At 45.5% G+C, this 71,047-nt stretch overlaps 2 protein-coding genes across 2 annotated transcripts; both read left to right on the forward strand.

The window, feature by feature from the left end:
• Positions 1-11,646: 11,646 nt before the first annotated feature.
• On the forward strand, positions 11,647-36,140 carry RRP12 (ribosomal RNA processing 12 homolog). Its single transcript, XM_027859591.1, has 34 exons — positions 11,647-11,868; positions 14,559-14,788; positions 16,359-16,442; positions 16,833-16,909; positions 18,459-18,564; positions 18,829-18,945; positions 19,621-19,759; positions 19,925-20,052; positions 21,085-21,183; positions 22,273-22,364; positions 22,947-23,058; positions 23,371-23,468; positions 24,247-24,361; positions 25,190-25,332; positions 25,589-25,710; positions 25,802-25,866; positions 25,966-26,128; positions 26,559-26,713; positions 27,054-27,121; positions 27,544-27,637; positions 28,363-28,521; positions 28,700-28,780; positions 28,949-29,054; positions 29,396-29,503; positions 29,774-29,931; positions 30,836-30,927; positions 31,113-31,262; positions 31,358-31,527; positions 31,772-31,885; positions 32,046-32,095; positions 32,994-33,066; positions 34,723-34,784; positions 35,234-35,316; positions 35,493-36,140. Exons 1-34 carry the CDS (start codon positions 11,730-11,732, stop codon positions 35,593-35,595), a joined length of 3,855 nt encoding a protein of 1,284 aa, XP_027715392.1. The 5' UTR covers positions 11,647-11,729; the 3' UTR covers positions 35,596-36,140.
• A 29,399-nt stretch (positions 36,141-65,539) lies between these two features.
• On the forward strand, positions 65,540-68,139 carry FRAT2 (FRAT2, WNT signaling pathway regulator). Its single transcript, XM_027859890.1, has one exon. The coding sequence runs from the start codon at positions 65,540-65,542 to the stop codon at positions 66,389-66,391; it is 852 nt and encodes a 283-aa protein (XP_027715691.1). The 3' UTR covers positions 66,392-68,139.
• The last annotated feature ends 2,908 nt before the right edge of the window (positions 68,140-71,047 follow it).

The following is a 71,047-nucleotide window of genomic DNA, read 5'->3' on the forward strand; positions in this document are numbered from 1 at the left end:
CCAAAGCTCTACACTACAGGAGATATCTACTCTTCATCTACACCAGGAGTTCTTCACCTTTTTTTGTGTCCTGGACCCCTTTGGCAGTGTGTTGAAGCCTATGGACCCCTTCGACAAAGAAAGCTTTTAAGTGTATAAAATAAAATACAAGACTGCTAAATTTCCATTAGAGTTTAGTGAAAATAAAGCTATGTATATGTATGTGTCTGTGTCTCTCCTTAAATGTATGTATACATGTATATGTGTGTATGTATATATGTCTATCTCTCTATGTGTGTATGTGTATATATATGCGTGAGGAAATTATTTTTCGATCCTGTATTTTATATTTGATTTTATACTATAACAATTCTATTAAATCTGAAGCCCCTTCTCTGAGGTTTGGGTAGAGAAGCTTAGGTGTGCTAAAGTCCAAACCTCCCCCTCTCTGATATTAAGATAACAAGGATATAATGCTGCTGGTTAAAGAAAAAAACTATTCTCAGTACTCCCATAAAACATTGTCTCAGCATCTCCTGCAAGGTTTGTGGGGTATTCCTGAGAAGCTAGGACAACCAGGCTAGGACACCCCGACCTTGTCCAATCTTTAAGAATTAAGGTGGTCTTATTGAATTCTCCAGGACAGTTATCCCTTCCACATTGCGACTTTCCCCATCATGGTTTTGATATATCACAAATATATCTAAATCTCTCTCTCTCTCTCTCTCTCTCTCTCTCTCTCTCTCTATATATATATATATATATACATATATACATATATATGTATGTATGTATTTGGCATTAGAAATTAAATGAGAATTTTTTGGGAGTTTTGCAGAAACTATAAACAACACAAGAAGGCCAACAGATGACACAGAAAAGGTTTCAGAAATGCATAAAATTTATATATAGTATTACATAATATCAACATATTTTATCTTTTAATACTGGAAACACCCCATAAAAGGAAAAGAAAAAATTCAGACTTCTTCTCTGGTATGAAAGGGGAGCTGAAAAACCTTTATAAGGATTTTCCAGATCTCCACATGCTCCTTAACCTCCTCGATGTGGAAGGGAGAACTGTATGAGGGACCTCAGGGAGTAGCTAGGACCTGTATAGGACATGTACATTTACAAAAGCATTTGGCACAGTGGATAGAGTACCTACCTTGGAGTCAGGAGGACCTGAGTTCAAATTCAGCCTCAGACACTTAATAGTTGTATGACCCTAGGCAAGTCACTTCACCCTGTTTGCGTCAGTTTCCTCATCTGTCAAATGAGCTGGAGAAGAAAATGGCAAACCACTCCAGAATCTTTGCCAAGAAAATCCCAAATGGGGTCACGAAGAGTCAAACACAACCGAACAGCAACAACATTCCTCTAGAGATAGTGAGAAGTGACCCTCATGGCATGTGGGGGCTAGGCCCACTTTCCTAGATGCAGCCAATAATGATCTTTCACCTTTGTGATGATGGCTAATAATAATTCAATGACTTCTGTTCTGTTCTTTGCTCTACGCTTATAAAAATGTATTGCACTCTCAATTTGAGGTCTGCTGGCCAGAGTCAGACCTATCCTTTATTATCACATACATAACAAATGCTATCTATAATGATAATAAATAATAGCTAGCACAGAGATTTGCTCAGTTTACCTCTTTGTTAAATTTCAGATGAAACAATGTGTCTCTATATGTATATATGCATATATGTGTATATATGTCTGTGCATGTACATGTAGGTATGTGTGTGACTATATGTTTGTATGTATATGCGTGTGTGTGTGTTTCCAGGAGTGGGGAACCTGCAGCCTCGAGGCCACATTTGTTCTGTGAAGTTTGGATTCGTCAAAGGGCAGCACTTGAGGACCTAGAGGGCCACAGGTGGCCTCCAGGCTGCAGGTTCCCCACTGGACTTTAAACCATCCAAGTTAATGGACCTTCCTGGTCCATGGACCCCAGGTTAGGAGCCTAGACACAGACTTTATTTTGAGAGCAGCCAATTCCTGGGGCCAAGTAAAAGGACTGAAAGGTTGATAGTGTTCTCGAGCCACCTGGTAACTCCTCTGGCCACAAAAAAAAAATCACCATCCACAATTCTGATCCTTTTGTGTATTTATGACCTCTTGAACACTCATAATGCAGAAAGATTGCCCTCTGGTGGCCAGAAAGCATCATTGCAACTTTTAGAATTGCCAAGGGAATTTTCCTGCCCTAACAGGTTCATGGAAGGCCCTCAGAAGCCAGCTAGTCCAACCTTCCCATTTTACAGATGAGGAAACTGAGGCCCAGAGAGGTTAAATGACTTATCCAAGGTCAAATGGCTAATAAGTATTGGTAAATGGGGGTGGATTTGAACTCAGGACTTATTGCCCTAAGAATGAAACAGCTGAGCTATAAGGATACCTCTAGAAGTGGGAGGTTACTAGGGCACAGGGAGTGTGCCACTGGTGATGGCTTTGTTTTTCCCTCAGAATGATGCTACAGCACATACCTACTTCAGTGGATTCATAATCACCTTCAGTACAGGTTGCAACCACTCCACACCATCTCATTCATTGGGATGACATGTGTCTTTACATGGACGCTCCAAAGAAAAGGAATCTACCCGAAATGGAGAGGCGGTGCCGTATTTGGCCTCTCTTGCCCCAGGGCTTCCAGCATAGCAGACATGAAGGTGGCTACCGTCAGGCCTAGTCTCTCTCCTGTCAAAGAATTTGTTTTCTACAGGTCAATGGAACTTTGGTGGCATTTCACATTCTCTTGTGCTATACCTAGGTTTTCTATCTTATCTTCATCAGAATCTCCATATTGGATCCTCTCCAAAGTAGGTATCTGTCTGTAATCAGATGATGAGACCTTTGCTGGGTCCAAATCCTTTGTTCTTCTGTATTCTTGCGAGCCTATCCGCTTGGTGTTTCAACCATTTCTCCAGGGGGCAGCCAGTGATGACAATGCCACTTTCTGGTGTTACTTATTAGACTAGGAGACTTTCAAGCCTTTTAATTATCTGATGGCATCTGGTTTTCCATCAATCAGCTATCTGCCCTCTTTCAGGCACCTGGAGATTGTGTAGCAGGACTCTATCTCACAGCTAGAGTTCATTATTTCAACTCAACACATGACATTTAGGGCCTACTATTATATGCTAGGAGACTTTTAGCCTTGGAGAAAACAGCTTCAGGAAAGTCATGAGATCAAAAATCAAACTGCAAGGAGTGGAGAATTGAGGAATTGGAGGCAGTAAGTATGCATTCCACTTTAGTAGAGTTTAGCTGTACCATTCAGAAGAGTTATAGGATGATAGCTTGAGAGACTGGTTGGGCCAAGTGAGAGATCCTTAAGGATGGGGGAGATCAGGGACTGTTTTTAGGCAGCAGGGAAAGAGCCAAGGCATAAAAAGAAACAGAAGATTAGAAAGGGAGACAGAATAAGAAGGGACAAGCTTCTGGAGGAAACAGGAAGGAGTAAGATCAAGAGTACAAGTACAGGGTTTGACCTTGGCAAAGAGAAGAGTTGGACTGAATGATTTCAAAGTTATCTATTTATCTACAGTCCCAAATGCTCAGAGAAATGATGCACTGTTATTATAGGAACTAAAGCTGCCTGAAAAGAAGAACAATTATTTACAATTAATACAATTATTTATAATTTATAATTATTTATAATTATTTGATTATTTACAATTAATAAAATTTATCCAAGAAGAAAACTATACACAAACCAGTAAGGAGAATTGTTAGAAGATATCAAAGTTAGCTTTAGCAAAGGCATATTATATCCATGAGTGAATAAACAGTCTTTTGGGGTCATGTAGAACTAGGAAGGAGATTAGGATATAATGGGAAACCAAGCAAATCATGATGTGAATTATTGTCAGAAATTTTCATATGTCATACCCTATACTAGATGAGAACTTGGGCTTTGGGTTCTCATTGAAAAGGAGGTTGGACACATGCCTTGGTGAGCAAGCTGGAACAGCTGCTTTCTAGAGTACCGCTTAGTGTTCTTTCCCTCGGGCCCCTCATGGCAATTGGGTTTAAGTTACTTGCCCGTGGTCATACAACTAGTAAGTGCCAAGTGTCTGAGGCCAGATTTGAACTCAGGTCCACCTGACTCCAGGGCCAGTGCTCTATTCACTGCACCACTTAGCTGCCCCAACCACTTGGTGGTCTAAGCAGTATAGCACCTGGGCCAGTGCTATTAATTAATGAAACACTAGTCTTACCTTTATCATGAGCACAGGGTATATTTATTAGTGTTATGCAATTCTTGAATGATTCTAAGGTCACCATGCCATTTATCATCACTAGAAACAGTTCTACCTTCCTATTGGGTTGTGGTTCATGATAGCAAGCCCTACTGAGCTTCCTTCTCAACTTGGCACTCACAATTTTGCAGGTTCAGTGCCTACTCTCACAGGTTCTAGGGTGCCCTGTGGTTCAGCACTCCTAAAACTGTGGTAAAGATTCACCAGAGAGTTTTCCTTCAACAGTCAGACAGTAGACAACACTTAGCTCAAAGCGATGGCATTTAATAAGATGGTGTAATAAGAACAGTTATCATATAGCATCCCCTCCCCTCATAAACCTGTTTCAAACTCTCTCACAAACACACTCAGTGTATCTTCTCCCCTCAGGTGCCTAACACCCTGAGAGGACTCTACCCTGAGGCTGAACCCCTAGTAATGTTAATATCCTGCCTGAACCCACTAATGATTAACAACCTCCCACCCTATCATAGCCTCCCCATCTCAGTGATTCTGAATCTCCGGCGTCATTATTCGTCTCTCTCACTAACCTCTCCCATATTCCCATCCTCCTCAATCCAAACCCTACCAAGGTCCCACTCTAAAGCTACCCACCCTTTCTACTATACTCTCTAGAATGCTTGCTCCATAAATAATAAATTTAATTTCATCATAAATCTTTTTATTTACCACTCCTCGTATCTTTGGGTTCTCACTGAGACCTGGTTTCCTCCTGATGACACAATCTCCCTGGCCACCTTTTCTAGTACTATTTGCGCTTTCACTGATTGCCCCAAAGTGAGAAAGTTGGCATTTTCCTTGTTTCTCATCACTCATTCCAAGTTCACCCTCTACCACCAACACTGAATTGGCTATATTCTTATCCCTTCCCCATTTTGACCACTTGATGAGCCACTTCAACTCAACACTGCCCTCTTCTCTTGAGTTCCTTGCCCCCTTGTCCTATCACTGACCTCACCCTGCCATCAATTCTATCGATTACTCTGACCTTTCAGTGCTTTTGCTGCCACTCATTAGCTGCCAAATGAAGAAGGAAAAAATCACAAAACCTTGCTGACTGGATCCACTTCAAAATTAGGTGCATAATCTCAAGTGAGTCCTCACTGCAGCAGGGCAATTTTTTTTACACCTCCCTAATTAACCCACTATCTCACTCACCACAGTGGCTTTTACAAGACTTTTCATCTCTCCTTGAATCCCTAATATCTCCCTCTGCCCCCACCCTTTCAGCTGAGAATGTTGCCTTCTATTTCATTGAAAAAATTGAGGCCATTCACCAAGAGGCCTCTCTTCTCCTTGCTTCTTCATCTCACATCACCCAGAGGCCTTTTGCTACTATCTCCTCCTTTACTCCTGTATGACATAATGAGGTAGCCCTTTTCCTACCCCAGGCAAACTCTTCTACACGCACAAGTGATCTGATTCCATCCCATCTTCTCAAGCAGATTGTCCCCTTTATCATTTCTTCACCTACTAATCTTCAATATCTTCCCGTTGCCGTCTGCTTCCCTACTGCCTGCCCCCATCCCCCCCCATCTCGAAAAACCTTCACTTGATCCATCCATCACCCGATTATCCCATTGCTTTCCTCCCTTTTGTGGCTAAGCTCCTTGGAAAGGTCATCTACAATTGATTCCTCCACTTCCTTTCCTCTCATCTATAGTCTGGCTTCTGACCTCATCATTCAACTGCAAGTGCTTTCTCCAAAGTTAACAATGATCTCTAAATAATCAAGTCCAATGGCCTTTTTTCAGCCCTCATTCTTCTTCACCTCTCTGCAGCCTTTGACACTGTTAATCACTACCTTCTCTTCCATACTCTCTTTTCTCTAGGTTTTCATGACACTACTCCTCCATCTCTGGCCTCGTCAGTCTCCTTTGCTGATCTTTATCCATGTCATGCCTACTATCCATGGCTGTCCCCCAGGGCTCTGTCCTGGGTCCTTTTCTCTTCTCCCTCTAGACTACTTCACTTCAGAAGAGATCCCATCGCTCCCACTGGGTTTGCTCTCCACTACTTTTCCCTGATAAGAGCCAGGCTGACAGTTCTTCAGACATATCAGAGGTTATAAACCTGAATTCCTAGCAAAGGGAAATAAAAACCCAGTGAGTCTCTGATTTAAAGTTACAAAGTCCTTATAACTCCTGTTTAACTCCCTTGTGGGGCACTGCTCTATGAAACCAATTCTAGGAGGCTGAACCAAAGAAACCTCACAGAGCTGTGTTTCTGAGCCACCCTGGGTTTTGGTTGTGATTGTTGTTGTTGTTGTGGTGGTGGTGGTGGTGGGTGTTTGTGTGTGTGTGTTTTGAGGGGGAGCCCCAAATCCTTTGGGTCTTGCCACATGAGTGCTTCTTAGCAAGCTAAGCTATGAGGCAAAAGCATGGTCTTCTTCCTGACCTATGGATCACATATATGGCTGTCCATGAATCTTCCTACCTTTATGAACAAAGAAGAGTTTTCCTGATGTCTCAGATTGAATAGGTTGGCCAAACTTACTATAGAAACCGTATACAGGGTCATAAGATCATAAGTTATAATTAGAAATACCTTGGAGACCATCTCGTCCAATCAGACGAGAGAGTTGAAGTGACTTGCTCATGGTCATGCAGGTACCACCTGTGTGGGTGGGTTCCATTTCCTGAAATTTGTCCTTTGCCCATTTGGGGTGCCTATTTATATAGATCCACTGAAAACAGAAGTTTTGTATCCCAGTCCAGGGAAAGTAAAAACAGTAAACTCTGGGATTATACTACTACTGAAGGGTAAAAATCCTAAAATTCCTTATGCTCAACAGAGATTATTGGGTTCCTGTCACCAGGGCCCTGGATGCAGTAGGAGACCTTGACCTTTTAAAGTTAAGGTCTTTCCCAGGTCTCAGTTTGACCGAGTCAATGCCCACTCTGCAATTAAGGCTAGGTAAGAAATTTATAGGGGCAGCTAGGTGGCATAGTCGATAGAGCTCTGGCCTTTTAGGAGGACCTGAGTTCAAATCCAACCTCAGACACTTAACACTCACTAGCTGTGTGACCCTGGGCAAGTCACTTAACCCGATCGCCTCACCAAAAAGCAACAACAACAAAAAAGGGGCTGCTAGGTGGCATAGGCGATAGAGCTCTGGCCCTGAAGTCAGGAGGACCTGAGTTCAAATCCGACCTCAGACCAAACACTTGACACTTACTAGCTGTGTGACCCTGGGCAAGTCACTTAACCCCAATTGCCTAAAGAAAAAAAAAGAAAAAGAAATTTATTAAGCATCTACTATGTGCTCTGTGCTTTAAAATGTTATCTCATTTGATCCTCACAACATCTCTGCCAGGTTGCTATTGTTCAGTCATTGTCATCCCTATTTTATAGTTGAGTAAACTAAGGCAGACAGTGGTTAAGCGACTTGCCCAGGGTCATTCAGATAACTAGTCTCTGAAGGCTGGTTTTGAACTCGGGTTTTCTTGACTCCTGGTCCAGCACTTTATTGAATTCACCATCTCCTACCTCAAGGGAAAGGTACTAGGAGCTTCGAAAAAAGGAGCAAGGTGCAGGAAAAGCACGATGCAGAGGGAAGGAGGATAAGCAGAAGTCACGTTAAAAATGTGTAAGTTTTAAGAAATTTCAAAAAAATGGAAGGATTTTTGGTAGTAAAAGTTTTGTGGACTGCTACTGTTGGTCCATGGAATGACAGGGTTCTTCAGGTATTTCAAAGGGCATTGTGCCAGGCTGCCTCACAGCAAAGGAGGTCCTGATGGGTAGACCTGCAGGGGGTTGTCCAACCCTCCATAAGGGCTTGGGAAATGGGGAAACTACAGTGAAATGAGTCATTCAAAGAACCCTGAGCACCATATTATCATCGAGGCCGTAGTTGTCAAACCTACCATTATACTGTGAGCAAAATGTAATGAGATTCATGAGTTTTTCTTCAATTTCTACTTTCCCATTCCTTTGTAAGCTCTCCGAAGATCAGAGATCTTAGGACCAAATGGTCACCTGGGGAAGGCAACCATTAAGTAAGCATCCGTGTTAAATCTTAGAATAATCATTGAAATTCCCCCTTTTCTGCTTTGTAGCCTCCCAATCTCCTTCCCTTTATTGGTTTTAGTCCAGGTTATAAATACTTCATTGTTTCTTAGGTGCAGGGAGACCAACAGATAACCAGATTTAAAGAAATTGAGCCACACAGAGGTTAAGTGACTTGCCCAAGTTCACACGATCAGTAAGTGTCTGAGGCGACATTTGAACTCAGATCTTCCTTATTCCAGGTCCAGCCACTAGGCACTTCCATGTAAATTAAGTTATCCTAAGGGTTCACAACATATTTTTGTTGTGGTTGAAAGAAGTTCAAGAAACGAAAAAAGTGGGAAACCATCACTATAGGAGAGGTTCTATAGATTCCAAGACCAGGGATAACTGGCAGGACAAAATTCCACCCCCTTCTCTCCTTCTGTGCCCTTTGGGGCTTCAAGGTCTCCTGGGTTCTGCTACCACACAAAGCTTGTAGGTATACCTTAATCCTGTTGGATGAATGGCCTAATGTGTTAATTGTTGTATCATTGTGCAAGCAATAAACCATTCAGTAAACACATTTAGCAGGGCCATTAAGCACCTGGGGCTAACGATAGAAACAATTTCTTGTTTTATTTCCCAGATGTCCAATAAAGCTACAGTATGGTTTAAGGAAACAGGCTTTTAATATCTTCAACTACTCTCTCTCTCTCTCTCTCTCCTCCTGAACCTGTTTCCCCATCTGTAATGTAGGAATAAATGCTTGCATTCCACACCTGGCATTTTGGCCCAAAGAAAGCAATTTGTAAACTGCAGGATTACAGCCTAACAAGTTGTATGTCAGTTATAAAACTGGCAGACTGCTGATTTCTTCATTCAACTAGACCAGTTATTCATCTATGCTCTGTTATCCTCATAACAAACCTTCCCGATTGTTGCCCAGAGTGCTAAAATGAAAGACATCATTCTGAACAATCCTGATACTCTATATAAAAACATAGAGGTAAATTCAACTGTATTCACTTTACAAAAAGATTCACCTAAAATGCCTATAAATAAGGAACCACACTGGTACATTTTAAATAATTCAATTTACAAAAGAAAAAATTTAAAGGAATGTATATCCATCTGTTACATAAAGCCAGGTACTCCTTTATTGTATCTCTACCAAAAACTATATCATACTATCTCACAATTTGTTTGATACATAATAAAAAGGTAGCACCAAGTATGTTTTAACCAAATTTATCCAAGCTATCATAATTTTGCGCTGAATATATTATAAATTAAAAATTGGGCTCCCCTACCTTTTCAAAAGGTTGCCTTTAAAAGATGAATGACTATGATTAAAAGACTGAGATAAGTTTCATTCCTTTCACATTCAGGTGAAACTGACTCTAAAGTTCTGTGACTATTAAAAAAAAAGTATTTTGAAACAGGAGATGTTTAAAATAGTTTTACAGATGAAGTAACCAAAATGTACAACTAAGTGACTCGCCCAAGGTTCCAAAGCTAACATTTAATGACAGACAAAATAAGAACCCAGGCTCCTGGTTACTAGCTCTGGGCTCTTTAGGTTATAGCATAGCACCTACTCATCTGTTGCTTTGCTCTGAGATTACAACATCTCACTCCACCAACAAATAATCCCCTCAATCAGGGATTCTCCCAGGGTGTGGGATCTAAATGAGGTGAAAATAATAGCTCACATTTATTTAGTGCTTTAAAGGTTGCAAAGCAAACATTATCACATTTCTTCCTTAAAACAACCCTGTGAGGTAGGTGATCCCCTACCACTCAGGTAAGCGGGGTGCAGTAAGTCAGAATATCTAGTGGATTTTTCCACCAAGTGGGAAGAAAGAGTAAGGAGAAAGGGCAGTTACTTGTTAATTGAAAAAAATTTTGATTTAAAAAAAGGAAAGAAAACTTAATTCACTCCTTGACTTGGTGCAAATCAGCTTTGCCTTAGTTTCTCCCTCTATAAATAGGTTTGTTGTGAAGAAAAACTTATTGTAAAGTGCTATAGAAATAGACATTATTATTCCCAGTCCCTGATCTGTTACAGAGTAGCTCTGTAAATGGGGGGTAATGTCAGTCATTTCTCTTCTCTGGGCCTCAGTTTCTTATTTGCAGAATGATGGCCTCTGAGACTCTTCCTTTCAGGTCTGACATTTAATGATTTTGTGACCTGGAGTCTGCTGGGATTCAGAAAGCTAGACTCAATGGCCACTGCCACAGAAGATATGGAAGATTTGTTAGTCGATGATATTGCAATGGAGGTCAGCCAGAATTAGCAGTTCTCAAAATGTGATCCCTGGGGAGTCCCAGATACCCTTTTAAGGGGATCACTAAGGAAAAACTATTTTCATCATAATACTAAGATGTTGTTCATCTATTAAAATATTCCTCCCTTTTCCAACTACCTATCTGTATGAGGCCAGTTTTTCTTCACTCACTTTAACCAAAACAACATAATGAAAGCAGATTGAATGCAGACTCAGATATGAGAATCCAGCAGACATTAGATTTGCAAAAATATGTAAAAACAATGCCACTCTTCTCACTAAGCTTCTTTTTTCCCCATTAAAATGTTTGTTATTGTATAATCTATAGTAAATTGCTTGCCTTCTCAAAGAGGGACAAAGGGAGGAAGAGAATATGGAGCCCAAAATTAAAAAAAAGAATGTTAAAAACTGTTTTTATGTGTAATTAAGAGAAAAAATGATTTTAAAATGTTATGACTTCATATGTATAATCCACCTCATATTGCTTGCCTTCTCAATGGGTGGGGAAAGGGTGAGGGGGGGAGAGAATTTAGAACTCAAAATTAAAAAAAAATGTTAAAATTTTTTAGATGTAATTGGGAAACATTTAACGAAATAAATAAAAAATATATTAAAACCAAAAAATGTTATCTAGTTAGGTGGTGCAATGGATAGAGTGCTGGGTCTGGAGTCAGGAAGACTCATCTTCCCGAGTTCAAATCTGCCCTCAGATATTTACTAGCTGTGTGACCCTGGGCAAGTCACTTAACCCAGTTTGCTCATCTATAAAATGACCTGAAGAAGGAAACCCAGTATTTCTGCTAAGAAAACCCCAAAAGGGGTCACAAAGTGTCGGACACGACTGAACAATCATTTTTCATTTCTGATACGGTATCGACAGATATAACCCACATAAACAGAAGCTCTTTGGAGTCCTCGATAATTCTGAAGAGTGCAAACGGGTCCGGAGACCCAAAAGTTTGAGAATGTCAGGTCCAAACGCTCTCTAAGATCCCTTAAGATCCAGGCTCTGCCCAGACTCACAGAAACCGGATGTTGACCACTTTCTCCATGGTAACCAGGGAAAGGAAGCCGGAAGTGACTCGCTGGAAGCGGAAGTGAGGCGCTCGGAGCCGCACGTGGGTGCTGCGTGTTGGAAGGGCGGCCGAGCTCTGCGGGTCTCAGGAGTGGAGCCAGGGGCCACAGCCGCCGTGAGCCCCCAGCCATGGGGCGGTCTGGAAAGTTGCCCTCTGGCGCCTCCACCAAGCTGAAGCGCTGGAAGAAGGGCCACAGCAGCGATTCCAATCCCGAAGGCCGGCGGCACCGGCAGGCCGCGCGCAGCCGCTTCTTCAGCCGGCCCTCAGGTAGCGGCCCCGCCGGGCAGGGGCTGGGGGAGAGCGGGGCTGCTCTCGAGAGTTGCTCGGGGGTCAGCGGGGGCTTAAAGGCTGGGGGCCTTTGGTGGGTTGGGGCGGGGCTTATGGGGCTCCGAGACAAGGGTTCTTAACTCCTCCCCCCGTGGGGCCACAGGGTCCAAGCGTAGAATTCAGGGAGGGAGTTCCTGAACTACTTTTTTTCCCCAATGTGCTTATTGCTTTCAATATTCCTATATAACTGGTTTCTTTAGTAATCGTATTTTTTATTTTGCACATTGAAAAGCTGCCCCGAGAAGGGGGCCATAGGCTTTATCACACTGCCAGAGGGGTCTGTGACACCAGAAAGTAAGGAGGTCTGCTCTAGGAGACGACGCTGAGAGTCTCCGGCTTCGGCGCCCGAGACTAGGTGTTCTGGAAGAATGTTTAGACACAGTGAGATTCCTGACCTCATGGGGCTGAAAGTGGACTGTGAGATCCAGAGAGGAAGAAGAGTAGGAAAAGCAGGATGCAAAGGGGAGGAACTATAAGCAAGAGTTACTTTTAAACACAGGAGTTTTAAGAAGGACCTTTAAAAAAAGTAAAGATTCTTTTTGGCAGTGCAAGTCTTATGGGTTGGCGCTGGCGGATAGGGTTGTCACTCACTGGGGGATCCTGGGAGTCTCTGTTCCTGGGGGAGGGGGCATTTGAGTCTCACTTCCAAATGGATTCAACAAGGGAAGATGGGGAGGGAGAGAGGGCGGTTTCAGCTTTGGAAACAAGCAAAGGCTTAAAAGCAGGGAAGTCTTTGGCCAACAGAACAGTATAATTTGGTGCAGAGAACATGCATGAGAAGAGAGGCTAGAGGAGTAGTGTGGCAACTGAATGGTGTCCAGGGAGATAATGGCGTTTGGGCCAGATAGAAATGGGGAAAGTGCCTCCATTCCTGTGGAAAAGTATGGAAGTTTTGGAGTCATCAGTTTGAATGAAGCATAGTGTTTGAATGAAGTCATCAGTTTGAATGAAGCATATGTGTTTAAGCAACTAATTGGGACAGAAAATGTAGATGTAGAATTGACAGGATTCTGGCAACTGATCAGGGCCATGGTTTGGAACTTTTTGTGTGTGTGTATGTGTGTGATGTGGACCTCATTGGCAGTCTGCTGAAGGCTAATGACATTTTTAAATGAATAAAATAGAAAGGATTACAAAGGAAACTGGTTATATTAAAATACAGGTATCACAATACTTTTTAAAAACACAATTTTATGGACTCTAGATTAAGAACTCCTTAATTAGAGATAGGAGAGAGAAGAGTAAAAAATACCTTGAAAGTAAAATTTTAGCCTGGGTGATTGAAGAAAAAATTGTATCAGTCATTCATTTAGCTAGGATTAGGTGCTAGGCTTTTCACAGTGTAGTCTCTGCCCTTAAAGAATTTACTTTCTGGGACATAGATGGATGAGTAAATAAGGACTATACAAAGTAATACCAGGGGGAAGGAGGGCACTCACAGCTGGAAGACCTGTTATAGAAGAGGCTATTGAAGGAAGTTGAGCATTCTAAAACGTGGGAGTGAGGAAGTAACACATTCCAAGCAAGGGGGAAAGCCTGTGGAAAGGTATGAAATGAATGAAGTGCTGGAGGTACAGAAACAAAAGGCAAGACAATTGCTGTTCTCAAGGGGCTTACATTCTAATGGGAAGAGATATCACATACGGGGAAGTGGGCCACAGAGGGATGTTTTGATCAGGGAAGTCACAGGGGTGGTGAGTGGAGCCATAGAGTGACTGTTGGAATCGTCCTTCGTGTGAATGGTAGAGTTGATTTCATTACTATTCCCAGAACAAAAGCAAGAAGTGACAGGATAAGAGGGGGACGTATACAAGAGATGCTGTAGAGGTAGTGACTTAATTGGATATAGCTAGCTGAGGAGGGGAAAATTCAAGGATCATCCCTAAGTTTGGAACCTGGGTGACTGAAAGGATAGAGATGTCCTTATTAACAGGAATTGTAGCAACTGGTTTGGGGAGAAGGCAAAGCTTTCAATTTTAGGTGTGTTGACAGTGTGGGACATCCAGGTAGAGACTTATTAAAAGGCTATTATAAAAGCAGGATCCACGAGAGGAGGGGGATGGAGATATAGCTGGATAGAAGTGGTTATTGAAGCCATCGGAGTTGATTGGGTTACTGAAGGAGAGAGTGTAAAAAGAAATGGGGAGCATGGGCAGAACTTGGGGGATTGCCTGCATTTAGGATATCTGGGAAGAAAGAGGAGCCAGTTGGGAGAGGAACAGTCAAATCAAATGTCAGGAAGGATTGTTCAGCAGAGTGAGATGCACTGAGAGCTTAAGAGATGAAGACTGGAGTAAGACTAGTTGGATTTGTCAAGGACAGGAGTGACTTTAGTGCTGTTTCATTAGTGACTTGAGAGCTTTTCAGTAGGATAGTGGTGATAGAAGTCAGGTTGTAGGGGTGAAGAAGTAAATAGTAAGGAAATAGAGACAGTTAATGGAGCCACACTTAGAGTTTGGTGAAGAGGAGAAACCCAGTGACTTGGGGGGGGGGGGAACAGTGGCATGGTTGAAGAAAAAAATAATTTATTTTTAGGATAAGAAACCTGAATATAGATAGAGAGGCAGAGATTAGAGAAAGCCCAGTGACTTCTTTCCTATGAGGATTAACCCTTTGCCTCTTTTTCTCAGAAAAAAGTGATCTAACCATTGATGCTCTTAAATTGCATAATGAGCTGCAAGCTGGCCCTCTGCCCTTGGCCAGGGGAGAGAAAGCTCAGTCTCTCATGGAGAATGAAGCAGGCCCAGTGCTCTCTGAGAAATCTTCGGGCACCTTCCTGAGTGGCCTTTCTGACTGTACCAACATCACCTTCAGCAAGGTGCAGCGCTTTTGGGAGTCCAGTTCGGCTGCTCACAAGGAGGTATGAGTTGCAGGCTCTCATAGGATCTTTGTTTCAGGATGGTGTGGAGACCTAGCTTGTTTGAGTTCTAAAACTCAACCTCAGGCCTTGATATCAACTGATTTTGCTAGACTTTGGTTACAAATTAATTTGTCCTGCACTGATGCATTCTTGGTGGAGTTGTGAACTGATCCAACCATTTTGGAGAGCAATTTGGAACCATGCCCAAAGGGCTAAAAAATTGTGCATACCCTTTGACCCAGCAATACCCACTTCTATGTCTGTATCCCAAAGAGATCATAAAAATGGGAAAAGGACCCACATGTACAAAGATATTTATAGCACCTCTTATTGTGGTGGCAAATTGGAATTTGAGTGGATGCCCATCATTTGGGGAATGGCTGAACAAATTGTGGTATATGAATGTAATGGAATACTATTGTGCTATAAGAAATGATGAGCAGGCAGACTTAAGAAAAACTTGGAAAGATTTATATGAACTGATGCAGAATGAAATGAGCAGAACCAGGAGAACATTGTACACAGTAACAGCCACACTGTGTGATGACTGACTTTGATAGACTTGGCTCTTCTCAGCCATGCAAGGATCTAAGACAACTCCAAAAGACTCTCAATGGAAAATGCTGTCCACATCTAGAGAAAGAACTGTGGAGTCTGAATGCAGATGGAAGCATACTATTTGCTGTCCTTTTCCTTTGTTGTTTTGTCTTATTGCTTCATTCTTGTGGTTCCTCCCGTTAGTTCTCCCATTAGATTTTTTACGTTTTGACTAATAGGAAAATATGCTTAATATGAATGTGTAAATAGAGCCTATATCAGATTGCACACCCTCTTGAGGGGAGGAGAGGGGAGAAAATTTAAAACTCAAAATCTTATGGATGGAATGTTGAAAACTAAAAATCATTTTAAAAAATAAAAATAAAATGTGAAAGATTACGAGGAAAAAAATATTGGAAATTGAGGGGGTGCCAATCAATTGGGAAATGGTTGAACAAGCTTTGGTATATGAATGTAGTGGAATGCCATTGTGCAGTAAGAAATGATGAACAGGCAGATTTCAGAAAAGCCTGAAAGACCTGTACAAACTGATGCAGAGTGAAATGAGCAGAACCAGGAAATCTTTGTACATAGTATTGACAGCATTGTGTGATAATCAACTATGAATGACTCAGCTCTTAGCAACACAATGAACAAGTACAAAGGACTCACAAAGGAGGATGCTATCCACGTCCAGATAAAGAATTGATGGACTCTGAATGCAGATAGAAATATATTTTTTTACTTTATTCTTTTTTGTGTTTCTTTTCCTTTTGATCTGTTTCTTCTTTCACAGTGTTTTACATATTTTTTATTTTATACATATTAAATTGCCTTTCATTTTCAGAATGGGGGAGGGAGAAAAATTTGGAACTCAAAGTCTTGTAAAAATGAATGCTAAAAATTGTTTTGACATGTAATTAGAGGAAAAAAAAATACTGTTAGAAAGGAAAAAGAATTGATTTGTCTAGGAAAGAGGAGATTTTAGTGGGATGATGGTTTCTAATTTACAGATCCCTTCTGCCTCTTTTAGATCTGTGCGGTCCTGGCTGCTGTCACAGAAGTGATCCGTTCCCAGGGAGGGAAGGAGACTGAAACAGAGTACTTTGCTGCACTGGTGAGTTGGGGGTGTGAGAGAATATAAGTTCTGTCTGTAGTTTCAGCCCTGGCTGAGTCCCACACACTCCTTAATAGAATAGGTCTGAAAGGTGAAGTCTACCGTAGATCTTGAGATATAAGAACAAAGAAGGGCAGCGTTATTCAGTGAATTTGATGGCATTTGCCAGGTTATGTAAAAATTGCCGTATTCTCGCTTCCCCAAACCTTGGGTGCCACTAGGCCCCGGAGTTCTCAAAGAGTAAGGACTGTTAAATGCTACCCATGGGCATGTGGTGGCCTTTTCTTCGCCACATACTCTACCTTACTCCATATATGCACACGTGCTAAAATAACCTATTCATCCAGTGAGCCAGGCTTCTGTTCACTTTATTCTTTATCTGTTCCTCAGATGACCACAGTAGAAGCCGTGGAGTCAACAGAATCTCTAGCTGCTGTGGTTTATTTGCTGAATCTGGTTTTGAAGCGGTGAGTATAGGCTCCTTTCCTAACCTCCAGATTTCTAGAGGCCAAAGGCAGAGATGGAATGAAGACTTCTCCTGTCACGATGTTAAATACTGTGTGGAGTTCAGGGGTGACTTGAACTCTAGACTAAGGAATGTTGGATATTGGTAACGTGGGTGAAGATTGGGTTCCCCAAAATGAGGCTGTTGTGCCATTGGGGAGGGATAATGAAGAGTAAAGTTTCTCTGGAATGGAACAGATGCGTCAGGCATCCAGCTCAATATATACACAAGATTACTGATTTGATAAGCGTATAGGAAGTAACAGAATGAAAATAGCTAACAAATGTCTTTGGGGAAAAATAATTGGCATTTAGGTGGCAAAGTGATTACAGTTCACTGCAGTGATTTCCAACTGGATAATAGAGAAACAAAATAAATATTTAAAAAATAAATTGAAATTGAATACAATAATTAGTTGTGAGGGGAGATGAATTTTTTTTTATTTCAGCAAATTGAAAGAATTAAGAACAAGCTTGATGTATTTGACAACATTAAATTTGTGTACAACAAAAAAAAATAAAGAAAATTGTATTGAGGGAAATATATGTTATATATAATATGTATATTATATAATATATAACAAAATATGACAGATTAAAACCCTGACACCTAAAATTTAAGGAAGTGGAAAAGGCATTGCAATAACTCCCAGTCTTGGGAGCTTGATTAAATGGCCAAAGGATATGATTAGACAGTTTTTGAAAGAGGAACAAATTGTTATTGATGGCTCAGAAGAATGCTCAACTTCACTAATAATCAAAGAAGACACAAATCCAAACAACTCTGAGTTACCAGCTTTCACCTTACCAAATTGGCAACAATCATTAAAGCTCACAAAACTCTGCTGGGGCCACTGTGGAAAAAAACAGGCCCAGTCATTTACTGCTGGTAGAATTGGAAGCAAGCAGAATCTTTTTGCAGAGAAGTCTCTTAGTACATAGTAAAAATTACAAAAATGATCATACCCCACACCATTTGACCTAATAAATCCAGTCTGGGGAATACGCATCAAAAGTTATCAAAAGCCAGAAAAAGAAAGAAGGAAAGCTTTGTTAAACAGTCTTCCTGGTAGCATTGGATGTCATTACAGAAACTGGAAATCAGTTAAATGGCTAACAGAGGAATGTTTAAATAAATTGTGGTACACAAATGTAGTGAACTGCTGCAGTGCAATTAAGACCACAGACATGAGGCATACAAAGAAATAGGGGGAGAACTTGAGTGTTGCAGGGTGAGGGGGGAAAAAACCCCAAAACATAGTCTACACTGATTCTAAGTGTATAAGAAGAAAAGTCAATGAAAGTGGACAAGCTAAGATCCAGTGGGAACTTAAGGGAGTGACTGAAAAATTGTTATACTTTATTCACTGAAATAAATTTGTTTAAATGTAAGTAGTTGCTAATAAAATTTAGTTGATTGTATTTTTATAAGGATTATAAATAGAATGGATTTTGGAGTGGTAGAGGGATCAGCTAAGGTTTGTTCACTGTTCTGTGCTCTCTTCTCCATAGGGTTCCCAGCCCCGTGCTCATTAAGAAGTTCTCTGATACCTCTAAAGCTTTTATGGACATTCTGTCAGCTCAGGCCAACTCTGGTTCCACAGCAGCACTCCGATGGGTGATTTTTCCAGCTACCATTCGTTCTCTGGAGGGGATTTTGCCCTTGAGGAGATAGCAGAGGGAGGCTGTTTAATGGGGAAGTGGAGGTGGGGTGTGGAGCTTAGAAGAGGGATTTGGGTCCTTTGTTTCTCTGGGATTGAAAGCTTAGAGATTCTTTTCCTTCTCAGGCTCTGTCAAGAGCCCTGGAGCAGGACTTTCTGTGTGTATTGGGGTGTTCTGTATGACTGGGCGGATGGTGCTTATGTTGCTGTGTCTTTACAAGGTCCTCTCCTGCCTGGCTACCCTCCTGCGAAAGCAGGACCTGATGGCCTGGAGCTACCCTGTCACTCTACAGGTTTATCATGGGCTGCTGAGCTTTGTTGTCCATGCCAAACCCAAGGTGAGCCTCTGGACTGGAATGAGGCGATATGGAGATTCTCTCATTGCGCACCTGGTCTCAGACGTGTGGGACTGGTGCTTGGGAGTGTCTGACTGGAATTGGGGGTGATAAGAGGATTCCCCCTGCATCTTGAGAGCCTCCTTTGGGGGTCATGTTTAATTGAACTGTTTTTTTTTGTTTTTTGGTTTTTTTTTTAAACTAAGTATGGGAAACAGTTTAATATTTTATGATGTGGAACCACAGTCCATGGCAGACAGGTCCCGTTGCATTACCCAGGCAGTCTTCAGGGATGCACAAAAGGACTAGTCCCATTTGAAACCAGGGAGATAGGAAAAGTGAGAAGGTTGTTCAGTTGGAACACTGCAGATGTCTGCAGGATCTGAAGGGTTCACAGACAGTGTCTCTGCCGGAAGTTCGCACCTTCCCTGAATCCTTTTTGTACTTAGAGTAACAGCGTACCCTATGATTGTCTTCTGAGTTTATAAATGATATTTTTGACGCCCCCCATGGCTTGTCAGCTCCTCGAAGGCGGGGCCGTGTGTTCCATGGTCTTTTCTATAGAGCACGGTGGAGAACTCCTGAAGAAATGCTCAGATCCTCGTTGGCTGATGCTGCCCCTTCGGGGTGCCAGCCAGGCACTAACCTGGCCTCCTCTACTCTGTTGCTGTTTTACAGGTCCGGAAGGCAGCCCAACACGGGGTGTGCTCTGTCATCAAGGGCAGTGAGTTCCTCTTTGGAGATAAGCCCCCCACGCATCACCCGGCTGCCCTCTCCACTGCTAAATTCTGTATCCAGGAGATTGAGAAGTCTGGAGGTAGAGCATCCCAATCTAGGAACAAGGCAGTGCCACCCCTGGCAGCTTGTCTCATCTGAATGCCTGGGTTCAGGGAGCCGAGGGAGAGTGACCTGAGCAGAGTGTGGGAGGTGGGAGGTGGGGGGCTGAGGGGAAGCGGGTCTCATGCTACTGCTTCTCTGCCAGGCTCCAAGGAGGCCACCACCACCCTGCACGTGCTCGCCCTGCTCTCTGAGCTGCTGCCGTGTTTCCCAGTGGGCATGGTGAAGAGTTGCAGTGAGACGTTGCTGAGGGTCATGACTCTCAGCCATGTGGTAAGGCGAGAACTCCCAGCCAGGGTGGGCCGGGTCAGGGGCTAGTGAGGGTGGCAGAAGAACCGGACTTCTTGTCCGAGATCTCCTCACCACAAACGGCGAAGGGCTTGAAAGTTGTGTCAGAGAAGGTTCAACTGAAGGAATTCTGGAGGTGTCACGCCTGGTGGTGCAAGAGATGGCAGTGGGACAGGATGGCCATATTCAAGTGTTTGAATTGTGGAAAGGAATTAGACTTCTTTTTGGCCGCGGAGAGAGGGGCTCAGAGAGCAATGGGTACAAGTAGCAAGGGGCAAAGTTAGGCCTCATGTAATAATGTCATTCAGAAGTGGAATGACCTGCCTTATTAGAGGTAGTCAGACAGGCTCCATGGCCGCTGCAGGCTGCAGAGGGATGGTTCTTGTTCAGTAGCTGTGGGGTCCTTTCAGATCTGAGATTTTGGGATTCTGCTTCACAGTCAAGTTAAGGAAGTTAAGGAAACACTCTTGCTCACAGTGGTGTGCAAACTCAACAACCCTGAGGCTTCCCCTCTCTTCTGATTATAGAATTCAAGCTGATTTCTCTCATCTCTTAATCTGAGACCCGAGAATATTGGAAAAGTTAGGCTTGTGATGGCAAAATGCCATAAACATCCCTGTTAGGGGCAGCTAGGTGGCTCAGTGGAGGGAGCACTGGCCCTGGAGTCAAGAGGACTTGAGTTCACATAACACTCACTAGCTGTGTGACTCTGGGCAAGTCACTTAACCCTAATTGCCTCCCCCCCCCCCCCAAAAAATGTCCCGGTTACCCAACTGCATGCTGTTATAGTGACTTCCTGTATCTCTGAAGAAAACATCTTGGGGGGTCCAGGGCACTGGTCCCATTGAAGTGCCCAGATCCTATGTTCTTAGCCTGAATGTCAGGGCCTGCAAGTTGGGGGTGAGGGATCGGCTCAGTACCTGGGCTCTGCTTGCCTGTCCGCTTCTCACTTTTTCTGAATTGCTTGTTTCTCAATAGTCCCTGACTATTGAGACTGAGCCTATATGTCCTCCCCAGTTGGTGACCGCCTGTGCCATGCAAGCTTTTCACAGTCTCTTCCGTGCCAAACCTGGTCCTGACATCCTTTCGGCAGAACTCAATGCCCAGATTATCACGGTGAGGCTCCGGGGAGGCGGTTTTGGTCTTGGGTTATTGCCTTTGACGAGTGGGCTGGGTGAGGAGGGTGATGGGAGCGCTGTCACTTTGAAAGGGTTGTGCAGAGAAGTTGGGCTTGCCTCGCAGCTCGCATCATTGAGGACAGGAAAGGCTTGCTCTGGGGGGGTGGAGGGGCTGCCAGGGCTGCCAGCCCTGAAGAATGAAAGGCACACTTGGCTGGCAGACAAGGCAACACAAACTATCCCCTGCCATTTTGAGGAAGGGAAGGGGGCTTGACCTCATGGACCAGAGAATGTACAGGGTGTCCTTGAAACAGTCAGGGCCAGCCTTGTGATATGAGGGAAGCTCTGGTGTCCTCAGAAGACCAGAAGGAGTCCTTTGGAGAGAAACGTGGGCAGCGTGTTTTACTGAGGAAACAGAGTATCCAGCCTGGTTAGGAGGCCTTCAGATGAAATGAGAAAATGTCAGTGATCCTCCTGAATGTGAATTTGCAGTCACTGCCTCATAGAATTCATTATGGCATATTAAATAGGCATATTAAATTTTTAATTTCATTAAAAAACACTGCAATCCCCAGAAGAACCCAAATATCTTCTAAGAGGTTATGGCAGTATTAACTTCTGACCATACCAGGAGTTAGAGACAAGGAGTTCCTATTAGAGGACTTCCCTCAGGATATTTGGTAACAATGTGCATAAAAATATTTTAAAATAAAGTTTATTTTTGCAAACAAAGACAAAATTTAAAGTTATGCTTTTTAATATAAAAGCTTTTAAATGAATAACATAGACAAAGATAAATAAATGCGATCTATTAGTGTTATTCAGATCTGGTTTCCTGAGACTAATATTTGTGCAACTTAATTGTGAAACCATCTGTGCTTAGTGGCCAGTTGGTACTTGACCAGACCTAGTACAGGTCTAGAATAGGCCCAGATTGCTGAAGCAGGCCCTTGGGTCTGCTTTGGTTCACTCCTACACTTGACAAAGGCGGCTGGAGGCTCAGGGGAAGGAGGATTAGTTTGGTGTGGTATGAATTTGGGTTCATAGGCTTATTGGCCTGGTTTTACCCTCATCTTGCTGTCTCTAGGCTCTGTATGACTACATTCCCAGTGAGAATGACTTACAGCCCCTGCTTACCTGGCTTACGGTAATGGAGAAGGCCCATGCTAACCTGGTCAGGTAGGCACGGGGGCATCTATCCAGGCATGCTACCTCCAGAGGAGAGGGGGAAGAGGGCGGGGCAAAAAAGACCAGTGAACTAAAGCTGGAGCCTTTTCCTAAAATGAAAACTAAGTCTTTTTCAGTAGTTAAAGGGGAAGAGGCAGATCACCAGATCTCGTTTTGTCTATTTCATGTGCCTTCCTGGCTAAATCTCTTGAGGAAATGGAGAGTTGGCTTAGGTTGGGGCAGTGGGAAAGACCCTAGATGGTGTTCTGCACCTTCCTGAGCCCTTTGAGAAAGTCACTTCTCCTGTGGACATCACTATTTCTTCATCTTTGTGAAAGGAAGGGTCCCTTTCAGGTGTCAAATTCTGTGATTCTGTCATTGTTCTCCATGCCCACCCTTAAGGAAAAGTGCTGGAAATGGAAAAAAACTTTTGAAGTATTCAACAGAAGGGGAAAAGAAGGAAAGGGGGTTAAATTAGATTAGAAAACTTGAGTTTTCTTCTAGTGCTCTGATTCTTTTTTGCTTGCTTAGGAAGTGCCGGCCTTAGTTTCATAGCCCTTGGAGCCCAGAAACATTGAAACTTTGTCTTTTCAGGTTGCAGCGAGACCTTGGAATGGGACATTTACCTCGATTTTTTGGGGCTGCAATGAACTGTCTTCTTTCACCCCATACACAGGTGGCGACAGCTGCCACCCAGAGCCTCGAGGTATTCTCACCTGGGTGCTGCTGACCAGGGAGGGGGGTCTGTGATACCTGTGACACAGAGCCCTCTCCCCACATTAGTGCGGTTCATAGCTGTCAGCTGTCATGTGTCATGACAGCCAGGTGGTGAAGGATATTGCATCCTGTCTATTGTTAATCACCCAGCACTCATACTTGCCCCTTCTGCCTAAGTTGGACCCCCTGGAAACATCGGGATGGGTGGTTTGCCCCTCAAGGAGGGCAGGCATGTTGTGGGGACGGGGAGTGTTGGTCACAGAAGTCTGCTGACTGATACCTTGACCCCCCCATCCTCCAGGTGCTTCTCACAGAGTGTCTTGCTCCCCACATGGCTGACATCGGCCCAGTGTCCTCTTCTGCCTCTGGGCCCCCCCTCTATGTTGCTAGGATGTTCAGGTGAGAACACAGGATGAAATGGAGTCCCCTGAGGGCGCAGGGATGTTCTATAGAGAAACTTTTTTCAACACTTGTCTTGGCTGTGAACCTGCAGGGCTGCTCTGAGAGTGTGGTTAAGGGACCGGTGAGGGTTTGCACCCCATCCAGCCATGGATCTGTCCCTTTATGACTTCTCCCTCCCTTTCCCCAGCATTAAAGAGAATGTACATATGATGGTACATGCAGCCACGCCACTTCCCTGGCCAGAAATTGGCAAAAGAGGGAGAAACCCAGAACATTGGGATACTTGGTGTGTTTCATTTCCAGGCTTAGGATCCTCAGAATCTCTTCTGCTTATCTGAGATTGATTTACATTAAGGTTTTTCCTGAGTGTTCTGCTTTCCTCCTTTTGATTTGATCTTTCACATGGTCTGACCTAAGTCTGGTTTCTCTAGGAAGGATACCACATTTGCTAAGACAGTCTGTCAGGAAAGCCATTGACCCTAAACCCTTCTATAAACAGGCTTTGGAAATCAGAACGTAGCCTCTTCTTATTTTTTAAATTCTGAACTTAACCTTAAATAAAATGGGCATTTCCATATACAGAGTAGAACAGGTAAAGAGGACTGCATGTGAGTTGTTGGGGCAGGAGGGACGCTGCGGCCTTACTCTCCGATGGTGTCTCCTGCTCAGCTCCGTTTCTTGGGCACTGTGACCCCATCCGGAGCAGCAGTGTCTGCTTATGTCACTTGCCTGATGTGTTTGGGTCTTACCTGACAAGTTGCTTACTCCGTGGCAGGGCTGTGGAAGAAGGCCTGACATACAAGTTTCATGCGGTGTGGGACTTGGTGCTGCAACTGCTCCGCAGCTTCTTTGAGACCTGTGGGAAACAGGCTCACCTCATAATGAAGAAGGTGAGTTGGCTGGATGCAGGCTGGGAGGGCTCCTTCGGGGGTGCCGTGGTTTAGTTCTCTGTGGAGGTGGGGAGGCTTGGGTCATCTGTTCTGATAACGAGGACATAAGAGGTCTGCTGGGCCGTCTTGGCTTCGGGTTCTTGACCTGATGACTTTGACATTTCAGGAAACAGTTCTTAAGGAAGTCCCTTGAGTAATGGAGACTCCCTAGCTAGCTTGGCTAGGGACCTTGACTGCTACCAGGCTACCTGATAAGATCGGAGTTTAGGGAAACTGCAGAAAAACCATGCAAGAGTGATAGGAACCTGGCCCCTGAGGGCTGCTTACAGGGGCAGCTTCTCTGGTAAATCATAGGATTGGGTTTTTTAAGGTGGATGTAGTATTGTTCTAGGCTAGGGGTGGGGAACCTGTGACCTCAAGGTCACATGTGGCCCTCTAGGTTCGTAGGTGCAGCCTTTTGACTGAGTCCAGGTTTTACAGAGCAAATCCTTTTATTAAGGGGATTTGTTCTGTGAAGTTAGGATTCAGTCAGAGGGCCGCACTTGAGGACCTAGTGGACTACATGTGGCCTTGAGGCCACAGGTTCCTCACCCCTATTCTAGGTCATTCCAGTTATCAGGGGGCAACGTACTGGTAAAACACCAATTGAAAGAAAAGCAGGAAGCTGGTGGGCAGCAGTCCCTCGCAGATGCCCATTGCGTGGGCAGCCGGCATCTGACTGAGAGTAGGAACAGGCATGGCAGTGACCCTCTTCTCAGCTGCTGGAGCAGGCTTCTCTTGGTGGTCTTTGTGACGGGTCTTTTCCCTGTATTTTACCTCTTTCTCAAGTGCCTTCAGTCCCTCTGCGACTTGCGCATGTCCCCACACTTCCCTCACAAACTGGCTCTGGACCAGGCAGTGGGAGCTGCAGTGGCCAGCATGGGCCCTGAGGTTGTGCTTCAAGCTGTGCCATTGGAGATTGATGGCTCTGAGTAAGTGTGGCCCTTGGAAGTAAGGGAGGGCAACTCGAAGCAGGGCACTCCCTCTGTGGGGGACGGATCCGTACCCAGCCAGGGGACATCTCGTCTCATCCTAGTGTCCTTTCCCTCTGCTCTGTTCAGAGCGGTGGTAACTAACGCTGGACATTGGCCGTGGCAGTGACCCGGGTACCGGTTCCATTTTCTGCCAGCTGCCTGGCAGTCTTGGTTTCATGTAGTTGGGGTGGGGGGGGTGTCTTTCTCTCTCCAGAGAGAACTTGGATTTCCCTCGGAGCTGGCTGCTGCCCGTCATTCGTGATCATGTCCGTAACACGCGGCTGGGCTTCTTCACAGGCTACTTCCTGCCCCTGGCAGCTACGCTGAAGAACAGAGGTAACAGACCTCTCTCTGAGGGGCGGGTTTGGTTATCCGATGGGTTTGGAAGGGTCAGCCAGGATCACACATCTTGTTTTTCCTGCTGTAGCTACAGAACTGGCCCAGGAGGGGAGGACCATGGAGTCCAAAATCTATGACACTCTTCAGTGGCAGGTGAGGGGCAGACGGTCCTCCACGGCTTGGGCTGTGGGCCTGGGAAACGAGAGGAGCTGCTCCCGCGGGTGACGCCATTTCTCTTCCTGCCCTCCCCAGATATGGACCCTGCTGCCTGGATTCTGTACCAAGCCCACTGACGTGGCTGCCTCCTTCAAAGGGATTGCGAGGACTCTGGGTGCAACCATCAGCGAGCGCCCAGATCTGCGGCTCACGGTGTGCCAGGCACTACGCATGCTGATCACCAAGGGTTGTGAGGCAGGTATGGTTTCTGCCTCTCCAAAGCCAGTGGCTCAGGCTGACCTGTCTTCCCAGGGAGCTCCCTTCTGCCCTTCTCCCTCAAAGAGCGGGTGCTTGTCCTTTTTTAAGGGAAAAGGTGAAGGCACTGGCCGTCAGGCTGAGCATGGCTCAGTGTTCATGCATGTGTTTTCATTTAGTTGGTCAGTTGGCATTTGAGTAATCAGTGAAATGCAGAGAAGTGCGGCATGCAGTCCCTGCTTTCCAGGAGCGTTAGGGGCTCCTGGCCTTCCAGCCCGCCCTGGCTGTTTCCTCTATTTCCGCAGTGTCACCATCTGAAGGAGAGGACCCTGGGTTAGGTGGGAGGGACCTCAGGGCTCCAATCCAATGGGTCTCTGAGGTTAATGAAGCTCCTTCTATCCCCTCTTTGTGCTCTGTGGTGGTCTCTGGAGCAGAAGTGGACCGTGCTGAAGTGAGGCGCTTTGCCAAGAACTTTCTGCCAATACTGTTTAATGTGTATGGACAGCCTCTGGCGGATGGGGAAAGCGCCGCTCCCCGGAGGGCTGTGCTGGACACCGTTAAAACTTACCTCACTGTCACAGAGACAGAGGTGAGCTTGGGCTGAAGGACCTTGGAGTCCTGGGTGAGTGGGCTAGAGGAAAGAGAAGAGGGCAGTGCCCAAGGGTGGGGGCTTGCTGGTTGGAGTGAAGGCAGTTTAGAAGTCAGGAGCTGTATTCACCCCTTGGGGCCCTGCTGGGGCTGGGCCTCCATGTGGGCAGAGAAGGCTACTAGCATTGCTGAGCTAGGCTCTGAGTGGTTTTCTGCTTCCAAAGCCCTTGGGGTATAGGTTGCAAGTAGATCATCTCAGGATTTAAGGCTAGGCTGAGGGCTGAGGGAAGGGGCCTGGGGACCATGGCTCCTCGGTATTGCATTTCTCCATGGTTCTGCAGCTGGTGAATGGTTTCCTGGAGAAAGCCAGTGAGAAGGTGCTTGATCCTGCCAGCTCGGACTTCACCAGGTAAATGGGCTAGAAAGGGGTAGCTAGGTGGCGCAGTGGATAGAGCACTGGCCCTGGATTCAGGAGGACCTGAGTTCAAATCTGGCCTCAGACACATAACACTTACTAGCTGTGTGACCCTGGGCAAGTCACTTAACCCCATTGCCTAAAAAAATAAAAAATAAATGGACTGGAAGGTGTTCTCATTCCTGGTCCATGGTGATAGGTACGTCCCTCCTTCTTCAGGGCCTCCAAGACATGGAAGCCAGAGGAGGCTCGTTTCTGTGGAGCCCTCAGGGTTGTGAGGCAGGGCCACTTGGATTGGGGAGCCAGGGCATTTGCCAGGTGGCCACAGGTCATGTTCCTTCTCTCCCTCTGCCACCACCCCAGCTAGCCCAACAATAAACCCTACATACTGATTGTGTCTTTTTCTGCCTAAACAGACACTCTATCCTGGATTTGATTGTGGCCATGGCACCCCATGCTGATGAAGCCTCAATCAGCAAGCTGTACAATACAATCTCTCCCTACCTAGAGGTGAGTTTCTGCAGGGGCCTGTTTTATGGAAGATGTCAGGGCCAGAATGGATGAGGCACAGGAGCCCCTGGACCATGGGAAGAAATGAGGCACAGCAGCCCCCAGACCCTGCTTGGGGAGGGGCTGAGGCACAGGAGCTCCTGGACCATGGGGAGAAATGAGACAGGGGAGCCCCCTGACCATGCTTGAGTCTTGAGAGATGAGGGATTCCCATGGGAAGGAAGGGAGCACCAAAATTAAATTGTGTTGTGGGGGCATCATGAAGACTGACCTTTTCACTATTTTGACACAATAGACATTTGCAGCACTTAAATTCCCCTAAAAAGTATGTTTTCTTGAAAATAGTTATGATAGACTACCCAGTACCAGTACTATGATTGCAGCTGATAGTACTATGTCGCTTATCAGCCACTGATTGTTAACAGAGAGGAAGGACTTTAGTGGTATGTTACTAATATTGTCCATTGTATTTGACTCACGTTTCCTTGTCTTGTGTTATCTTTTTATGCTCTAATATTGTAGTAATTTGATAGGATTTTTTTGATTCTGCTTTCTTTATTCTGCATTACTCCATACTGGTCTTCTACTGTTTCTCTGACTTCATTGTTATTCCTTATGGTCCAGTAATATTCCATTATTCATGTGTTATAGTTCCGCAGTTGGGGAATATCTGGACAAACTGGTAAATGTTCCTTATTCGTGACCTGCCTGTCTTTTCTACTTAGAGTAAGGAGCACACCATGCAGAAAAAGGCCTACAGGGTGCTGGAGGAAGTGTGTGCCAGCACGGAGGGTCCTGGAGAATGCTTTGTTCAGAACCACCTGGGAGACCTGAAGAAAACCCTCCTGGACTCCCTCCGGAGCACTGCCTCCCCAGCCAAAAGGGTGAGAAGCGTGGGGGCTGTGGCAGAGATGGGAAGAAACAGGGGTTAGGGGTAGGGCAGAGGACCGCTCGTACAAGGAGACAAGCTTGGGGCCGGTCCCTGGGAGCGAGACTTCCAGCCATTGTACGGGAACTGGAGGCAAAGCCAGACGCCCTCCTCTATTGCCTTCCTTCCTCTAGCCCCGTTTGAAGTGCCTGATTCATATCATAAAGAAACTGACGGCAGAACATGAGGAGTTTATCACTGCCCTGGTTCCTGAGGTAGGGCCATGAAGAATTGTGGGGAGGGGTGACCCTGGAGCATGGAGCAGCAGGAGGCCAGGCCAGCCACTCTCACGGGCTCCCACAGGGCACAGCTGCCTGATCATTTCAAGTAGGGAAGCCCAAAGACCTCTGGTGGCTGTGGGTGACCCGGGTGGTCTGCTGCAGGTGATTCTGTGCACCAAGGAAGTGTCAGTGGGAGCTCGGAAGAATGCCTTTGTGCTGCTAGTGGAAATGGCACGTGCTTTCCTTCGGTTTGACTCTAACCAAGAAGGTGAGCAGGGCCCTGTCGGTCTGTGGAGGGTCTGGGCTTATTGGCTCAGCGGGGAGCGGGTCTCAGAAGCATCTTTGTTTTCCTTGGATATCGTTCTGGACGTTCACCTGAGTTCTTGGCTGTCCTGGAAGACAAAGGACAGGAGGCTTCCTCTTCACGCTGGTCCCACTGAGTCCAGGGGCCAGAACTGATGGCCTCCTTGGTCTGAGGCCACCTTCATAGAGTCAGCGTTCCTTCACACGGAGGTTTGCCTCTTGGTCCATGGTGAGACCTGGACAGGAAGGAGAAAAGTCTGTGGCCTCACATGGAAGATGATTCCACTCTGGTTTCTGTTGTCACAGCTGCTTTGCAGAGATACATGCTCCTGATCTACCCTGGCCTCGCGGGCTCTGTCACCATGATCAGCTGCAGCGTCCTGGCCCTCACCCACCTCCTCTTCGAATTCAAAGGTAAGGGCTGTTCTTTCTACAGGGTACTGCCGAGGGGGAGAGCAGGTAGAAGCAAGGAAAGGGGGGAGGTGGGTAGAATGTGACATATCTCAGTGATGGTAGCAACACCAAGTTCTCTCCCCTCTGCCTCATTCACAATGAGCTGGGCTTCTGACTCTTGTGTCTCCCAGTGGGTCAGATTTTCCTCTCTCCATCCTCCTCATGGCAGAGGAGGTGGTGGATGGAGAGGGGGAAGGATCACTGACATGTAGACGGGGGCCTTTGCTGCAGGTCTGATGGGAACAGACACCATAGAGCAGTTGCTGAAAAACGTGTGCCTGCTTCTGGCTTCCCGTACCCGCGATGTGGTCAAGTCTGCCCTGGGCTTCCTAAAGGTGGTGCTGCTGGTCATGGACATGACTCATCTGGCCAGGCACCTGCAGCTCATGGTAAGTGCCAGCCTAGGCATCATGGTGGTGCAGCTTGAGGGAGCCATAAACCAAGTCTTGGAGTCCTGGCTTCCCTGTATGCTCCCCAAGGGACGACGTGGGCGCTCTCCTGTTCTGCCTGGCACCAGGAGGTTGCCCTGGGTGTCACCTACTGGTGCTGGAGAAGGTTCTGATCCTTCATCTGGTCCCTGGACAGCCCTGCCTTCCTGGGCATTTCGTGTTCCCCATTTTGTCATAGGATGGCAATGTTAGGCTCAGAACAGATGGATCCTCTCATCTTATAGATGATTGTGGCAGGCCCACAGGCCTACTTGAGTGATTTAGCCAGGATCACAGGCCTAGAAGTCTGGTTCTCCCGACCCCTAGCTCAGAGCTCTTTCTGAACAGACTTCATTTACATACTTGTCCTCTCCCTGGACCCTTGCCAAGTCAAGTCAGTTCACCCTGTCCCTACTTAGGTGAACACTGTGTGCCCAGCATTGTGTGAGGCACCGTCCACGAGGGCTGCAGAAGAGATGGGAGTGATCTGTACAGTGGAATCAAGCACAGTGTGATACAGAACTTAAAACACAGTGGATGATCTAAGGAGGACCAGATGACTGGGCTAGAGCAGTCCGGGCAGACTTCATGGAGGAGGGGGACCTTGTGCTTGCTAAGGAGAAAGGATAGAGAACTTGGAGGCTGCCTTGGGTCCCTTACAAGCCAATCGAGGCAGCAGGTTGTGCTCAGTAGTGCCTGCTTATGATGGGCGTGTAACAGCAGTTAAAGGGCACTGTTAATAGGGCCACCGGTTCAGGGTCCAAGAATCAGAACCGTCTGCTTGCAGTCTTAGCTGCTTCGGTCAGAGGCAGCCTCTTGTTTCACTGTCTGCCCTGAATGTGACCTCATGTTCCCACCCTAACAGATGGAAGCCATCGGGAGCCTGACCGATGACATGCGCCGCCATTTCCGAATGAAGCTCAGGAACCTGTTTACTAAATTTATCCGCAAGTTTGGGTCAGTAAGGATGGCTGGGCTGGAAGAAGGGACTGAAGAGGGGCTTTGGGGGCAGTGAGATGGCCGTGGAAGCACCTCGTACCTTGGGCCAAGACTCGCTGCCCACGGCTCCCGGGTCCAGGGAGCGGGTGTGGTTCTGTGTCCAGGTGGGGACGCTGACTGGCCTGCCTTCCTTCGCACCTTAGATTTGAGCTGGTCAAGGGGTTGCTCCCCGAGGACTACCACAGAGTCCTGGTGAACATCCGCAAGGCGGAGGCGCGGTCCAAGAAGCAGCGGGCCTTGCAGCAGGCGTCCGTGGAAGAGGAGGATGGCCCTCCTCAGGTCAGAGGAGACAGGTAAGCGCACACCCAGACCCAGCTGTCCTGCCTTGGGCAGTGTCGCCAGCTGTAGGCGGGGGACGGGGCACATCCTTCCTTCCCTCTCTGTCTAGCATTGAAGAGATTTTGGCCGACTCGGAGGACGAGGAGGAGACCGAGAAGGCAGCCAAGGGCAAGGATCAGAAGAAGCTGGCACGACAGAGGAGCAGGGCATGGCTGAAAGAGGGTGGTGGGGATGAACCCCTCAACTTCCTGGATCCCAGGGTGTCCCAGCGAGTCCTAGGTAAGGAGAAGAGGGCCTGCCTGCCGTGGGGGTCAGAGGGTGGTCCTTGTGGAGGGGGCGCCTCCCTCTCCAGCCCCCTTCACTTCCCAGGCCTGGGCGGATGCTGCTCTGGGGACCTTGTAGAGCCCTTGTAGAGGTGGAGCACCCGGGGGGCAGGTGAAGGTGTGATGGCGGAGAGAGACGTCTTGTGTCTGTGGGTTGTTCTCCCCTCATGCCTCCCCTCCCGCCCACGCTCTCTCCCAAGCCACGCAGCCTGGCGTGAACCCAAAGAGGAAGGGCCATGACTTCAAACTCAGTGCGGACGGGCGCCTGATCATCCTGGAGGAGGGAGAGCAAGAGGAGGAAGACGGCGCAAAAGGTGTGTGGAAGAGTGGCCAGAACGCCTCCTGAAGGCGGCTGCCCAGTGCTGTCCTCTCCCATCTCCTCACCTTGGCGCAGGAGGGGGAAGGGAGGGAAGGAAGGAGAGGAGGGGGGTGTGCAGCCCCAGCATCGAGATGCTGTTTGTTGTTTGGCCCCAGGTGCAGATGACGAGATGACTGACCTCAAGCAAGAAGTGCACGTCCTGAGCGTGAGTGTCATTGCCATCGTGACGGGGGCGCCTTGGGTCTCCTGCCTGCGCTCGGCACGGCGAGAAGTCGTCTGTAGCCGGATCAGCCGGCGCTGTCCGGAAGCTTCTTCAGCCCCAAACATTGGGGTGGCGGGCGCACTTACCATTTTATGGCTGTCAGTTCCCCGAAGGCCGCTAGGCCGAAAGAGTGGAGTTGTGCCCGGATTCAGACCCCAGGCCCCCTGACTCCGGATCGGTGCCCATTCCACTGAACCCCCTGCTGCTTCCATTTCCTAGCATCAGGGTGGAGGGATGGGCAAACTGGGGGCCCTGGTGTGTCTTCAGATGCGGGCCCTCGGTCACTTTAGGAGCGAGAGGCAGAGGACAAAACTCTCAATCTGTGCTGTAGGAGTAGGAGGCCCATTTGTGGCGTCACGCCCTCCAAGAGGCCGATGTGCCGGCAGGGTGCTCAACCACACTTGTGAATTGGTTGATCACGATAGTTTACATAGCTTGTGAAAAAGTGTGTGTATATGTGTGTGTGTGTGTGTGTGTGTATGCGTACGTGTGTGCGCATGCACGCCATCTGCAGAAGGTCTTTGTGCTTATTTCTGGGATCAAAGCTCAAAGATTGGGAACCACTGCTCTGGAAGCCGCCCTCCCCTCCCTTGTGCTCCCCCTCTGAGGGTGCCTCTTTTCTTCGTGTAGATCTTGTGTGTTACCTGGTTGTTTACATGCTGCGTCCCCCGTGGGCTCTTTGAGAGCAGGAGTGTGCTTTTCCTTTCTTTTATATCTCCGGTGCTTAGCCCAGGGCCTGGCACGTCAGCAGTGCAGAGGAAATACTTGCTGACTGACAGACGAGAGACCCCAGACCCTTGTGGTGGGTGCCTGGTCTGCTTATCTTCCTCTCTGTTCACAGAAAAAAGCCCGAAAACTCAAAGTTTGGCAGGACCGTGATGATGACGAGCCGGAGCCCCCAACCCAGTACAAAGGTGAGAAAATCTTGGGCCTCTCCTGTTCTGTCCAAAGGCAAGACAGCAGGTCCCCCAAGCTTTGTTGGGCTGGTGAGAGAGGTGAGGCGGGGCTATTGGGGATAGAGAAGGGCCACAGGATACAAAGAGTGAGGAAATGGGGCCTTTTCACACATAAGTCCCAGGGCACAATGGTTCCCCATGACCAAACCCCTCATTCCCACTGAGGCTGACCATGGCATTCTCAGATCACCCGTAGGAAAAGTTGGACCTGTTCTTCCTCGCAATGGCACAGGCTCCTAGGAGTGAAAGCTGCCCTCCTTGGTGCAAACCTTTGGGCAGCTGGGCATCCCCTTCCCATCCTTCTGCCCACTCTAGAGGCAGAGGCCCAGTGTGCGAGGTCACCAAGAGGATCTCTCAGCCTGTTCCCTGTTTGACTTCTTGTTCCTTGGGGGCTGTTGCTGAAAGAGCACTGTTCATAATTGTTTGAGTTTTGCTTTCGCATCGCCTTAAGGTAGAATTTCGGGGATGCTTTATTCTCGTTTCTTAATGGCCTCATGGTATAGCAGAAACAGGGCTTGAAAACAGCCATTAGAAAATAATTGCCGAGTCAGGAAAGCCGGACTCAGGCCGTGCTGCCACTGACCCTACATGAGTCACTCTTCTTCTCAGGGCCTTGGTTCCCCATTTGTGAAAATGAGCAGCTTGGCCTGCTAGGATCCTGCATGGCTTGGGAATTGAGTGACTCTGGGATCCCACGTAGCTTCTTCAGGCCCCAGAATGAGACCTCATCCTTTTTAAAGGGACTCTGTAGATTGGGCTGTGGTCCCAGGTGACAAATCCTGAGTTTTTAGAAAGTAGGTGAGCCACTTAACCAGTGGTAGGACCTTGGATAAATCATTGGGAGAAACTGAGGTCCTAAGAGAGGACTAGGGCTTGTTCTAGGCCCTACACAAGTAAGAGTCAGAACGGGGCCTCAAACCCAGGCCCTCTGATTGGATGGAACAAGCATTTATTAAGCACCTACTGCCTGCCAGACGCTGTGCTAAGTGCTTTGCAGATATTATCTTCATTTGGTCCTCACAACAACCTGAGAGGTCGGGGCTATTACTATTTTGCAGATGAGGAAGCTGCGGCAGACAGGTTTAGTGACTTGCCCAGGGTCACACAGCTAGTAAGTGCCTGAGGCCAGATTTGATCTCGGGTGCCCCAGACTACTCCAGGCCCAACGCTCTGTGCTTTGAGTGGCCGGCTGCCTCTAATTTTGAGCTCACGGTTGCTTCCTCTAAGTCACCTGCGGTGCCTGCCCCACAGGGCAGGTAGTCAGGGGGTCAGAGGAGACGAGCCGAGGCTTCGTGCAGATGTGACGTGCTGCTGTTGATGGGATTTCTAGAGGGCAGAGAATCGGGGTAATGATGCTCACGGCAGGCATTTGGGCTTTTGGGTTTTGTCGGTGTTCAGAGGAGCCAGCTTGTGAAAATGGTGGTTTCCGAGTCAGCAGAGCACAGTTCACTCCGTGGCGCCTCTGTTGAGCCTCATTGTTCATCCTTGGTCCTTGGGTCAGAGTGCCCGCCGCTGCTTGTGCTGAGCCCTCAGAAGGTGCCTTCTGAATTCGGCCCTTGGGGAGAGGCGGCTGTTCTGACTTTGTACTCAGAGATGGTCTTGTTCTCTTTCCAGCCGGAGGGTCTGGAATACACCGACCGCTAGCCAAGAAGCCTGGGGCTGATTACAAGGCCAAGGTAAGCGCTGCTAACGCACAGTGTCCATTAGTGCCGATTCAGGGTAAGTGAGGTTAGAGAAGGAGAAGGGACGACTGTGTAATTCTTCTCCTGGGGATGATTTTTGTCTTCATGCACCATTGGCCTCATTACCTTGCTTGGACAAAGGTCACTGCCAAAGTACAAGGGTGAGAAGGGGGTGCCCGGTTTTGTGTCAGGTCTGGGTTCCTGAAAATGTTTTACTTACCTGGGAAATAAGAGGGAAGGGAGACTGGGAGGCAGGGTTCTCGAGTCCTGATCCAAGATGAAAGGAGAGGAGCTGTGTGTCAGCTGAGAGCTGGAAGCCCTGGGGTCTTCCTGGGCAGAAGGGGAAACCGTGTCTGGAGAGGGGCAGGAGGTTCAGGCAAGGCTGAAAAGGGGCTCGCGGCCTGACTCTGGTCCTCAATGTCTGTTTTTCTCCGGCTGAGCAGAAAGGAAGAGGTGATGTGAAAAAGAAAGGTCGCCTTGACCCCTACGCCTACATCCCCCTGAACAGAGCCAAGCTCAATCACAGGTATGGCCTAGCAGCCAGACTGGTGGGTGGGGGCGGAGCATGGCTGCAGCCTGTGGGTGGAGGCCCAGCCCTTACCTCTGAAGACCTTGCTAATAGGAGTAAGAACACGCGGAGCAAACAGGCTTTTTCAGCAGTGAGTGAGGGACTTGCACATTTATGTGTCCTTGGCTTTGCAGGAAAAAGGCAAAGATGCAAGGACAGTTTAAGGGCCTGGTGAAAGCTGCCCAGCGTGGGGCGCAGGCTGGGCAAAAGAACCGAAGGAAGAAGCGTCGGGCCTGAAGTCCCAGAATCCCGCGGGGCCGCTGTCCTGAGCGTCGTTCTCACAGCCTGCCTGATGTGGAGTGCCCATGACTTTGACAGTGCCCTGGAACCAGGGAAATGGTTAGAGAGCAACCCAGCGGGACTAGAGGCTGATTCCAGAGACTTACCAAGGCCTGAGGAAGGCCTGCGACCTGGTAGGCGGAGTCCTCCTCGCTGTTGGAGTCTGGGACAGTGGCCTGAGTGTTCTCTGAACCAGATTCATCCAAGATGACTCTGTATATTGTTTAAAGGACCAAGGGCCCCAGACTACAGATGGCCATGCCAGGGAATCCATTGGGTGGGTTCCAGTGGTCGAAGCTACCTGAATTTTGGGGACACAGTGTTTTCCTGATCAGACTGCAGCTGTTCAAAGGCCTCAGTGTTGGGGCAGTGTGGGGGGGATGTGTGTGTGTGTGTGTGTGTGTGTGTACGTGTGTACGTCTGCTTTGCTGGTCATTCATTGACCACAAGACTGTACTACGCCACACTGATGTGCATTAAACTTGGGCTTGCTGAATACCCTCGGTAAGAATTGCTTTATTTTTTTTAATCATGAACTTTTTTGTTAATATTTATTTTGACCCAGCAGATACAGCCCAACCAACAGTGCTTTCATTCTTGAAGGACAGTTAAACAAAACCATCTAAAAGAGAGATTGCAAGAGGAAAGAAGAAAAATTCCATTTAAGATAAGGCATATGAAGCATTTGGGAGTTAAGCCACCTAGACAAAGACAGGTCTTAAATACAACTACAAAGCAGTTTTGATCAAAAAAAGAAAGATAACTGGAGAAAGAATCAGACTTGTACATACTGTACCAGTCTTCCCAGGATTATCTGTAGAATTAAATAAAATAATTTTAAAATTCATTTGGAAGATTAAAAGGTCAAGAATACCAAAAGAGTGAAAAGGAGTGGGGCTTGTCCTTAGCAAATCTGATACTCTGCTATGAAGTTGTACTTTCCAGAACTGCCTGGTGCTGGACAAAGAGAAAAATGAGTCAGCAGAGTAGACAAACAAGTCATAGAATAAGTCACAGTACCCTTAACTGGGTTGTTAGGTCAACAATGAACTCTGTTAACAGCAGGTAACATTTATGTAATGCTTAATATGTGCCAGGCACCTGACAGATATCTCATTTGGTCCTTATAAAAATCCTGGGAGGTAGGTGCTACTTTTATTCCCATTTTACAGATGACAAAACTGAAGAAAACAGAGGTTAGGTGACTTGTCCAGGGTCACACAGATAGTGTCTGAGACCAAATTTGAACTCAGTTCTTTCTGACTCCGTGACTGGGTGCTATATCTATTTTTCTACCCAGCTGCCCCCACGAGGTTAACAGCCTGCAAGGGAAGGCCCTCTATTCACTAACACCATCTGGAAAAACTGGAACCATGGGGTCTGGTGGAATATGGTTTTAGATCAAAATCGAAACTCCACAATGAATTCTAAATGGATAAATGATCTACATTTTTTTTACAGCTACATTTAAGCGAAGTTAGAAAACAAGTTCTGTCTTTTTACAATTTTAGGTTAAAGAAAAATTCATGATAAGACATGCACCATAAGAACATAAAGCACAAAAGGGGTGATAATTGTATGAGATTTTTTAAACTTGTGCACAAAAATCAGTGCAATTAAGAAAGATAGATGTGAATTGGAGGAAGATCTTAGCATTAAATATCTATGATTTCTACCATCTATACAGAGAATGTACATGAATCTCTTAAGAGCCATTACCTAATAGACAAAGGGCCAAAAGATATGTAAGCACCAATAATCAGCCAAAAAGTACTTAAAATCCAAGATGGGGCAGCTAGGTGGTGCAGTGGATAGAGCACTGGCCCTGGAGTCAGGAAGACCCAAGTTCAAATCTGGCCTCAGACACATAATACTCACTAACTGTGTGACTCTGGGCAAGTCACTTAACCCCAATTGCCTCACCAAAAAAACCCCAAAAAACAACAAAAAACCCAGAAAAATCCAAGAGAAATGTTCAATAAAACAAGCCAAAGAAGGAGGGAAAACTTGATGGAGGGACTCTGGGGAGATAGGCACAGTTAATTCATTGCTGGTGCGTTTGTTCAGCCATTCTGGAAATCAGTTTGGAATTCTGGAAGAAAGTTATAAAGTTGTCGATGCCCTTTGAGCAAGAGTTCCACAGGGACTATCACAAGGAAGTATGGGCCGCGGTAAAACGTGTACAAAAATGCTCGTAGCAATATTCCTGATTTTTAAAATAGCTTTTGGATAGTGTCTTTACATTGTTTTGATTTTTGCCCTGTCCCCCCTACCCCTTTGAGAGACATCCTTTATAGCAAAGAATTCTTCGAAAAAGAAAAAATTTATCAAATTCAGTATTTTTTAAAAACCCTGATGTTCCGTGCAATGTTTTATATCTGTGGACTCCTTCTACCTCTACAAAGGAGGAGAGGAGGGATCTTCCTGTCACTTCTTTGGGGCCAAATTATAAAAGTTTTTCTCCATTTGTTTCTGGTTTTCATTTACATTGTTGTCATTGTGTTTATTATTTTCCTGGCTCTGCTTCACTTTTCATGAGTTCACATATGTCTTCTGTGCTTCTCTGTTTTCATCACAATGTTTGTCATTTCTTACAGCATAGTAATATTCTATTCACTTACCCCAATTTGTTTAGCCATTCTAAAGTTGATGGGCATCTACTTTGTTTCCAGTTCTTTACTACCACAAAAAGTACTACTATAAATAATTTAGTGGTTACAGGGCCTTTTTATCAGTGACCTTCTGTGTGCTTCACAGGGACTCTCTGGGTCAAAGGATATGGACATTGTAATGATTTTATTTGCAAAATTCTTGCTTTCCAGAATAGAGTGTACTAATTTACAGTTCCACCAATAATGCCTCAGTGTGCTTGTCTTTCCACAACCTCTCTAACATTGACTATTCCCATCTTTTATCATCTTTGCCGGTTCGCTGGATGTATGAGGTGTGAAACTTAAAGGTTTTTTTCATTTGCTTAGTGATTTGTTTTCTTATTAGTGATTTGGAGCATTCTTTTATACGGTTGCTAATAGTTTGTAATTCTTTGATAACTGCTCACATCCTTTGACTACTTATCTATTGGGAATAACTTTTTTTTCCTTTTTGGTGAGGCAGTTGAGGTTAAGTGACTTGCCCAGGATCACACAACTAGTAAGTGTTATGTGTCTGAGACCAGATTTGAACTCGGGTCTTCCTGACTCTAAAGCCAGGCTCTATGAATGTGATAGAATTACAGTATTACTGTGCTGTAAGAAATGATATGTGTTGAACATAGAGAAGCATGGTAAGATCTACATGGACTGATACAGATTGAATGAAGTGAGCAGAACCAAAAAGACTTAAGTAGATACAACTACAAAGTAAATGAAACAAAATCAAAATTGGATGTTGCAAAATTAAAAAGAACGACTATGGTTTTAAAGAACTCATTTAAGAAGACACCCCTTCCCCTTTGCACAGGGAAGAGTTCTGCAAGTGTTGTACATAGCAGATATTTTTCATCTTTTTTGATGTATTGATCACTTATGCTGATTTTTTCTTTTTGTATTTAAAAAACACTGCTATGGGAGGGGATGGCACAGGGATCCTGAAGGAAATTATGGTTATTAAAAGTTTTATTTATGCAGAACCTTTTCAGTTTTATGTAATAAATTATCTACTTTGTCTTTTGTAATTGTCTCTGTCCCTTTTTTGGCTAAGAATTCCTCCCCTAGCTATAGCTGTTAAAGGTAATAGGATCGCCTTCTCTTCTAAATTTTTTATGGTATGATCCTTAATATTCAGGACATAAACATTTTGAATTTGTGGAATATGGTGTAAAATGTTAGCTGAAGCCTGATCTCTGCCAGACTGTTTCCCTTTTTTCCCAGTAGTACTCACTACATAGGGAGTTCTTTTCTAGGTAATTTAAGTTTTCAGCTTTATTGGACACTGGATTATTGAGGAGGGACATGAAAGAGGCCACAAAACAGACCACATACGATGAATGTTTGTTATTACCATACTGTCTAAGAATACATATCTCTTTTTTTCAATCAGACTTTTTTTTCTGGGAATGTACTTTACAAGGGAACTTTTTGGGACGTCTTTGTTGTGCCAAGAAAAGGGGGGAAAATGATGAAAACTGATAGGCCATGTTTCATTTTTGTGGTTAACTGTTTGTTAACAGGAAGGAAGGAAGGATGTGTGCTTCAGCTTTTAACAACTCGCTACCAACATTGTCCTTTGCATTTGACCCGGGTTTGTTGTTTCAAGTTGTCTCCAGTTACACTATTATAGTTGGCATCTATGCTGGTCGTCTGGCTCTGGTCTCTTTACTCTGGCAGCACCTTCTTGTCACATGTGCAGACCCTGTTCTGGCAGCCAGGGCAGCTATGACACAACCCTTTATTCCTTTTCTATCAAGCATGGTGCTTTTGTTGAGTGCATCTGTGAATGCAAGCCATGATCCTCCACTAGGTAGAATGGCTTAGCCTTTTGGGAACTAGCTGAATCTTCTTGGGGCTAGAGCCCAAACCTGAAACAGCAGACAAGTAGTGTGGCAGTGCAGAGGGTACCTAGGATCCTCCTTGACTGAGCTAGGCTGCCATTCCCATAGTACAGGTACATGTGTTGACATGGCTCCAGATTTAGTCACCTTCATTTTCCCCTCCTCCAAAATGGCCCTACTCATACACCTGTGACATTTCACACCCTCCTTGATAAGCTCCGGAAGCTTGCTCTTACCTCTAGGATAAAATTCAAACTCTGGCTATAGTTTACCTCTCCAGACTTATGAGATATTACTGACCTTTACTCAATCTGTATTCTAGCTGGGTGGCCTACAGGTTATTCCCCATATACAACATTCAATCTTCTTTACCTCTGCCTTTCCATAGGCTGCCCCACATGCCTGGAATGCACTCTCTCCTCCCCCTACCTTGCCAAACCCTCCAGTTATCCATGTCCTCTTAGTGAAATTATTTCACTTCTATTTTATGTATCTTGTATTTACTTTTCTCTTTGTATCTTTAATGCCTGGCCCAATGGGAGGAGGTCAATCAATGTTTATTTAATTTAATTTATTTTATTTAATCGGTGTAGAATGAGATCAGGAGAGTGATGATGGTGGGATGTGTAGATTTGAGAGTCATCTACATACATACATACATACCTACAGCTAGGTGGTGCAGTGGATAGAGCACAGGGCTTGGAATCAAGAAGACTTATCTTCATGAGTTCAGATCTGGCCTCAGACACCTAGCTGTGTGACCCTGGGTGAGTCACTTAACCCTGTTTGCCTCAGTTTCCTCATCTATAAAATGAGCTGGAGAAGGAAATAGCAAACCATTCCAGTATCTCTGCCAAGAAAACCCCAAATGGAGTCGTGAACAGTTGGACACGATTGAAACAACTGAATAACAACAACACACATAGAAATGATCAGTTGGTGATCTTATCACCAAGAGAAAAGGAAAGAAAGCTCAGGAGACAACCCAGGGGAAAACATCCATACAGATGGCACAGGACATGGATAATGAAAAGGAGGAGTCAAACAAGAGAACCATACAATTAATCAACATTTATTAAGCACCCACTATGCCAGCCACTGTGCTAGGTGCTGGTTATACAAAAAAGAGGTAAAATATACGGGGCAGCTAGGTGGCGCGGTGGATACAGCACCGGCCCTGAAGTCAGGGGGACCTGAGTTCAAATCCGGGTTCAGACTTGACACTTACTAGCTGTGTGACCCTGGGCAAGTCACTTAATCCCAGTTGCCTAAAAAAAAAAACAAAAACAAGAGGCAAAATATAATCTCTCAAGGAGCTTACAATTAACAATCTAATGGGGGAGACAACATGCAAACATATATACAAAGCAAGCTATATACAAGATAAATAGGAAATAATTAACAGAGAAGGCACTAGAATTAAGAGGGGTTGGGGAAGGCTTCTTGTAAAAGATGGGATTTTAGTTGGGACTTAAAGGAAGCCAGGGAGGTCAGTAGTGAGAGTTGAGGGAGAGCATTGCAGCCAGAGAAAGTGCTTGGAACTGAGCTACAGGAGTATCTTGTCTGTGTAATAGCCAGGAGGACAGTGTTCCTGGATCAAAGAACTGTGCTGGGGAGTAAGGTGTAAGAAGACCGGAAAGGCTAGGTTATGAAGGGTTTTGAATGTCAGACAGAGCATGTTGTATTTGATCCCAGAGGCAATAGGGAGACACTGGAGTTCTTTGAGTGGGGGAGGTAACATCATCACATCTGTGCTTTAGGAAAATCACTTTAGTAGCTGAATGGAGGATGGATTAGAGCAGGGAGGGGCTTGAGGCAGGCAGACCCACCAGCAGCTACTGCAGTAGTCCAGGCATGAGGTGATCACTGCACCTAGGTGATGGAAGTGTCAAGAGGAGAGAAGGGGGTGTATTCAAGAGATGTCGGGAAGGTAAAATTGATGGGCCTTGGTATCAGCTTGGAAATTGGGGGGACCCACAAAAACCCAGGGAGGACAGAGTGACCAGGAGAGTGGTGGTCCTGTGGCATCAAAAGCTACAGAGGAGTAAAGGATGAGGACAGAGGAAAGGCCACTAGGCTTAGCAATTTAGACATCTTCGGTGACCTTGGAGAAACAGCAATTTCAGGCCAGAAGCTACATTTTGAGAGTTGGAGAAGAGAGTGGGAGGTGAGAACATGGTATAGACAAAGGTCTTAAATAACTATCATTCATCACTGCCAGTGGTATCCATAATAAAGGCCACATTGCCAAGACCTTTACTATAGGGGCTTCTACAGGTGAGGGTTGAGGGCATCAAACGCTGCCTAGACTATCATTGAAAGGTAGGATTACAGACCTTGGCTAACTAGGTTAGCTAGCTAGGGTTCATCACGGTGTAGCAAGATAATAGATCGGAGCTCAAAGCATCTGGGTTCAAATCCTGACTCTGCTACCTCTGAGTACATCACTCTGGGCCTCAGTTTCCTCATATGTAAAATGAGAGAATTGAGCTACGTGTTCTCCAAGCTCCTTATCCAGCTCAAAAATCCTACCATCCAAAATCCAAACCAAGACAAAAATGGTTAACGTTTATTTGAAGATCTAACCTAGCATTACACCATGCCTCAGCTTTATACCTTTACATGTATTGGGGAGCTCAAAATGTACTACACTTGCTGAAAAAGCCTAGCCGAGTAGCAATTGGCTCTCCTAAGACCAGCAGCACAAAAGATTTGAAGTAAATCTGGTTGCAAAACATTCTCCAGAGGATCCAAACAGGTCTCGGATGCATCCTCTCCATTTAAATATCGGATCTGCCAAATACTCGTTTTATGTGATCGTGATGATGTCTGGCAATTTAAATGGCCTTGCACCTAACTAGAGGCCCCAAGGTGGCACAGGAAATAGAAGTGTTTGATTTGGAGCCAGGAAGACCTGAGATTGAATTCCGCCTCTGACATTCGCTAAACCTCTCAGCTTTGTCTTTATAGACGGGGATAATAACAGTCCTTACCTCAGAGGGTTGTTGTGTGGACCAGTGAGATAATCTAATGAAAGGCGCTTTGCAAGCCCTAAAGTACTACATAAAAGCTAGCTGGTTTCAACTCAGCCAGGGCACTCTCCCATCTCATGCTGCCCTTCTTGTCTCTGGTATATTTGTGCCTGCCAACTCCCATGCTTAGAACAAGTTCCCACCTCATCTCTGCTCATTAAAATCTTTCTTTTGATGACAGGTTCAGGTGCCATCTCCTCCTTGATGCCTTCCTCACTTTGAGGCTTTGATGATCCATCTTTTCCTTTGGTTCCATTTTCAAACATAAGAAAAGGAAAACAATTATCCCAATAGTGGATGCTCTGATAATGCTTTAAGGGTTGCAAGGGGATTTCTGTATGTTATCCCATTCGTGGATTCGAGAAGTGTTTACCAGCTCTCAAAGCAGCAATGACCATAGATGTAGAGGTCATCACATCCAACCCCCTCATTTTATAAATGAGGAAACTGAGGTTCAGAATGATTGACTTGCCCAAGGTTATATAGCTAGCAAGTATCTGAGGCAGGATTTGAACTCAGGCCTTAGATACATCCTCTCCTTCATCCAAATATCAGATTTACTTAGTGCCTATTTTATGTGAACTGTGGGTGGCAGTTTAGAAGGCATGGCATTCTCTATTCCTAATAATGTGTTTGGGTGTGTCCCCCAAACTTAGGTCCCTTATGCTGCTTGTCTCAAAAAGAAGCATTTTTACTTACACATTTCCTTTAAGTTTAATATCTTATTATTTTCTAATTACATGTAAAAACAATTTTAACATTCTTTTTTCAAATTTTGAGTTCCAAATTCCCTCCTTCTCCTTCCTGCTCCCCATTGAGAAGGCAAGCAATTTCATCTAGATTAGATGACATATTTCCTTTACACAGATTGCAAAGGGAAGTCGATAAAGGCTTCTGAAAAAAATCCAAGCTTAAAACTCCCATTTCTATTGTGAGAGTACCTAACTCTATGGTTTATTCTGAACTCACCTTGCTCCTTAAACCTGCCCCTCCTCCCAACTCCCCTATTTCCGTGGATGGTGCAATTGCTCCTAGTCTGGCCCCCACATCCATCACACTGGGAGGAGCAATCCCTGAAGGGAGAGGGTCAGCCTTCTACACCAACTTCAACCACTGACCCACTGCCACTAATGGGCAGGGAAGCCCAAGAGTCACAAAAATGTCAGTGCACCTCCCAACTCTTCCAGCCCAGCCACCTGGATGATCAGCAATTACTGTGGAGAAGAGGCCAGTTGGCCGACAACTGCCAGCCAACCACCCTCCACAGGTTAGTCAAGCCAAAGTAGCTGAAAAGCAGCAGGGTACCCTGAGAGAGCCAGGGGTAGCACTTTGCCACAAAATGGCACTGTCAAATGGGTCAACATCCAACACTGATAGCTCTTTATGAATGGGAATGACATTAAAGAAGAGGCTTCACCGTCTGGTATGCTGTTGTGCCCTAAGGACCATGAGACACTTCCATTTGACTTGTAACCAAAACCTGACTCTTTAGAACGTCAGCTTCTTGAGAGCAGAGACTTCTAATTTTCAATCCTAGTATTTTTTTTTTTTTTGCTTTTTGGTGAGGCAATTGGGGTTAAGTGACTTGCCCAGGATCACACAGCTAGTGTCAAGTGTCTGAGGCTGGATTTGAACTCAGGGCCTTCCGACTCCAAGGCCAGAGCTCCATCCAGTGTGCCACCTAGCTGCCCCAATCCTAGTATTTTGCACAATGCTTTGCACGTAGTATGTGCTTAATTAATGCTTCATTCTTTCATGTGCTAGACAAACTATTTTACCACCTCTACAACTTCCCCTTGGACCCCAGTGGAAGTAGCCAGGGACCCTGAACCCCAGTCCAGCCCTGGCAGCCATCGTCTATGGAGATGTGACCTGGCAACTGCTTCTGTAGGTGCTAAAGCCACGCCCTGTGCCCCCCCCCACCTCCATTCTTAGCATTCACAGTTACTGAAGACCCAGAAAAGAAAGTTCTCAACATCAAAGTCCTTGGCACTGTCGTATGACTCAATATGAGAAACTGATGTGATTTTTTTCAGTGGAAACAACATTAAAAAAAATGTCTTCCTATCTGCTTTGCTTCTGTGCCCTAAGAACCATGGGACACCAGTGAAACCTCCCATGTGGGTTATCTCCCCCATTAGAATGAGAGTTCCTTGACAACAGAAACTATCTCTTTTTTTCTATCTGTAGCCTTAGCCCTTAGCGTAATGCTTTGCATATATTAAGTGCTTATTAATGCTCATTCATTCATTCAATCATGGTACCCCTTTTTTATGGTACCCGGATTCAAACCTTAGCTGTCTCTTCCCCCACATCTAATTGGTTGCCAAGCCCTGTCGATTCTACCTCTCGCACCCATCCCCTCCTTCCCACCATCAATATACCACTCTAGTTCAGTCCTTCTCTTCTTACCTGAATTATTCAAATAGCCTCCTTCCACCCAATTAGGAACATTTATTTAAACTTAGTATAAACTTAGAAGTGCTTCTTCAATGAACAAAGAAAAATGGTAACAAAAGAAAAATTTGTACCTCTTTCAACAAAGAAAATTTTGAATCAAACACGGCTGATAAAGTGATCACATCTGATAGTAATGCACCATTCTACACCCAGATCCATCTTACACCATATACTATAATAAATTTCAAATGAATGGGACCTCACAGCCTTTTAACTGTCTTGTTTCCTTCGCTCCACTGCGTCTCCAAGCTAGCCTTCACACTGTTACCCAAGAAATCTTTTTCATGAACCCCTTTGAAAATGGCAGCTCTCTACTCAAAAACCTGTCTTGGTTTTCCATGCAAACTACTGTAGGATTTGAGCCCCTCCATAACCTGCACTTCCTGACCTTTGCTTTCCAGCTCAACCAGGGCAATTCCCCATTTCATCCTGCTCCTCCTTCATCTAGTGCAGGGGTGGGGAACCTGTAGCCTTGAGGCCACATGTGGCCTTCTAGATTCTTAAGTGCAGCCTTTGGGCGAATCTAAATTTTACAGAACAAAAGGCCAGTGAAGGTTTAAGTGAGGCTTTGGAGGCTGTTTTTTTGTTTTTTCTTGTTGATTTTCTTCTGGAGAGATCCTGTTACTACCACCACTGAGTCCTATCCCCTTCTTTTACAGAGCAGGAAAATGAGACACAGATTGGTTAAGAGGTTGTCACAGGCTTCCTGAATAGCCTGTGGGGGTTGTGGAGCGTGGTAGGAATAATACCTCCTTCCCATAGGCTAGGCTAGTTTCTCCTGAAAAGGCATGAAAGTTGTCCTTGAGATTTAATTGGCTCAAAGAACTAAGGCCTCGACTGTTGACACAGTTTCCTAGGATATAAATGTATTTGTTACTGTAAGTACTTACATGGGAGCAGGAGATCACTCTTATCCATATCTGTGAAAACATAGATATTATCTTTGGAGATTTAAGAGGCAAGGTAGCGTGCAGTAGATTGAGCGTAGGACTTGGAGTCAGGAAAACCTGGATTTGAATCCTATTTGAGATGCTAGGAAAGCCACATAACCTGGGGGAAGGGGAAACAGGGAGGGAAGAAGTATTTATTAAGTGCCTGCCATGTGCCAGGCACTGTGCTAAGTGCTTTACAATATCTCATTTGATCACCATTTTACAGTCATGAAATTTTGTGGCTTTTTTGTTGTTCAATTGTGTCTGCTGACTCTTTGTGACCCCATCTTGGGGTTTTCTTGGCAAAGACACGGGAGTGGTTTGCCATTTCCTTCTCCAGCTCATTTTACAGATGAGGAAACTGAGGCAAACAGGCTTAAGTGACTTGTCCAGAATCACTCAGCTAGTAAATGTCAGAGGCCACATTTGAACTCAGGAAGATGTCTTCCTGACTCTAGGTCCAGCACTCTACACACTATGGTGACACCTAGCCGCCTTATATACATTTTGGTTGAATCTGCTTCACTGGCTTCTTTTGTGCTACCTGCAAATGTGGTTTGCTGTTGACAAGGACCTTAAAAATGGGGTCTCTCGAGCCATTGGTGACTCAGGAAAGTAGCAACAGTAGTGCAACAGACCCCATCAGGTATTTTCTTATAGGCACCGAGGTTTGCTGACTCAGGGTCAGAGGTCTCGTCAAGTCCTGCCATAATTGTTCATCCTTTGTTTTGGAAGAGGACCAATGACATCATGGGGTGATGTCCTGACTTGCACTGGATTTAAGTGAGTCACAGTTGAGCAAAGTTGTCAGCCTCACTCTCTCTGAGTCATAGAGGTCCATTGGCAGGACAAAAGTCAAAATGACTGGTGATGCACTAGAATGCAACGGATGATCTTGGTGTCTTCGATGTCTGACCAAGCTTCAGCTGCCTTCGTGGGGTGTTGGAACAATTGTTCTCATCTTCCCATCCTTTACATGCTTGGGGTAGACACCCCCCTAACTCACGGATAGGTCCGAGGCCTGTTCGTTACCCTCAACCTGGTTTAGTCCCATCTGCTGAGATGGTTTTACAGGGGCGTGGCTGCCATTCATACTGCGGCTTCTTGGAGCCACAGGCAAGAGTTGGGTGAGAGGTGGACCCCAAAGGGGGATGAGGAGCCTGTAAAGTTTTAGCAAGCCCCTACACCACAGGTGCCAGTCCTCCTGAACACCCCATCTACCCCTGCTGTAAATTAGAATTTTGTCCAATGCAACATCTGTTCTGGAGAATGAGCATCCTTCCTGAGGTGATCTATGCTGTTTGAGACAACTGTTCATGAAGTCCAATTTCTTCTGTTTTAAGAGCTGTTCTTATACGTGACAGAGGATTATTTGATTTGGTTCAATTATTTGTTACATACCTGCTGTTTTCTAGCCTCCATGCTAGGTGCTGGAGTCGGAAAGATAAAAAATGAAACAATACTTGCCTTCATGGAGCTTACATTCTACCGAAAGGAAAGCGCTTTGTAAACCTTAAGGCATTATATCCACGAATTACTGTCATGGTGCTTCCTATGGTAGAGAGCATAGGGATATTAGCTAGGAGGTGGGGAAGGGAGCTTTTACTAGCAAGTGAAGAGATGATTCCCTATAGGGCCCTTTGCTCATAAGTAAGTGGCTTCATTCTTGCCCTCAGCCCCATCCAACTACTGAGAGTTTGGACCCTGATGTCAATGGGGATCAGTGCCTGCCCATTACCTTGTCCCACCACAGAAGGGAATCCTTGTGAGTCTGGGGTGACTGTCTCTTAGCAGAGTGTCTTATATAGTGTTCACAGAAGTAGCATGGCCAGGCTGGCCCTCAGTTCTCTTTCTGGTACAGAGAATGGGCTTCACCAGATGGTCACCCAGATTCATTCCAGCTCCAGATTTTCAGTCTTATGAAACCAAAGTCAAGACAGGCTAAGCGATCTGTCTAAGGTCCCACAGCTAGGAAGGGGCAGAGCTATGATTTGAATGCAGGTCTGATGTCAGGATGCTCCTTCTGCTACATTCTACTGCCTCTCATTCTAAAACATGCATTTTTTTTCCTTTTCAAATATTTTTCTGTTGTTTCCTGAGTTATTTATAATTCAGGGTTTTCATCTCTTTGAAGAATAATGCCAAATCTGCCACAAATAGGCACATACAAATGTACTTGATGGTTACACTGGTCTCCAGTGATGGGAGAATAGCATGTGCAAAATAGCATGACCTAGGGTTGATGTCTATTTTCTTTTTGTGATTCACCATGAGACTGCTTGTACTCCAGAAAATGCTGAACCCTGACGTGGGAGAACATAAACTGGGTCACCATTTCCTGGAGTGGATTTGGATGCAGCCATCTGATTGATAATCAGAGTATGGCAAAGAGGCCTTGATACCCCAGCTGGAGATTGAGTTTCATGAGTCATAGCTGGAATAACCTGTAGTCTTGTGGTGTGTCACTGGGTTCTGCCTGATTCTGAATTCCTTTCTGCCAAACAATGTGTTGCTAGAGCTCTTTGGGCTCCAAGGCACTAAACCTAAGCTAAATGACTTAATAACAAATGACGTTGGTTCTAGACATCTTCACAAACCTGACGAGGTTCAGAGACATCATAGGTTCATAGTAAATGCTTGCAGAATTAAATCTAATTCCCCTCTTCCCACACATGAAATGCAACCAATAGCGCCAAGTATTTACAGGCTGATGTTTTGCAAATGGGTTTCCACTGTAGTTTCAAAGTACAGAACAGTTAGTTGTATATCAACTTGAGAGTTGATTGATAGGGTTGGCATGTGTCTCCTTCACTTGAGCTGCAAGTGACCTCAGGGGTCATCCGGTTCTAAATGAGAATTCCCTCTACAGTATGGGACCATAGATTCAGAGCTGGGAGGTATCTTAGGAGAACAACAGTCATCTAGCCTTTGTTTGAAGACCTAGTAGAAGGAAACCAGGACCTCCTGAAGCAGCCCATTTCTCCTAGGCATTGCTCTTAATTCCTTACATCTGTTTTTCTATTCCTTCTACTTATTGTTCCCAGTTGTGTGCTCTGGAGCAAAGCAGAACCAATCTATTCCCTTTTCTATGTTAACAGCCCTTCAAATCCTTGAAAGTAGATATCACTCCCTTTAGTGCGGCTTCTTTTCTCTTGCCTCATACCTTGGCCTTACTCCCAAAGTCCTAGGAGTTGTCAGGCTACTGAACTGGATTCTTTTTCTTTGTAATCTGTGGGTGGAGGGTGAGGTTGTCTCTGATTTCACATTTTGGAGAAAGGGAGAAAGGGAATGGAGAAGGCTGGGCTCATTACTAGTTATTACTTGCCACCTTCAAATTTTGTTTTTCATTAATTTTTTTTTAAATTTAGAGTAACCACTTTTAACCTTTTCTAAGGAGGACTGGCCAATTATGCTATATTAGATGAGACGAAACTAAATGGAATACTACATCTGTAGCAGATGTGGTGTTAGGGTTGGGCCTGGCACTAATACCCATTAATTCAGGTGGGATGTTGGAATAAAAAGAGGCACTTATAAGTTTCTGAATAGTTAACAAAAGGAGGTTTACTCTGCCTTAATACAACAAGGATACAGTGGCACTCAAGTTCTATACATCTGGCCCCCTTGTCTCCATTTGGTAACATGTTTAGTCACCTGGGCAGGCTGTGGGAATGTAGCATGGTCTTTAGAAAAACATGAAGTCAAGGGATTTCCACTGCACATGGATAGGACTTTTTATGTCCTTAAGTAACCGGGAAGCTTTGTAAAGGGAGGCAAGCACTTAATCAGGTGCCAGGAACACATTTGCTACCTTTTAGGAAAAACTAATAGCTCACATGGAGAAACTAGGAGACTTGGTCCTATCACATGTGGGGAGCAGTACACCCAGTAATGATATGTCACTATAGTTTTTTTAAATAATATTTTTTCCCAATTACATGTAAAAACAACTTTTAACATTCATTTAAAAAAGTTTCATATTCCATATTCTCTCCCTCTCTGCCTCCCCTCCCTTTTCCCTGAGGTGGTAAGCAATTTGACACGTTATGCATGAAGTCAGTATAATGTTAAAGCAGCCCCTTCATTTACCACATGACCCATGTTTGAAACAGCTTGAATTTTCTCTGCTTTTCCTTTTCCTTTACTCATTATTCCCATTCTGAATTTGCCAAAAGGACAAGGAGTTCACGGCTTGTCTGGACCCAGGCAATCACCAGAAAAGGAACTAGCCGTGTCTAGACATCTGAAAATAATGGTTGGTTGCTTTACAAGAAAAAAAGAAAAAGAATAATAGAAATAAACAAGAAGAAGGCCAGCTGAAGACACACTGAAAACATATCTGAGATACTGGCAGGGTTAGTGCATCATGCTATGATTGATTAGGGACGTGGACCACAAGGGCAGCATAGGGTAATGTTGTAGACATGAGACAGAACCTCTGGTCACCATTAGAATCCAGAATTTTTTTTTTTGACGATGGGCTAGGTGGAGATTCATACTCTTCCTATGGGAATCAGGTGATTCATTTGGAGATACGTTTCCTTTCTTCTATTATGACTTCGGTATGGGTTAAATGTGTCTGTTCCCTTTGTGAAACTGAGGCCAAGAGTTTAACAGGGGCAAGCTGCAGCCACTCAGAAATTAAGATTTCAGACTTTTCTAGGAGCAGCTGAGCTCAGTCACTTGGAAATGTTAATATTTTGATTTTTATCCCATTCGATAAATGTACTCTAAACCATAATGTGAATGTGTAATCTTTTGGGGGTCAGTGAAGGTGGGAAAAAGATCATCTTAATGGGAGAAACTGAATCAAACTAATTTTAACAATCTCCATTGTCCTCATCCCTACATAGAACCTGAGCTGATTCCTAAGATACTAAAAGAGCTGGGAGCCGAGCAGAACCCAAACCAACATTTTCCCACCGGCACACAGGTCCTGAAGGCATCTGTTGGACAGGAGGCAGCTGGAGCAGTTTGATCTTAGAGTCTTGCCTGATGGCTTACACTGTGAACAGCTACTCTAGCCCTGTCTCTGTGTGGCACACTGGCATTATCTACACACCTACGTGTCTTTTAAACTCTAGTCTCTATGTCAGCAGCTCTTGTAGAGGGGAGAGACACCTACATATTGACACCTAAAGGAAACTGAGAGCCAAAAATGTGTTCAGTTGTTTTTTCAGTCAAGTCTGACTCTTTGTGACCCCATTTGGAGTTTTCTTGGCAAAGATACTGAAGTGGTTTGCCAGTTCTTTCTCCAGCTCATTTTATAGATAAGGAAACTGAGGCAAACAGGATTAAGTGACTTGCCCAGGGCCACACTGCTAGTAAGTGTCTAAGGCTGGATTTGAACTCAGGAAGATGAGTCTTCCTGATTCCAGACCTGTTGTTCAATCCACTATACCACCTAACTGCTTATTTTTGTCCATATTCTCCCATAAATCCTCCATCAAGAGTTCACCCAGTATGTTGGAATCCTTTCTTTCTTTGCATGGGAACCAGCACAGTACTCAGGCCAACCACTTTCATTCTCAATACGTGATCAGGCCACTTCCTTTTCTAATTATATATTTCCTGGATGATAAATTTTACTTTTCTTGCAAGCAAATTGTCCTTGGTAATTGGCTACAGCCTGCTTATATTTATCATGCATTTCTGCATTGCCCCTTGTAACGTTTATTTTTCACATATTGTGGGGTTCCATAAGTTGTAGTCATATAGACATGCAGGAAGCACAATGGTGTAAAAAGATGGGGTTTTGTTTCAGGGGGCAGATATCTGAAGCAATACAAAATTTCCCAAATGCAACTCATCTAGCTCTCTTCCTCCAATTCAATTCTGGGCCCCGCTCAACGTCCTTCTACAGCACCTGTCTGACTTAAATGAACTCAGTGACCAGCTTGAGGAATGGCCCACCCAACTGCAACGTTATCGTCTAGCAGGAAATGATGGTGCTGAAAAAATGGGTTAATTTTAAGCTGCCGTAATTCAGCAGTAGCCTCCCACACCTAAAGCCTCTACAGTTTTGAGACTCAGATTCACTGGGTCCCGAGTCCAATAAATGAAGGTAACTTTCATCTAAGCAACTCTCTTCATGAGTAGACCAGTGGAAATAATAGTTCATTTATACAGTATGGTGCTCCATATTTTATTGATCAGAGAACCATCAATCCTGTTATTGGTGCTGGATTTGAAAGACAAACCTCCAAATCAGTATTGATAGCTTGATCAACATTTATTAAGAACCTATTAAGTGCTAGGCAGGAACAACTAGGTGGCACAGTGGATAGAACACCAGGCCTGGAGTCAGGACTGAATTCAAATCTAACCTCAGACATTTACCAGCAGTGTGACTGTGGGCAAGACATTTAACCTTGTTTGCCTCAGTTCCTCATCTGTAAAAATGAGCTGCAGAAGGAAATGGCAAACCCCTCCAGTATCTTTGCCAAGAAAACTGAAAACAGAATCAGGAAGAGTCAGACAGGACTGAAACAACTTAACAGGGGGCGGGTAGGTGGCACAGTGGATAGAGCACCGGCCCTGAAGTCAGGAGGACCTGAATTCAAATCCGGCCTCAGACCAAACACTTGACACTAGCTGTGTGACCCTAGCCAAGTCACTTAACCCCAATTGCCTAAAAGAAAGAAAGAAAGAAACAACTTAACAAAAAAAGTGCCAGGCACTGTGCTAAGTGCTGGAGATACAAAAAGAGGAAAAAAACAGTCCCTGCCCTCAAGGAGCTTACAATCTAATTGGGGAGACATGCAAACAGAGATATACAAAATAAGCTATATATAGGATAAACAGGGAATAATTAACAGGGGGAAGGCACTGGAATTAAGAGGGGTAAGGGAAGGCTTCCTCTAAAAGGTGGAATTGAAGTTGGTACTTAAAGGAAGCCAGAGAGGTCGGTGGCTGGAATGGAAAAAGGGAAAGCCTTCCAGGCATGGGGGACAGTCAGAGAAAATGCCCAAAGCCTGAGATGGAGTATTTTGTTCATGGAACAGCCAAGAGAGCAGAGAGATAGTAACTGGATTGAAGAGCACAGTGTCTAAGAGTAAGGTATAAGAAGACTGGAAAGGTAGAAGGGGGTGAGGTTATGAAGGATTTTGAATGTCAAATAGAGCACTTTGTATTTGATGCTGGAGGTAAGGGGGGGCACTGGAGTTTACTGAGTAGAGGGATAACACATTCTTTAGGAAAATAATTTTAGTGGCTGAATGGAGGATGGACTAAAGTGGGGAGACACTTGAGGCAGGAAGACGTCCCTCACCTCTCACCTCCTACCCCCCCAGCAGGCAACTGCAATAATCCAGGTGTGAGGTGATGAGGGCCTGCATTATAGTTGTGGCTGTGTCTGAGGAGAAGAAGGGTGTTCAAGAGATGCTGCAAAGGTGATGAGAGATAATGAGAGGAGTCCAGGATGAGTCCTAGGTCGTGAGCCTATGAGGCTGAGGGACTGGGAGGATGATATTGCTTTCTATAGTACCAGGGAAGGCAAAAATGGGAGAGAGAAAAAAGAACAAGTTTTGTTATGGACACATTGAGTTTAAAATATCTACTGGATATCCAGTTTGAGATGTCTGAAAGTTTTAGACCTGAGATTGGAAAGTTTGGGGCAGGATAGGTAAATGTGAGAATTATCAGAACAGAGACTGTAATTAAATCCGTGGGGGCTGATGAGATCACCAAGTGAAATAGTATAGAGGGAGAGGAGAAGGAGGACCAGGACAGAACCCTGAGGGCACCTATGGTTACAGGGGGTGATCTGGAAGAGTATCCGGTAAAGGAGACAAAGAAGCATCAGTCAGATAGGTAGGAGGAGAAAGAGCAGAGAGCGGCATCCCAAAAGCCTGGAGAGAAAATATTAAGGAGGACAGAGTCATCATCATGGTCAAAGGTGGCAGGGAGGTCAAGGAGAATGAGGATTGAGAAAAAGCTATTAGATTAGGCAACTGAGAGATCAGAACTAACTTCAGAAAGGGCAGTTTTGGTGGATGATAAGGTCCGAAGTCAGACTGGAAGGAATTAAGAAGAAAGAGAGAGGAGAGAAAGTGGAGGCACCTATTGTACATAGCCTTTTGCAGGACTTAAGCTACAAAGCGAAGAAGGACAACAGTTAGCCAGGGCCAAGTGAGATTTTGTGAGGATGAGGGAGACATGGGCATGTTTGTAAACAGTAGGGAAGGAACCAGTGGATAGGGAAAGGTTGAAAATAAGAGAAAGAGGGGGGATGATAGAGGGAGCGTTCTGTTGGAGGAGACGGGATGGAATGGGATCACTTCGACAAGTAGATTCTGGCAGCTTAATGGACATTTCTCAGGCTGAGTGGTCACGGAAAGGAAGAATTAATAGAGGTTTTCTCATCTGTAAAATGGGGATGATGAAACTTGACTTAGTTCTTCCAAGTACTGTCGTAAAGACAAAATGATCTATGCATGTACACATGTATGACATTTTCCGTTTGTGAATGGGACTGAATCAATAAGGCACACCCTGCACAGACAGAGGTTGGTTAATTCCTCCTAGGTATGCCTGCAGTTGTCTATGGCTACACCACCCAGAATGCCTGTACCACCCTGAACTCACCTGATTTCAGAAGCCAAGCAGGATCAGACTTAGTTAGTACTTGGGGAGGAGACCGACTGCCTGGGAGTACCAGGAGCTGTAGGCTTTTAAAAAATTGGGGCAGCTAGGTGTCGATGTGGATAGAGCACCAGGTCTGAAGTCAAAAAGACCAGAGTTCAAATCAGACCTCAGACACTAGCTGTGTGACCCTGGACAAATCACTTAACCTCTTCCTGCATAAAACTAGAGAAGGAAATGGCAAACTACTCCAATACATTTGCCAAGAAAATCCCGTGGACAGTATTAAATCACTAAAAAAGATATGACATAGGAAGGATCTGATGTGCTATGGTCCACTGGGTCACAAAGAGTTGGACACGACTGAAGGGCAAATGCCAGCAATTTGGGCAAATGGCACTGGCTGCCTGGTAGTGGTAGGGTAGAGTGGGCCCAACAGATAGGAATGCATTTCTGTAATTCTACTCAAATGCAAGGCAGAAAGAAGACGGTATAAAGTTGTCTGAGAGAGGTGACCTCAGTCCCTCGGGAGCCTCACTATAATTGAGAGTAGGCTGTGTTGACAGATTGCCTGTGTTGACACAGGCAAAATGATTCATAAGCTCTTGAGATGGAATACGTCTATGGGATCACCTAGGCCAAGGGCTCCCCATCCCCACTCCACTCACTCCATTAAACATGGGGGAAAGCATTTGAGAGAGGTAAAATAATTCAATTCAATTCAACCTTTCTTAAGTGCCTTCTAGGTGTAAGGCACCAGAAGTTCAAAGACAGAAAGTAAGAACTCTCTGACCTCGAGGAACTTGATCTCTAGGTCTCCTGGGAGGAACACAATATGTACACATGTAAGTAAATACAAAGTGTAGACAAAATAATTATTTTTCATTTTTTCAATTAATAAGGATGTATTTTCTCTCTCCCCTTCCTCTGTGGAAAAAAAAGGAAAGAAAAACAAAGCTCTTAAAACAAATATGTTTAGTCAAGCAGTGGACAAAGCCCTGGGCCCGAAGTCAGGAAGACTCATCTTTCTGAGTTCAAATTTGGCCTCAGACACTTATCAGCTGTGTGACTCTGGACAAGTCACTTCACCCTCTTTGCCTCAGTTTCTCCATCTGTAAAATGAGCTGGAGAAGGAAATGGCAAACCACTCCAGCATCTTTGCCAAGAAAACCTCAAATGCGGTCACAAAGGGTTGGATATGACTGAAATAACTCAACAACAGCAACATAATAGGTAAAACAAATTCCGCACATTGGCCATGTCCAAAAACATATGTCTCATTGTGCATCTTGAATTCATTACGTCTCTGTCAGGAAGTGAGTATCACACATCATCACTGGTCCTCTAGGATCATAGCCAGTCATTACACTGAGCAGAGTTCTTAAGTTTTTCAAAGTCGTTTGTCTTGACGGTGCTGGTTTTATATAAATTGTTCTAGTTTTACATGAAATGCCATACTGTATTAGTTCATACAAGTCTTCCCAGGTTTTTCCTAAATTGTTCATTTTGTCATTCCTTATGGCATGATAGCATTCCATTACAATCATATGCCATAATTATATAACATAATTTCAAGAGACAGAGAGTGCTAATAACTGGGAAGGATTAAGAAAAACCTCGAGTAGAAGGGGGCACCTAGCAGTTCTAGGAGGCAGGCGTGAGGAATGCATTCCAGACATGGGGGACCACTTCTGCAAAGTTATGGAGGCAAGAGATAGAATAATGTCACAAATGAGGAACGGGCAGCAGACCAGTTTGCCTGGAACAGAGGCTATATGGAAGGGAGAGATAAGATATGAGATAAGAAAGGAAGGTAGGTGGGATCCTGATTATGAAGGGCTTTAAAGGTTAAGTTGAGGGTTTTAGTAATAGAGAACCAATAAGGACCACACAGGTAGTAAGGAGCAGAGCTAACATTCAAATCCAGGTCCTTGGACTCCCAAAGTCCTTTTCTTCCTGTTACAGCATGATGTTTCTCCCAAGGCCTAATGAGAATAAGGTCTCTATAACCCTTCCAGTAGTTTCTTTGGCCCTACCGTTAGCTCCTGCTATCCCAATCAATATCAGCCAGACTTTAAACCAGTTCTAGAAATAATGGGTTTGGAGGCTATATCTGGGCCCGAATTTATACAGCCTAGGCATAAGAAACAGTGACCTAATGACCAGGGAGTGGGGGTTGGGGAAGGAAATGGCCACATAAAATCTTGGAATATTAGCACTAGGGAGGACCTTAGAGAGAATTGGCTAATCAATAAGCATTTATTTGTCATCAGCTACAGACAGGCACTGTGCCTGTGGACATAGAGACAAAAGTGAGATGGTGCCTTCCCTCAAGGTGTTTATATCTATGGGCCTAGTCCAGTCTCATTTTACTGTAACCAAGATTTCCAGCCAAGCCTCAGGCATTTTACATAGACTCCTAATTGTTGTTGATGTTTGTTGCTAGTCTTTTGTTCTCAAAGGGTGAAGTAAATGTTGATATGATACTATGTGTTGGGAGAGAGATGGGGGAAGAGAGAGAGAGAGACAGAGACAGAGAGACAGAAACAGAGAGAGAGAGAGGAGAAAGAGACAGAGAAGGAGAGAGAGAGAAGGAGAGAGAAGGAGATAGAAAGGCAAAAAGGGAAAGAGAGAGAAGGGGAGAGAGGAAAGGGGGGGGAGAGGGAGAAAGAGGGAGGGAGAGAGACAGAGAGAGGGAAAAAGAGACAGAGAGAAAGAGAAAGAGCCAGAGAGAGACAGAGACAGAGAGGAAGGGAGGAAGGGCAAGAGGACTGGAGATACAGAAACACAAAAGTCCTTGTCCTTGAAGAGCTTACATTTTATCAGGCAAAACAACACGTGTGCATACACATATAAACACAAAATTTGTAGAAGATAAACACTATGTAATTTTGGTGGGAGCACTAGCAGCTGGGGACGGGGGTGGGGAAGGAATAGGAAATTCTTTATGTAGAAGGTGGCATTTGAGCTGAGCACTGAATGGGAGCTGGGAATTCTAGTAATCAGAAGTATAAGGGGAGAGGCTGTGCAAAGACAGGAGATACAATGTTGTACATGGAGAACTGCAAACAGGTCAGTTTGGCTGGAGCATCAGGGGCATGAAAGGGAGCCATGTGACCTCATCAGCTCTCATGAGTTTAGTAATCATCTCTATGGAGGTGACTCCCAAATCTATATACCAAGCCCTGGTCTCTTTCCTGAGCTCTAGACCCCTATCTACTTATTGGATACTTCAAATTGGAAGTACTATAGGTATTTCCTACTCAGCATGTACAAAACAGAACTCACGATCTCTTCCCTTCAATCCATCCCCCTTTTAGACTTCTCTATTACTATCAAGGGCAACCCCATCCTTAAAGTCACCCAGGTCTGAAGCCTTGCTGTCATCCTTAACACCTCACCCTTATTTACTCTACGTATCCAATCAGTTACTAAAGTCTTGCTTCGATTTCCCCATCTCTCACAGGGTCTTCTCTCCATTCACCCAGCCACCATCCTAGATCAGGACTTATAACCTCTTCCTTGGTCTACTGGAATAGCCTTCTAATTGGTCTTCCTGCCAGAAGTTTCTCCCCACTCCTCTGAACAGCTGGCAAAGTGATTTTTCTAAAATGCAGGTCGGACCATATCACTCTACTGGAAAAATTCTAATGGCTCTCCTGAGAATCAGAGACAAGATCCTCTGTCTTTTAGGTAGCCAGGGCCCTTTCCTATCTCTTAAGCCTTTTGACACATTATTCCCCTCCAAGCACTCTAGGGTTCCACCATGCTGGTCTCCTTCATTTCTTCCATCTTCTCTCTCAATGGCCTACGCTGGCTGTCTCCTATGCCTGGAACACTATCTTTCCTCACTCACCTCACCCTCTTGGAATGCCTGGTCTCACTCAAGACTCACTTAAAACACCACCTCGTTCAAGAGACCTTTCTTGCTCCCCTCTCCTCCAAGTTTATCCTGTATCTGTTTCAAGCGTCCTGTATATATCTATATGTAAATGCATGTGTTGTTTCCCTTGTTAGGACATATACTCCTTAGAGGAAGAAGGGATTGCACCTTTGTCTTTGTAATCCCATAATTCCTGGCACATAGTAAGCTTAATTAGGTGCTTGTGATGATTGATTAAATACCAAAGGGGAGTTTATATTTCATTCCAAAGGCAACAGGAAGCCACTGAAGCTTTTTGTGCAAGAAAAGTGAATGGACAACCTGTGCTTTAGGGATATCACTTCAGCAAATATGTTTGGAGGATGGACTGGAGTGGGGGGAGGATGGACTGGAGTGGGGAGAGAATAGAGGCAGTGAGACCGATTTGGAGGCTACTTCAGTACAGTTGAGGAGGTGATAAGGATCTGAATGAGGAATGGTAGCCAGGAGAATAGAGAAAAAACAGATGCTGAGAGGAAGTGTGAAAGCAGAATCAGGTGACTGATTGGAAACGGGGGGGCTAGGGGCTAGGGTGAGGAAGATGGCGGAGTAAAGCATGACTCTCACGTTACAAATCTCTGTGACTAGAAGAATGGTGGTGCTCTCAACAAAACAGGGACGTTAGTTTTTCTTTGTCATAAGGGAGGGTCAAATGTGCAAAGGGGGAAAAGGGAGAAAGGTATTTAAGGGGTAAACAACAAAAGGCAACAATTCAATTTAAAATAAAGATATATTTTAATTCCTGGCACTGACGGTCAGTTAGTCAATCAACTGACATTTATTAAGTACTTACTATGGACCAGGTACTGCTGGGGATACAAAGGAAGGCAAAAACCAAATGATCCCCAATCTCAAGCGGCTAACAGTCTAGTGGGAGAGACAACATGCAAACAACTCCACACAAACAAGGTAAGATGGGATAAACCGGGGGTCATCTCAGAGGGAAGAGGCTAAGATTATGGAGGATTAGGAAAGGTTTGTTGTAGAAAGAGGGAGTTTAGATGAGAAAGGAAGGAAGTAAGGGAAGCTAGGTGGCAGGTGAAAGAGAGTTGTAGGCATGGAGGACAGCTAGTGAAAAACACCTGCAGTCAAGAGATGACGTGTTAAAGGGCAAAGGCTTTACTCACACAAAAATATTTACAGCAGCTCTTTTCTGATGGCAAAGAATTGGAAATTGAGGGGATGCCCATCAATCGGCGAATGGCTGAATAAGTTGTGATATATGAATGTCATGGAATATTATTCTGCTGTGAGAAATGATGAGCAGACCAATTTCAGGAAAAACCTGAGAAGACTTACATGAACTGATGCAGAGTGAAGTGAGTAGAACCAGAACACCGTATGCAGTAACAGCAACAGTGTACAATGATCCACTGTGAATGACTTAGTTATTCTCAGCAATACAATGATCCAAGATAATTCCAAAGGATTCATGAGGAAAAATGCTATTCACATTCAGGGAAAGAACTGATGGAGTCTGAATGGGACTGAAGTATACTATTTTCACTTTCTTTTTGGGGTATTTTTTTCTTTTGGTCTGTTTCTTCTTTTCCAACGTGATTAATATAGAAATACGTTTTACATGATTGTACATATATAACCTAATCAAATTGTTTACTGTCTTAGGAACAGGAGAGGTGAGGGAGAGAAAACATTTGAAACTCCAAATTTAAAAAAAAACAAACGTCATAAATTCCTGGAATTTTTTTAAATTTTCACATTAGTCATGTTGTAAAGAAGAATCAGAACTAATAGGAGCAGCTACAAGAAACAAAACAAAACAGAAGAGGAAAAAAACAGCAAATGGTGTGCTTCGATCTGCATTCAGACTCCATAGTTCTTTTTCTGGATGTGGACAGCATTTTCCATCGTGAGTCTTTTGGAGTTGTCTTAGATCCTTGCATTGCTGAGAAGAGTCAAGTCTATCAAAGTCAGTCATCGCACAACGTGGCTGTTATTGTGTGATATGGTCAGGCCTGTGCTTTAGGGATATCAATTTGACAGCTGAGTGGAAAACAGACTGGATTGGAGAGAGACTTGAGGCAGGGAGAAAAAAGCAACAACCAGCAGGCTATTGCAATATTCCAGGAATGAGGTGATGAGGGTCTGCACCAAGGTGGCTGCAGTGGCATAAGAAAGAAGGGGGGATAAACTAAAGATATATAAAGGTGCAAAAGAAAGGAATTAACCATTGATACAATATGGTGGATGAGAGAGAGGAGTTGAGGATGACACATTGTTAGCCTAGGTGACTAGGAGGATTGGGGATATCCTCAACAGTATAACAGAAGTTAGGAAGAGACAACGATTTAGGGGAATAGATAATGAATTCAGTTTGGGACATGTTGAGTTTAAATTGTCCATGGGAATCCAGTTCAAGATGTCAAAAAGGCAGCTGATGTAAGCCTAGAGGTTGGGAGAGTGGTCAGAGTTGGACAGACAGATATGAGAGTCAGCTGGATAGAGATGATTATTGAAACCATGAAAGCTAATGAGATCAATAAATGAAATAGTGTGGAGGCAGAAGAGAAATGGGCCAACTGTGATCCTTCTTTCTAATCCAGGGGTGGGGAACCTGAGGCCTCGAGGCCATGTGTGACCCTCTAGATCCTCAAGTGTGGCCCTTTGACTGATTCAGTCCTCCCCCCCTCACCCCCATCCATGCCCTTTCTCCCCCCTATAGAATCCATTCAATCTGCGTCACTCCTGTGCTCCTAGGCAAGTCTATTCATCTGAATCTCAGTTTCTTCATCTCTAAAATGGAGATAATATTTTGCACTATACAATAATCACAGGGTTGTTGTGAAGAATTTCATAAATCGTAATACATGTATAGACATAAACTATTACATTTAGAGTGCTGGACTAGATGACCTCTGAGATCTCTTCTGGGCAGTCAGGCTTCTTAGTGCATAGAATGCCAGACCTAGAGTCAGGAAGTCCTGAGTTCAAATCCAGTCTCAGACACTTGCTACTATATGACTCTGGGCAAGTCACTTAAGCCTGTTTGCCTCAGTTTCCTCAGCTGTAAAATGAGCTGGAGAAGGAAATGGCAGACCGCTCCTGTGTCTTTGCCAAGAAAACCTCAAATGGGTCACAAAGAGTGGGACAGGATTGAAAAAACGGAACAATGAGAGGTCCCTTCTAGTTTTACAGCTCTGATTCTTCGATCCTATTACTTATTACTAAGACCGAACTTCCTCAGATTAAAAGGTATCTTACTGAAAGATCAGTCAGACCACAAAGAGAGAGTGAACAAGAGAAACCTATGTTTACAACGGGTCTGTGACCTTACCTAGCTCCGTGCTTGAAGCCAAGCCATGAAACTGATGGATGATAATGGGACAATAACGACAAAAGTAGCCTTTTGGCCAGACCCACTTTATTGATGGAATCTTTCGCTTTGTGTATTTACCACAACCAGCCTTTCCTTTCTTATGATACGTTACTCCCTTCTGTGCATACTATGGTCCAGCCAAGATGGCTTCTTTGTTATTTATATATAACATCCCATTGTCCATCTGCATGCCTTTGCCCTTGATGGGATCCATCCCTAGAACGGCCTCTGGCTCTTGATCTCTAGTTTTCTTTAAGCCTCAGCTCCAGCAACACCACCTTCTATAGCAAACCTTTTTTTTTTTTTGGTGGTTGTTGTTGTTGCTTATTCTTCATTCTTTTTTTTTCTATTAATTTGTTTATTTTTAGTTTTCAACATTCACTTCCCCAATATTTGGAGTTCCAAATTTTCTCCCCATCTCGTCCCTCTCCCCACCCCAAGATGGTGTGCATTCTGAATACCTCTTCCCCAATCTGCCCTCCCTTCTATCACCCCTCCCCCTTCTCTTATCCCCTTCCCCTTCTATTTTTACAGGAAACCTTTTAAGGCTTTTAACCTCACCTTACTCCCAAATCATCTTGTATCTATTTTGTGTGTATGTGTGTGTACACAAATGTTATGTTCACAGTCCATTATAAGACACCTGTGCTCAAAGACCATTTCACTTCTGTCTTTGGATCCCCATTGATTAGCACTCAGTCTGATCACAGCAGGCACTTAACTGAGATAAGATCTGTACAGCCTCAGCACAGGGCTTGTCATCTGGTAGGTGCTTAATAAATACTTATCCAACCTTCTCTCACTTAATTAGTGCTTGATTGTTTAATCAACAATCACTTGATTGAGTGATTTGATTGACTTACAGAAGAATTTCAACCCAAGTGCCTTTACTTTGAAAGGTTTTTAAAAGAATGACACCTTAAAAGGCTATATTCTTCTGGTACTAAGCCCATGATCATGATCACTGTGACAGAAAGCCAAAAACAACCTATAGGGATGCAGCCTTTAGAGGTACCATCAACATTAACGTTCAAAGTCAATGAAGCATAAAACTACTTTTTCCTACTTATAGCCTGGAATCATCACAGAATGGGAGAAAAAATTCTACTGTCTTTACTCTGCCAGAATCCCTAAGATTTCCCCTAATTTCCATTCTCCTTGAAATCTACTAATAAATGCACCCAGAACAACAACAACAAAAAAGTAGAATTACCCATTTAGTGGAATGGCTTCTAAGCCTTTATGGGAAATGGGGCACTATAAAGCACTAGGAGATTTATAGCAAACTTGTCATTAGAGTAGGAGAATCAGTCACCCAAACCAGAAGTACCAGTAATGAATGATGACATACCTCAACATTTGGGAACCTCTGCTGAGCCTTTAGGAGTGCCCCAAGCAAGGTTTCCCAGCTGCCATCCTAAACACAGAAAACCAAAATAATTCCTTTCCATGGGCAAAACATGGGAGGACACATGCATAACAGGTTGAGTAACTATTTCCTCAAGTTAATCACTGCAAGCAAACCTGGGCTATGCCCAGGTATGCATAAACCTATGGAAGGACTACGCATTACCTGACGTCAATATAGTATCTGTGGACCATCATGGAACTTTAGTGACCTAGTCAAACCTAGCCTTTTCACAAGTGAAGAAACCGAGGCCCAAAGAGAATAGATAACTTGCCTAAGGTCAAATGTAACTGGTAGCAGTGAGTCGGCACATAGTAAACATTTGAGAAATGCTTATTGGCTGACTGACTGACTGGTTTACTATCCAGTCACCTAGTCCCTGCACATTCGTCCACTTCCACCCCTAACCCAGTCCTAGCCACTCTTGCTCTCCCTCCCTGTTCCCCAAGTGCCGCTTGTCTCCCACCATCTCTACCCCCAATGCGCTATTCAGGAAACAGACTTCTTTCTTGCTATGGGACTGCGTTAGCTATGTGGGGTTTGTTTTCCTCAACTGTAAAATAAAAAGTCTGGACTAGATGACCTCTAGGTCCCTTCCAGCTCTGAATCTCCGACCCTATAAAAATAGGAGGGAATGTTTCTAATAACGATCAGACTGTGTTCTCTGTACTTTCACTTTCCCCTAACCAATCACTCAGCAAACATTTATTGACCCACTATTGTGTCAGGCTGAGGGACGTAGTCAGGAGGAAGTTAACGACCTTGACATACACTGGCGCCGTGCCCCTCCCCAAATGCACCTGCACGGTCCAGCAAATTCTCATTTAATACTATGCAAGGGCCAAGCTGCCTTATTCGAGGGAGTTTCTTCATCGAGGTATTCCTTATACCAATGAAATCATAAGCCCAAACTCCATCCCGCGAGCTAGTAGCTAGGGATATACCAAGACAAAAGTGAAGGTGGCTGTCCTCACGGAGCTTACACTCTATAGGGCATAGACAACACGTGCACATATAAGTATATAAAAAAGATGTAAACACCCACTCTCCTAACGCCACACTCTCTCCTTCTCCCTCTGCTCTGTTGGCCTGCTTTTTCTCCTGCCCAGTCTTTTCCAGGCTGAATATTAGCCATTTCCACCAGTCTCCATCACTGAATCCATTCACCCCAAACCCAGGCAGAGCTCGACCCACCCCAAGCCAAGGGCTCCTGGGGGAGGGGGAGGGCAAATCCAACCAGAGCAAACTTGTGGGGGCGGAATGAAAGCGGCGGGTCTGGAGCTGCCCAGGCTAGCACCCGTGAAGTCTCCACATCCCAGGGCCGGGCGGCTGGAGTAAACGGACAGCCCCGCGTCCGCGCTCAGCGGAGCTTCCGCAGCGTGCCCTGCCGGGATCCTTCCAGGCCGCCCAGCTCGACCAGCCCCGCGCCCCCCTTCCCTGCTGCAGTGGTAGCGCCCGAACGCTCCGCGTCACCCATTGTTTACAAATCGAACTGAACCGGCTGAGCTCCAGTTCCCGGAGCTGCGGCGGCGGCGGCGGCGGCGGCGGCGGCGGCGGCAGCTGCGCGCTCGGTGGCCCCGCACGCGGCCGGCTCGGTCCCGGACCGCCGCGCCTTGTCTTCGGGAGCTGTCTCCGGAGCCCGGCCGGGAGCGAGGAGCGGCCCGAGAAGCGGCGGCGGCGGCGGCGGCGGCGCCGGAGGAGGAGGAGGAGCTCCGGAGTCCGGGCTGCGGACCGAGGCCATGCCGTGCCGGAGGGAGGAGGAGGAGGAGGACGAGGACGACGAGGCGGCGGCGGCTGGAGTGGAGGAGGAGGACGCCGAGGGGGAGGGGGAGGAAGAAGAGAGCTTCCTCCTGCTGCAGCAGTCGATGACCGTCGGGGGCTCGGGGGACGTGGACCGGCTGGTGGCCCAGATCGGGGAGGCGCTGCAGCTGGACGCGGCGCACGGGAGCCGGCCCGCCCCCCGGGGGCCCCTGGCGCTCAAGCAGCAGTCGCCGCCGCCGCCGCCGCCGCCGCCGCTGCGACCCCAGGTCCTGCAGCTGCTGCTGCCTCCGGGGCCGGCTTCGGCGGCCCTGCAGCCCTCGGGACCGCTGCAGTGCGCGGGGAGCGGGGCCCGCGCTGCCCTATCCTGGGCGAGCGCCGTGGGCACCTCCTCGCAGCCTCCGCCGCGGGCGCCGTCGGGTCCCTGCGCCCCAGGGGGGGCCCCGGCCCGGAGCAGCGCCTGTGGCCCGCACGTCTGCAAGCGGGGCTTCCCGCAGTCGCTGCCGGGCCCGTGCCGGCGCGCCTGGCTTCGGGGCGCCGCCGCCTCCCGGCGCCTGCAGCAGCAGCAGCACCAGCACCAGCACCACCAGTACCGGAACCGGGGGCAGCCGGGGCTCCGGGCCGGAGAGGATGACCCCCACCAGTTTCTGCAGCAGCTTGTCCTCTCGGGGAACCTCATCAAAGAGGCCGTGCGACGACTTCGGAGAGCTGTGGCAGTAGTTGCTGGCGCCGTGGCCCCCACTGCCCCCAGCGCCGGCCCCTCCTGCGTCTTTGCCTCCGGGGGCGGGAGGGACTCTATCTCCCTGCAGCCCTCGACGACCGGTCTGCTCTAACCGGGAGTAAACCTGGGGCACATACCGGCTGATGGCATACTGGTCTCCAGCAGCTACTGAACGCGGCAGGCCAAGAGGCAAGAAGAAGAGGGGCGGCTGATACCCTGGGGCTGCCGCCCCAAAGACTGACATGGACAAACTTGGGGTCCAGGGGAATGGGTGGGGAGACAGAGAAAAGGGGCCTTCTGCTTAATTGGAGGCAAACAAGGAACCCACAGCTTTAGCGATTGGGGAGGGGAAGGTAAAGGGGTATTAGAAAACAAAGTTGATGGGGTGGGTCTGGGTGGTTTACCTTGTATGTTACTGTCAGCCTCGGGCCTGAGGGCAAATACCCCAGTCAGTTCGGGATAAATTAATATGGCAGCTATTACTTTCATTGCCTGGGCCTAATTTTTCCTCTGAGGTCCAGTGATTGTACTAAAAGTATGGGGATCCGATGGGTTCAAAAGACAGGGGTTTTTATATGATAACACTTGAAAACTGTTATGTGCGTACATTTCTTTTTTATTTTGGGAAATGCTTAAGGAAAATGGTGCTACAGTTGCATTGGGAAGAAATATTGGGTGGAGAATAGTTTTGGGGCTGGATGGGTTGAGTGGGACCTATCCCATTTTCTGTTGTGAATGGGCAGTTGGCTTTTCCCGGGAGGGAATGAGAGGAGAAGAAAGGGTGGAATTCACTAGGTGGGGGTGGGAAATAGTTGACGTTAAATGCTTCTTGCAGTCTGAAAAGGCATTTGAGAATCTGTCCTTCCCAGTCTGTTTCCTTCAAGGTCACTGTTTCCCACAAGCTATGTTGTGACTCTCCTGGCAGGAGAGTAACTGTATCCTGGCTCGTTCTGCTTGTACTCTAAGCGGAGCCCTGTGTTGTGCAACTGCTGGGTGTCTCCTGAGGACATGCACGCTGTGCCTACTAGTGGGGAGGGGATGGTGGATGCGTGCTTTCGGCGCATAGTCCTTTTTAGAGCTCCTCCTGCCGTTGGCTACAGCTCTTGGCAAGGGATCAAGATTTCCTAGAAACTGTTAGGAAAAAAGCGCTCACTTGTGTTTCTTTTTCTTCCACTGTGACCCTCCTAGCGTCTCTCTCCTTTCTGTCTAGTTTTCGAGCCCTCCTTTGGGGTTCCTCTATCGGGATGTTTGTATGTGATAGAAAATGAGGGTGGGAGGGTTTAGAGGAAGGACGTGCAGACTTCTAATGGCCCCTCTGGAGCCTCTTGCAATAATAGCCGCGATTCCCTTGATGGAGGTGGCTTAGTTCCTTTTCTCTCTCCATAGCTGCTTTTCTTTTGTGAGTGAATGAAACCAGTCTAAAAATGTGACCCTCTGAATGGAGGAGCTGCAGGGCTCACCATTGTGAAATATAATGAGGTGTTGGAAACACACCGTCCCTGTGATTTAAGGTAGCCGAAGAACAGTTGTAAGAGGTTGATTGCTTGACTCATTCAGATACGGTTGTTGAAATACTGGTGGTCCTGATTTAATAGGATTTATCTTTTATTGAAATGACTGAATAAACCTGTTTTTTTTTGTTTGTTTTCATATTGTAGTGTTTCTGGGTGGGAAAGTAAACATCTGATACCCTTAACAATGAACAGATTTGAAATGCATCCCATGGTGCCTGTTTTTAAAAGTTCATGGAAGGATGTGTTTATTAAGCAACCTTTGTTTTGGGTTAAAATGGGAAATAACAGTGTGAGTATACAAGATGAAGAGAAAATGAAATAGAATCAAATAAAAGATACAACCTGACGAGTTCTCAATCAACTAGTATTTATTAGTCCCATGTTAATAGTCAGGCACTGTGCTGAGGGACAGGGATACAAAGAAAGGCCAGTCCTTACATTCACAGTTCAGTCTAATAATGGAGACACCATGCAAACAGCTGTACATGTGTGGTATATACAGGATAAAGGGGGGGGGGTGTAATTTCAGAGGAAAGGGAAGCATTAAGGGAGAGCCAGGAAAGGCTATATGCAGAAGAAGGTGGGACTTCAACTGAAATGTGAAAGAAAACCAGGGAAGCTAGGTGGCAGATATGAGGGAAAGCATTCCAGATATGGGGACAGCTATGACTTGAAGAGAAGTGGAACCAGCAAGCAGGCCAGTGTCACTGGATCACAGGTTATGTAGAGGGTAGGAAGGTATAAGAAGACTGGAAAGGGGGCAGCAAGGTGGTGCAGTAGAGAGAGCACCGGCCCTGGAGTCAGGAGGACCTGAGTTCAAATGCAGCCTCAGACACATAACACTCACTAGTTGCGTGACCCTGGGCAAGTCACTTAACCCCAATTGCCTCACCGAAAAAGGGAAAAAAAAAGTCAGAAGAAGACTGGAAAAGTAGGAAGGGGCCAGGTTATGAAGAGCTCTAACAGCCAGAGGATTTTTTATTTGATTTTGGAGATAATAGGGAATCACTGCAGTTTATTGATTATGGGGAGAGGGGTAAGGTAATATGGTCAGATTGGTGCTTTAGGAACATTTTGTCAGCAGAGTGGAGGATGAATTGGAGTGGGGAGATTTTGAAGTACAGAGGTCAGGCAGCAGGCTATTGCAGTAGTCCAAGAGTGAGGTAATGAGGACCTGCCCCAGAGAAGGTTATGGTGTCAGGAGAGAAAGGGGAAGGTGGGGAAAGGAAGGTTATATATGAGACAGTAAGGAAGAGAAGAGTTTGGGGAAAAGATAGTTCAGTTTTGGACATGGTGAATTTCAGCTGGCTGTGGTACGTCTAGATTGAGATGTCAGGGTGGGGAATCTACAGTTCTTTGACTGAATCCAAATTTCACAGAAGGAATCCCCTTAATTAAAGGGCCACACTTGAGGACCTAGAGGGCCACATGTGGCCTCAAGGCTGAAGGTTTCCCGCTAGATAGTTGGAGAATGATGGTGATGGGAGAGTAAATCTGGAAGTCATTTGCATAGAGATAATTGAAACCATGGGAGTTGATGAATTCATCAAGTGAAATAATATAGAAGAGGGTCCAGGACAGAGCCTTGGGAGACATCCACACTTAGCAGGCATGACTGAGTACTAAGATCCACCAAAGGAAACTGAGAAGAAGCAGCAGATAGAAGGAAAGCCAGGAGAGAGCAGGGTCCCAAAAACCTAAAAGAGAAGAGGGTGATTGATAATGTCAGAGGCTGTAGAGAGATCAAGGATTGTTGTTTTTCCTTTGTCCTCAAAGGTGATGACATCAGGAAGGTGATGCCATGACTTGCAAGTGAATTGGATTTAGGTGAGGGAGGGCTATGCAGAGTCACTGGCCTCACTCTGTCTTCCAGAGCCATCTGGGTCCAATGGCCAGATATAGATCAGGAGGACTGGAGAGGGATAAGGATTGAGAAAAGGCCCATTAGGTTGTGCAACTAAGAGATCATGCCTAACTTTGGAGAGAGAACAGTTTCAATTGAATGATAGGTCCAAAGCCATATTGCAAAGATAAAGAGAGTAGGAGGAAGACATTCTCAAGTTTAGCCACAAAAGGGAAGAGTGAAATAGGATGATAGCTAGTAGGATGATAGCTAGTAGGGGTGGACAGAGTGAGTTTTTTTGAGAATGGGGGAGATGGGAGTGTTTTTTGTAGGCAGCAGGGAAGTGCAGTCGTTAGGGTTGATAGAGGTGGAAATCTAATAGAAAATAGGATGATGTGCATACAGAAGAGTTTGCCTTGGCAAGAAAGACTACCTCTCCATGTGTAGTACAGGTGGAAATAGTGGCAGAAAGCATTTAATTATGAGGAGGGGAAAAAAAGTGCTTAGTGCTTATTTCAGTGAAATAGGCAAGATTTTTAGTTGAGGGAGTGGGTGTTTTGGGGAGCTATGGGAGATTTTAGGAGGGATGAAAAAGCTTGGAAAAGCCATGGTTGTGAGTGTGAATCGATTAAGGAGGTGTAAAAGGATTGCTTTGCCACAGTGAGGGCCCAGTTGAGATTCCTTAACACGTAGATCTGGTCAGCACGCTTTCATGATTTTCTCTAGCTTTTCAGCAGCTCCTAAGTAGAAGCGATGTGGATAGTGGTAGTAATCCAAGGTGGGGTTTGGCAGGGGCAGAGTCTTCCATAATAAGGCAAGGGATCTGGGGACAGTGTGGAGTCGAGCTAGTTCACCATGGGGTCAAGACAGGGAAGAAAGCCAGTGTAGCCAGCCTGGAAAAGAACTGAGGTGTGGAGGGTTTGAGGTTGTGGTATAGACACAACAGGATTTGTACTTGCAAGGCAGAGGGAGAAGTGCAATGACCAAAAATTCTGATCAGATAAAGGAATTTCAGAGTTCATGAGCATGGCTATGGAACACGGTGGGTGATCAAGGCAGGACCATCTCTATGTGTAGTTGTGGTGGGACGGAGGAGTAGATCACAGGAAATGAGTAAGTTGAAGAATTGGGAGGTTAAGGATTTGAGGGAATGTCAGTATGTATCTTGAAGTTCTTTTGTGTGAATCTGGGAGTGTTAGGGAGGAGAGAAAGACTACATGAGCTAGGTATTCATTGAGGAAGGTAGGAGAGTGTCCTGGAGGTCTTTAGACAGCAGCCACCAAAGTCTTGGTTGGGTGATAAATATAGATTGAATGAACCAGGAGAAATTTCTGAGTGGTGGTGACAGAGAGAATCAGGAAATGTCAATGGAAAACAAAGAGTAATCTATTCTCCCACCTCCACCAATGGG

Source organism: Vombatus ursinus, unplaced genomic scaffold (genome assembly GCF_900497805.2).
Source record: "Vombatus ursinus unplaced genomic scaffold, bare-nosed wombat genome assembly UNPS02000749.1, whole genome shotgun sequence".
In the NCBI taxonomy this organism is placed as follows: domain Eukaryota; kingdom Metazoa; phylum Chordata; class Mammalia; order Diprotodontia; family Vombatidae; genus Vombatus; species Vombatus ursinus.

What these genes read in the sequence shown, in the direction of transcription:
- FRAT2 (XM_027859890.1), top strand. Translation starts at nt 65,540, where the DNA reads ATGCCGTGCCGGAGGGAGGAGGAGGAGGAGGACGAGGACGACGAGGCG.
- RRP12 (XM_027859591.1), top strand. Translation starts at nt 11,730, where the DNA reads ATGGGGCGGTCTGGAAAGTTGCCCTCTGGCGCCTCCACCAAGCTGAAG. An exon ending in GGAGATTGAGAAGTCTGGAG is followed by an intron (nt 19,760 to 19,924) that starts GTAGAGCATCCC and finishes CTTCTCTGCCAG; the next exon opens with GCTCCAAGGAGGCCACCACC. An exon ending in GCCAGCTCGGACTTCACCAG is followed by an intron (nt 27,122 to 27,543) that starts GTAAATGGGCTA and finishes CTGCCTAAACAG; the next exon opens with ACACTCTATCCTGGATTTGA.